Consider the following 72,089-nt stretch of genomic DNA (forward strand, 5'->3'; position numbering starts at 1 on the left):
CATATAGATAGATGCCCAGTGAACACCAATTTAGCAATTGCCATGTGCGCGCACTTGAATTGCTGCTGCTTGCTTAGTCATACTCTTGTGTTTTCAGCTGGCATGGGCTTGGAAGCATGCCGTCCGCAGAGGCGATGCGTCTCTTTGTCAAAATACTGGAGGTATAGCTAGTTACATGTTGCTCTTCAGTGTGTTGCATCTGCGCTAGTGTTGTATTGACACATTGATGTTATGGTGGCAGGAGGAAGATCCTGGATGGTACTCTAGAATCCCTGAGTTCATCAACCCTCAGCCTGTAGTAGATATTGAAATGCATGTAAGTCACGTCAGATAATGTATTTGGGTACATATATATCCCAAGTATACATTGCTTCTCTGTTGTTTGCCTGAGTATTCTGAATCCACCTTATATCCTTGAACTTATTGGTTTATTCAATAAATTATCTGTATTTCGTTTTACAAGAAACCAAAGGAAGAGCCGGACATCGTACCGGCTTTGACAAATGGAACTGGAACATCATCAATTCCAGAACCAAAAACCATTTCTGAAAACGGAAGTTCAGTGGAGACACAAGACAAAGTTGTTATTCTGGAAGGTCTTAGTACTGTCAGTGCTCACGAGGAATGGACTGCATTGTCTGTTAGCGGCCAGCGGCCTAAACCCCGCTATGAGGTGAGCCATGTGTTCCCTTGCCTCTTTATTTTCAAACTTGTAGGGTTATTACCCTATCTTTTGTTTCTGTTTGCTATATTTACTTTTGTAGCATTGATGTGAATTTTGGCTGCTGCAGCATGGAGCAACTGTTCTTCAAGACAAAATGTATATATTTGGTGGAAACCACAATGGCCGTTATCTTAGTGACCTTCAGGTTTGTGAAGCTAACTGTGATAATGCAGCATGTCATATGTATGCATTCTAATTTTTTGTTAGCTTGGACATGGAGGCACACGAACAAATTTTGTCGCATATTTGTCACTAAATCATCATCAACCAATTGTTTTTGTCTGTACACACTGCTCTCAGAATTAGTGATTCATTTTTATTCATAATCCCTAAGCTAAATGATCTTACATAAAATTCGTGCGGTGCTGAAGCATGCCCTGTAACAATTCCAGTCATCTTATGCTCTTAGATTGTTATTATTGTTCAATTGAGTATGTTGTAACAATGCATGGGAACAACGATAGTTTTTTCTACAGAATTAAGTAACACCGACTCAATGCTTCTTGTTTTTCTTTGCCACAATTTGTGCCAACCGCAGGTTTTGGATCTGAAGAGTTTGACTTGGTCCAAGATTGATGCCAAATTGCAAGCAGGAACATCTGATTCAGCTAAAACAGCACAAGTCTCTCCATGTGCTGGCCATTCTTTGGTAAATTTTACACAAATATGTAATAGCTGCAGCTAATGAGTATCTTCCACCTGATGCTAATCCCCCACTACCACTTTGTAGATATCATGCGGTAACAAATTCTTCTCTGTTGCTGGGCATACAAAAGATCCATCTGACAGCATTACAGGTTTACTAAAAGTCACTTTTCAGTCTGCATAGCGCTGTGATGTAATCATATCTAACATCTGTGAATATTTGTTGATGTTGTTACTATGTTTTTGGTGTTTTTATGCTAGTGAAGGAATTTGATCCACATACTTGTACCTGGTCGATTGTCAAGACTTACGGAAAACCACCGGTAATAATTTTCTTCAACCCATAGATCTGTGATCTCTCCTGTCCTATTATATCAGTTATAATTGGAATGACATATTTGTTTATTGTTTCACTGTCCTTTGATAAGCATGTCTTAATGGTTTCTTCAATTGGCATATACCTTATTTTATCCGAGAGTTTACTTTAGTTTAACACAGTATGATGTGCCTTAAGTAAGGGCTAACACACTATTATATGTGGTATAGTTAAGGTTCAAGAGTGGTGAGTTATGTGCAGTTCTAGTTTTCTCTGGCAACTATGAACTTGGATTGATCATTATAATAGCCTTCAGCTCATGTTCTTTTAACTTTGTGGCCAAGTCCAGAGAAGTCTTCTATTCGTTCAAGCTGAACACTTGCAATCTGCAACATAGTCCAAAGAGCATACTCTCAGCTTTGGAATTATGAAACATATTGCATATAGTTGCATAGATGTATACAATTTTTGGGGGTGACCAATTCATTCGTAGCTTATGCGGTAGTTTTTGTTCAGTATACCAGTATCAAACTTGGGGCCATCTTTCACATCATCAAAATATATGTATCATGTTTACAAGAAATATTTTGACTCAGTCCATTTATGATACTAAGTGAGGGCATTTTATATTTTGCACCAAAATCCGGAGTATAATACTAAGTTCATGGCCATGTCTAGTTTTGTTGTTGCAATAATTCTCCGGTGCTTGCTGAGATAACACAAACACCCTTAAGTGAATGAATGATACAAAATCTTGCTAAATACTAAATTGGCTAATTAGTTATTTAAAGTATATTACTTATGCGAATTTCATCTGCTGCAGGTTTCTCGTGGAGGTCAGTCAGTGACTCTTGTTGGAACAACTCTAGTCGTGTTCGGTGGCGAAGATGCAAAGCGATGTCTTTTGAATGATTTGCACATTCTTGATCTTGAAACCATGACATGGGATGATGTGGATGCAATGTGAGTACTGGAATCTCTGTAGATCTCTCATGCATAATCTTTGTGATATGTGCTGTTCATTTGGTGACATTGTTAGCTTCATCGTATCTGAACTACTGTTAAGTGCTACTAAATTTAGTTGGAACACGTAGGTCATCGTGTGCATTTGTTGCCTTTCAAGTTATTTTATTATGATTGAAGCTTTTTTTTCCTAGTGAGATGCTCCATAAACTTAGCTTAAAAGCTGTTCAAGTAGATTACTCTTCATGTTAAATAGTTCTGAACTGAAGCGCTTAGTTGGATTATTACTGGTTTACTACTTATTTTTTCTCAATTAGATGGGACTGATAGAAGTACTAAATTGATTGAAAGAGACAAATGAAATGAAAGGGAAAAACAGAGAAGGCATATTTGAATCTCTGAACTGAAGCGCTTAGTTGGATTATTACTGGTTTACTACTTATTTTTTCTCAATTAGATGGGACTGATAGAAGTACTAAATTGATTGAAAGAGACAAATGAAATGAAAGGGAAAAACAGAGAAGGCATATTGGATGTGAAATTTGAATCTTGTTCTGGACACCGAACTTGATATTACCGTATTTCTGGATTCAATGTATTCTAATGTTTGCTTTATGTTTTAGAGGCACCCCTCCTGCTCCTAGATCAGACCATGTTGCTGCTTGCCATGCTGACCGCTATCTTCTAATTTTTGGCGGCGGATCTCATGCGACATGTTTTAATGACCTACATGTCCTTGATTTGCAGACGGTAAGAACAAATTTCTTGCTGGGACTCTGAAGATTAATTCATTGCCTGTGATTGTTAAGTTCTAATGTTAGAATCACAGATGGAATGGTCGAGACCCAAACAGCAGGGCCCGATTCCAAGCCCACGAGCTGGTCACGCAGGTGCAACTGTTGGAGAGAATTGGTACATTGTTGGTGGTGGCAATAACAAAAGTGGTAGGTTTTTAAGTGCCTGATCTTATGTACATTCCGGCTCTTCTCGTACAATATTAGAAAAACCCTAGATTGCCTCAATACGGATACACATATCAGTATCGGGGTGATACAGATACGTAAATACGTCATTTCTGAAAAGCGCCAATACGAGGATACGTTTGACTATTGTTGAAAACAATATAAAAAATATGTTAACAATTAAACATCAAGCCATTTACCATATATTTAGTCAGTGCAGTCCATTAGCTTCTGTCTTCTTATCCATGATTCCAACAAAAGCAAGAACCAACAGATACGCTAGTTGCTGGAAGTATCGGTGTTTTCTTGGAGAAATCTTTATGGCTTTCAGTCTATATTTATATGTTCATATTACTAGTAGATTTTTACTTCCTGAGATAATTTCCCCAGTTTAATTTGTTAAGTGCTAATTGGAGGTGCTGCGAAGAGTTATGGGAGGCACAGTTTCCTTAAACATTCCCTGCATATAGAACCAAGACAATTCCTTGTGCACCTCAAAACTAACTCAGCAGTTGAATATGCTGAATTTAGGTATTGGCTTGCAACTTGGTGCCTCACTTACGAGATGGTTTCTCACATTATGTTGAGAAATCACAATGCCACATAAGCTCAGAAAGTATTCTGCAAAATCTCATTCAAATCCACAAAGCAATGGCTCAAGCACTTGTTGTCTTGAAATGCAAATTGTATTGTCTTATTATTTTCCTTTAAGAGGATTAAGATAACACACATCTTTGTTAATGCTATGGAATTGTGATGAGTAGCCACTGTATCACTCATCTTTGTTAACATCAGGTTCTTGTCAAGTCAATACTTCTGTTGCAGTTAGGCAGCGTTTTCGGGCCGTCAATTTTAAGTTTACCTTTAGTTTATTTTGATTTATGTTTGCATTTAGTGATCTCATGCATTTGTCCTTGCAGGTGTCTCCGAAACACTTGTGCTTAACATGTCAACTCTGGCATGGTCGGTTGTTAGCACTGTAGAAGGGCGTGTTCCTCTTGCCAGTGAGGTATTCCTCTTGAGCAATTTGTTAATGTTGAAATGATTTTCTTTTGGTTGGTAACATTTACACCCTATTATTTTTAGGGCATGACTTTATTGTATAGCAATTATAGTGGAGAAGATTATCTCATTTCTTTTGGAGGATACAATGGACGGTACAGCAATGAGGTAACTGGCATTTTATTAATCATCTATATGCCTGGAAATCGCTTTCAAAATTTCAATCTTTTGTTTTCCTCTGTGCTGGACAGGTGTATGCTCTTAAACTTAGTGTAAAGTTAGATTTGCAGTCGAGCACAAAGGACCAACCAACCTCAGATAGCACGTCTAGGGTGCTGGAACCTGAGGTTGAAATTTCTCAAGATGGGAAGATACGGGAGATTGCCATGGACAATGCTGATTCGGTAATGTTTCTCTCTAATATCTGGAACTACCTGGAGGTGCCTATGTTGACCTAACTTGAATACAGCAGAAAGCATTTGTTGAATCTCGGTTACTGTAGAAATGCCGTTTGTACAAATTTAAACTAGAGGGTGCAGCTATTTTTTTGGATACATATGCACATTCAACATTATTTGATACAACTTTCTGTTATTTGGAAGATGTACTTGAAACTGGCTTTATACGTCATTGTGTTGTGCTGTGTTTCAGAAAAACAGAAATGATGAAGCAAATGAACAACTTTTGGCAGCCCTTAAAGCTGAGAAAGACGAACTAGAGGCAACGCTTAACAGGGAAGGACTGCAAACTGTACAGCTTAAAGAAGAGATAACTGAAGCAGAGGCCAGAAATGCGGAGCTGACAAAGGCGAGTCTTGTTTTCTATCTTCCAGTTGCTCAATTTCTGCCCCTACGTACGGCATAGTTAGTTTGCCTGTCCTTTTGTCCTGCATATACAGTCTTTGAATCAATCAAGCTATGAGTTTTAGTTTGTATATACACAATAAGTAAGAGAAGTCTAAACCAGTAAACCACTTGTACTGTGTGGATCCTTATTTTTGCGCATCTATGTATGTAAAACCTTGTAGGAACTTCAAGCTGTCCGTGGGCAACTTGCCGCTGAGCAGTCGAGATGTTTCAAACTGGAGGTGGACGTGGCGGAGCTGCGGCAAAAGCTTCAGAGTCTGGATGCACTGGAGAGGGAGGTGGAGCTCCTTCGAAGGCAGAAGGCGGCTTCCGAGCAGGAGCAGGCGGCGCTGGACGCCAAGCAGAAGAAGCAAGCTGGCTCGGGCGGCGTGTGGGGCTGGCTTGTCGGAACCCCTCCAGACGACGATGATTCCGAGTCGTCGTGATAGGGCAGGCAAATTCATTCATTCATGCTTCTTTCTCCTTCTTTACCCCCATACATATACTATATTACACAGGCAGCGATCAGTTGGTATACTTGCTTGTACTCTACATTAATTCTATTCTACAGACAAACGTACTACTTGCCATTTGATGATTTGTCCGCCCGGCAATTTCTTCTTCTCCATTTCATTTGAGGACCAAGCAATAATCTATGTGTGTGTTTCCTTGCGATGATCAATCATTAGTTATCTGGTGAATACGCAATTTCATTTGAATGTTTGTGTTTCCGCACAAAATTCTCAACGGTCTGCTCTTATCATCAGGGTCCTCTGGAGACTGGCAGGTAGGAGGGGGGCGGTGGCGGATGACGTGCGAAATCTTTTGGGTTTTACGCCGGTTTGAAACGTGTGCTAACCATTACGACAACATATCTCCTCTTTTTAATATTACATGTACATCACCCATTAAAAAATGTTCATTGTGTATTTATAAATAGTTCAACATGTATTTTACCAAATCAATCTCGTATCTGAAAAAAGTCCGTGAATTGAAGAGAGTGTTCAGTTGGTATCAAGAAAAATGTTCATCCCATATCAAGAAATTGATCATTTTGTATTATAAATTGTCCATCATGTATTTTTGAACCTATTTAAAAATCATCGTTTGTATATAAAAATATTCATGCATTTTGTAATCACATATTTTTAAAATGCACAATGAACCTTTTCAAATTACACTATAAAAATTGTTGAAGAAATAATTAACATTTCTGAAATACGCGATGAACATTTTCTAGATACACATGAACAATTCTTTTTAATACATGATGAACAATTTTGGAAAAAGCGATGACCTTTTCTTAATACAAGATCAACCTTTTTAAAGTATATGACAAACATTTTTTTAACACAATGGTGAACATTTTTTTCAATACAAGTTGAATGCTTTTTATAATATGACATGAGCCTTCTTTAAATACACAATAACGTTTTGGGAAGACAATGAACATTTTTACTATACGTGATGAACAAAAAAAAGAACCGGAAAAATAGGATCCCCTAGTTGGTTAAAGCGGTGGAGGAGTCCTCACATCCGACCTCATTTGTCTTTTTTAGGGCAACTAGGGACTTTATTCAATCTGTAAATAATAGGGCATACAAACAATGTCTAGAACCATCCCTAGCCGCACATGACGACCGACAGATAACGAAGAAGCAGCCTTTTCTAAGGCGTGTGCTTCAAAATTACAATCTCTAGACTTGAAACGAAAGCTAACACTACTGAAGTCTCTCCTTCTAAAATTAATTTCCTCCAGAACACAAGCATACATAGTAGCCACCCCCTGCTTGATATTTGTAACCACCTCGAGGCACTCCGAGGCTATGGCCATCTGCTGAATATGAAGATCTTGAGCAACCACAAGTGCCTCATTGCACACATAAACTTCCAGAGATGCCGGCCGACCAGACAATCAAAAACTACAGCCGAAGCCCCAAGATAATTTCCCTGCTTGTCTCTACAGGCCACCGCCGCAGCGCCCTATCGCCAAGGCGTGATAGACCACCATTAATGTTCATCTTTGCCGCTTCTCCTTCAGGGGAATCCACTTGCCTATCTTATTCGCCTAGCAGAAAAGGTGCTAGTAGGGGACGGCCGAGACTGACCTATCTCTAGCTCTTCCAAGTACTCCCTCTGTTCTCAAATATAAGTCTTTTTAGAGATTTCAACAAGGGACTACATACAGAGCAAAATGAGTGAATCCACACTCTGAAATATGTCTATATACATCTGGATGTTGTAGTCCATTAGAAACCCCTAAAAGACTTTTATTTAGGAATGGAAGGAGTATCTGTTTATAAAGCACCAAGTTGAGGTAGGACTTAGGAATTCATTACCATGGATGGCCTTCCCTTCTAGCCCACCATATAGCCCATAAATAGTGACTAGCACCCGTGCGAGATCCTGTTGGTTTGTGGTTTTGAAGAGCCAAAACAACCACAACCTGGCATCTTCTTCTTGATTTGATATCACATGCTCGAGTAAATGCTCATTCCCCAAAGCCCAAGTGCACCTCGCCATGCGACATGAAAGTAGTGAGTGGTGCTAAGTATCTTCTGTTGTATTACAAATGGGGCAACTAAAGAATCTGCCATCTTCCTGTCTTTTCGAACAGTTCCCGTCGACAATGAAGTGTGTGCAAGGCTCCAAGTAAACACATGGACTTTTGATAGGATCCTTACCTTCCATAGTTAGGATCTCTACCTTCTTTGTCTTCAACAAGTCTTCCTGATTCCTCTTTTCTTAAGTTTGGCTGCTTCCAGGTCGAGGGCGAATCGACTATGCCGTCATCTGAAGATCATGGCCGGTTTCCCAAAGCCTTCTCAAAAAATGTTGGAGTTGTGTCGAATATAGTGTACATGGTAGGTTACAGTTGGACTTATAGTTGTATTGTGTTTACATAGGATATGGAGTCGTGTCCTAGTAGGACACTTGTATCCTAGGCCTCTCTTATATAGCGGGGGTAGACACACGATGTAACCTATGCCAACATAATAGCACCGGAACGCAGGGGAAGCCGGCGGCATGTGCCGTGTCCAGGGCGACTGGGTGCGGTATTGTAGCGGTGTCATGGGGAGGAGCGCCCGTAGTCAGACCCCGGGGATGTAGCCATATCGGTTAACCTCGTTAACAAATCTCGGTGTCGTGCTCGTGTGATTGCTTGGTCCTCGGATGATCGACGGAATGCCTCGGATTTATTCTAACAAGTGGTATCATGAGCTAGGTTCTGCGGAGAGGTCGCTGGTTGTTGATCGAGAGGAAAACTTGATTTTAGATCGGTATCGTGAAGGCAATACGTGTTGGCACGGTTGAGATCGATCGGAAGAAGTCAAGGAACAGCAATGTCAGCGAGTTGTGGTCGTAACCGGATCGGATGGATCGATCCGCTTGAGCGGCGGCGGCGTACGGACGACGCAGACGTGGCCAGGCGGCCACGGAAGGCGCAGCGGCAGACGGCTGCGTGGCCCAACAGGGGCTGGTGCTGGCGGGCTGGCCCAGGTGGGGCTGTCCGAGCCAGCGGAGGAGTCTGGGACGACGCCCAGGCACGTACGCCTGGCTGGCTGCTCGGTAGGGTTGCATGCATGTGGATTTGTTTGGAAATAAAAAACAGGGACCGAGTCCCTGGAGAAGAGGCGTTCTCCCCGTGGCCGTGACGCGGACGTGCAAACATCAAGGCACACTTCAAAAGAAAAGCATCCATCGTTAGAAGGCAATGACTTGGGCAAGCAAAGCTAGCATCTGAAGTTGTGCAAGGGAGCTACTCCACGTGAAGATCAGAAGCTATCTTGTTGGATTTGCAACTAGTATACTTGCTGTACTTGGGGATCACGGAAAGAGTGCTCGGTATTTTTTTTTTCACAGGTCGGCTGTACAAAGAACCATGGAGCCAACGGGTACCAGGTTTGAGGTGGAGAAGTTCGACAAAATTGAAAACCTTGGGTTATGGCAGATAATGGTGAAAATTTGTTGGCACAACAGGGATGCTTGAAGGCGTTGCGGGATGTCAAGCCAGACGGACGATGAGGACTGTGAGGAGTTGCAGATGGTTGCAGTCGGGGTAATTCGGCTGGGTTAGACTTGTCAGTCTGACGGATCGACGCAAGTCGGTTGGTACAGAAGACGGTGCGGGATCGGCGACGTCGACATAGGAGCGTGATGCTGATGGTGGCCGACTTCTGGGCGTGGAAACACGTGGCGCAGGTCCAAGGGATTGTGTGGCTTCGACAAGACTATGGCGCGGGATTGATTCAAGGTGGTGTATACACGGAGCTTGAAGTTGATGAGGCGCGAGGGTGGACTGATCATCTACCATGGAGTCATGTTGAAGGTGGAGCTGGATTGAGGGGCTACGGTGTAAGGATCCAGGGAATCGAAGCCTATTCAGCGGGGAAAAGCGAGTGACATGCAGTTCGGACTGGAGCCCAATGGTCTGATGGAAGCATGAAATTCGTCATCGGTCGGTGATGATCGGTGGTACTCTGCAGTGGGGGTTGAGTGATGTGGTTTCGCGATCCTTGAGACTCGACCGGGACAGCGGAGGCTCGACGCGGTAATAGCGGCGAGGCGTGCGGTACGCACGGAACATGGAGACGGGCAGGGCTCTGGTGGTCATACATGTGGTGAGACAACTGCGGATTTGACTCGGGATGACTACAAGCAATGGTGAAATTCTTTCAAGTTTCAGACAGGCAGTCAAGAAAGGAGCGATGATGTTGAGTCAGGTAACTCTTGTGTGTGACACCCAATATGTGAGTTGTTCACTTTCACGCAGGTCAGTGATCAGTGTGTGATAGCGTTGGACGGATACTCTGGAAATTAGGAGCACAAACTAGAGTAACAAGGAACTTATTTTTGCTCGAGTATTGACTGTGGTCAAGAAAAGAAGGGACTACAAGTTGCAGGTGGAGTCACATGAAGTCTTTGGAGTAGCAGCGGTACTCATGGGATAAGCTTAAGTCCAATGTACATGAAAGTTTGACGCATGGACAAATCCAGGGTGGTGGAGTATATTCGCCAAGGTGGAGTTTGTTGGAGTTGTGTCGAATATAGTGTACAAGGTAGGTTACAGTTGGACTTATAGTTGTATTGTGTTTACATAGGATATGGAGTCGTGTCCTAGTAGGACACTTGTATCCTAGGCCTCTCTTATATAGCGGGGGTAGACACACGATGTAACCTATGCCAACATAATAGCACCGGAACGCAGGGGAAGCCGGCGGCATGTGCCGGTGTCCAGGGCGACTGGGTGCGGTATTGTAGCGGTGTCATGGGGAGGAGCGCCCGTAGTCAGACCCCGGGGATGTAGCCATATCGGTTAACCTCGTTAACAAATCTCGGTGTCGTGCTCGTGTGATTGCTTGGTCCTCGGATGATCGACGGAGTGCCTCGGATTTATTCTAACAAAAAATAATTCCGCTCCGCCTTGCCATCCGAAGCCACGAGCGACACTTTTTGTCGGGCTCCTCCGACCGACAAAAAAAAGAACAATAAAGAAACACAAAATCCCTAGAATAGACGAAAATAAAAATAAAAAGAAAAAAGAAAAAGAATGGAAGAGGAAACCATAAAAATGAAAAGACATTTAAAAAAGAAATGGAAAACTAAAAATAAAAGAGATTCAAAACCAAAAACAGAAAATAACCCAAAATGCCAAATGGAGGCCGAGCTCTATGGAGGCTGGATTTTGAAAAGTGTCAAATTCCATACCTTTATGTTACAAAAAATTCTGAAAATACACATACATTACTTCCGTGTACACATGTATATTTTTTCAGCATTTTTTAAACTGAAAAGGTTTCATTTTGATTTCTTTTTTAAAATTTTGGCCTCCAGAACTCCCTATTAAAGAGCCCAACTTAGAATGGTCACGTCGGGCCCAAACGTGCTTATAGTTTCATTTTTCCTTACTTTCAGAAATATCATAAAAGCATATATTTGGAATATATTTATATTTTAGTACTCTAATCAGTTGTTTGACGTGCATTTAAAAATATATTCAATATGTATTTAGAATATTTATTCATTGTGTATAGCAAAACGGTTTCTCGCATGTTAAAAAAATGTACATTGCATATTTAAAAATGTTCGAATTGTACTTTGATGAAATTCATCTCTTACCTAAAAATGTCCATGAATGTTAAAAAGGTGTTCATTTAGTATCCAGAAAATGTTCATACGTATTAAAAATGTCAATCATGTATTTTAATGACTATTTTAACCTTTTTCATGTTTATTTAAAAATGTTCATGCGTTTTTCGTAATCACATATTTTGAAATGCACAATGAACCAGTTCAAAATACATGTTTAACATTGTCAAATAAACAATGAACATTTTTTAAATACTCGATGAACAATTTCTAGATGCACTTGAACAAATTTTTTAATACATGATAGAAATTTTGGACAAAACGACCATTTTGTTAATACATGTTCAACTTTTTAAAGTATTTATGGTGGACAATTTTTAATACACTACTGTTTTTTAAATACAAACTGTTTTTTTGGTAATATGGTATTAACCTTCTTTAAGTACATAACAAACGTTTGGGAAAAGACAATGGAAAATTTTATTATACATGATGAACAAAAAATGGAAACTGAAAAAAGAAAACAGAATTAAAAATGAAATCAGAAAATTGTTCCAAAAAAACAAAAAATGATTTTTTAAAAGGGAATAGAAAGGTAAAACAAAAAATGACTCATGTTGGATATGTCTTTAAAAGAATATTCAACGTGTTTGAAAAATGTGCATCGTGTATTTACAAAGTGTTTAATGTACATTTGACAAATGTTCAAGATGTATTCAAATAATGTTAAGTGTATATTTAAAATATGCTCAACATGATGCAATCAGAATGTTCAGCGTGTATTAGAAAAGTTGGCATGCATTTAAAAAACAAACAAAAATATAAAAATAAGCAAAACTCAATAAGAACAATAAAAAGCCAAAAACCCCTAAGAATACACGAAAATAAACAAAATAAAAGAAAGAGAAAGGAAGAGGAGCAAACAAAAATTAATGAAAAGAGAGCTAAAAAGGAAAAGATAATGGAAAATGGAATAAAAGAAATACAAAAAAACCGAAAATGCCAGATGGTGGGAGGTTTAAAAAATAAACCAATATTCATAATTTTAGATTTATTTTTAGAATGGTCTATGTTTTTTTCGGAGAATATTTAGAATGGTCTATGTTTTTTTCTGAGATTTTTTTTAGAATGGTCTATGTGGGCGAGAAGCACCGAGCAAGAAACGAGTCTCTTGCTAGCTGGCCCAGGAGCTGCTGGATCGGTGTTAAGGCCCAAGGACGCTAGGGGTGTGTTTGGTTGATGTCACGGACTGGAATGGCATGGGTCCGACCCATTCCTAGGCCTCGTTTTCGCGTTCAGTTGGACTTATGGATCGGAACCCACTCGTTCCCGCGGACCGAATATTCGGCCCAGATGCGGAACATGGTGAGACCTCGAAAATGGCCGGACCACGCGGAACCGCTCACCCCTCGCTCTCTCGCAGCCCTCGCAGCCTTATCGCCTCGCTCTCCCTCCAGGTGTGCCGCCTCTCCCTCCTCTCTCCCCGTCCATGGATCTAGGCGCGCCGGCCGATTCCTTCCTTCCCCGCCGGCCAAATCTTCCCTTCCCCGCCGGCCGACTCCCTCCTTTCCTCGGTGCCCACTAACTCCTCTCATTCCTCTCATGATTTGCTGCAGAACAGAGGGAGCTCGATCTGGATCTGCAGTTGCGGCGGCTTGCAGAGGAATAGCAGCGGGGCGGCGGCTTCTGGCAGGCTGACAGCGGCAGCAGAGGCCCAGCACACCATCCCAATCTCTAGGTACAAACATCAATCCCTTCCCCTTGTATATTCTACTGCTGGTCTTGGATATGCCCAAACGAGAGTGATACAGAGATATGGAGTGGTTCTTGTGATGATTCATGGTTGTATTTGTTTCACTTTCGTTACTTTATGTTGGTAAAATTAGTACTCTGTTTTCCTAATTTGTACGAAAATACATGCTGTCCAGTATATTTTTGCAATATATATTGTTGATGTATGCGTCATTCATAGCTATATTTTTGATACTATGCATCACTTGTAGATGGCCAAGAAGATGAACAAAAGAAAAAAGATGGTTAGGGGAGCTACTGTTTTTGTTGCACTAGCTGCAATGGCAGTCATTATTCGGGCTATAATAAGGAAAAGAAGACCACGCATTACCTATGGGCCAATGCATGAAAGAGATCGAATCAGATTTGATTATCTAAACCAAAAAATATGGCAAAGTGATGTGTTGTGCAAAAACATGTTAAGGTTTGAAAGAGCTGCATTTTTTAATTTGTGTAGCATAATAAGGGATCGCAAGTTGCTAGAAGACAGTCCACATCTTAGTGTGGAGCAACAATTGGCGATGTTTTTGCATACAATTGGGCATAACCTTCGGAATAGGGTTGTGTCAGCCAATTTTTGTAGATCATACGACACAACCAGCATCTATTTTAGAAAGGTTCTTCATGCCATAGGCGAGCTTCGTAATGATTATATACGGCCACCATCATTGGAGACCCCCACAAAAATTGCAGGAAATCATCGGTTTGACCCATATTTTAAGGTAATTTCTAAAACTATTCGTTAGGTATGTAGGCTATATGATATGGTATTTACTACTTGTCACTATATAGGATTGTATTGGAGCTATCGATGGTACACATGTGCGAGCAGGTGTTACCAAAGATGTGGAGCATTCTTTTCGTGGTAGGAAGGCCTTTACAACCCAAAATGTGATGGCATCGGTAGATTTTGATCTCCGCTTCACGTATGTATTGGCTGGTTGGGAAGGGTCAGCACACGATGCAACCGTTTTAGCTGATGCGTTAACGCGTGAGAGAGGCTTACAAGTACCACCAGGTAAGAAGTTGGCTTAGATAGAAATTGTCACATGTTCTTTGCCTCAAGAAACCATTGTCACAATTATTTGTTTCACCTTTTTAGGGAAGTTCTACCTAGTTGATGCCGGTTATGGAGCCAAGGCCGGGTTCTTACCACCTTTTCGTGGTGTGAGGTACCATTTGAATGAGTGGGGCAACAATCCAGTCCAAAATGATAAGGAGCTATTCAACCTTAGGCACTCTTTGTTGGAAATATGCCCTAGAGGCAATAATAAAAGCATTATTATTATATTTCCTTGTTCATGATAATTGTCTTTATTCATGCTATAATTGTGTTATCCGGAAATCATAATGCATGTGTGAATAACAGACACCAACATGTCCCTAGTGAGCCTCTAGTTGACTAGCTCGTTGATCAACAGATAGTCATGGTTTCCTGACTATGGACACTGGATGTCATTGATAACGAGATCACATCATTGGGAGAATGATGTGATGGACGAGACCCAATCCTAAACATAGCACAAGATCGTATAGTTCGTTTGCTAGAGTTTTGCAATGTCAAAGTATCTTTTCCTTAGACCATGAGATCGTGTAACTCCCGGATACCGTAGGAGTGCTTTGGGTATGCCAAACGTCACAACGTAACTGGGTGACTATAAAGGTAGACTACGGGTATCTCCGAAAGTGTCTGTTGGGTGACATGGATCAAGACTGGGATTTGTCACTCCATATGACGGAGAGGTATCACTGGGCCCACTCGGTAATGCATCATCATAATGAGCTCAGAGTGACCAAGTGTCTGGTCACGGGATCATGCATTACGGTACGAGTAAAGTGACTTGCCGGTAACGAGATTGAACGAGGTATTGGGATACCGACGATCGAATCTCGGGCAAGTAACATATCGATGGACAAAGGGAATAGTGTAAGGGGTTGATTGAATCCTCGACATCGTGGTTCATCCGATGACATCATCGTGGAGCATGTGGGAGCCAACATGGGTATCCAGATCCCGCTGTTGGTTATTGACCGGAGAGTCGTCTCGGTCATGTCTGCTTGTCTCCCGAACCCGTAGGGTCTACACACTTAAGGTTCGGTTACGCTAGGGTTGTAGGGATATGTATATGCAGTAACCCGAATTTTGTTCGGAGTCCCGGATGAGATCCCGGACGTCACGAGGAGTTCCGGAATGGTCCGGAGGTAAAGATTTATATATGGGAAGTCCTGTTTCGGGCATCGGGACAAGTTTCGGGGTTATCGGTATTGTACCGGGACCACCGGAAGGGTCCCGGGGGTCCACCGGGTGGGTCCACCTGTCCCGGGGGCCACATGGGCTGTAAGGGGGTGCGCCTTGGCCTAGGCACCAGCCCCACATAGGCCCATGCGCCTAGGGTTTAGAAGGGGAAGAGTCCTAGGAGGGTAAGGCACCTCCTAGGTGCCTTGGGGGGGAGGAAAACCCCCCCTTGGCCGCCGCACCCCCTAGGAGATTGGATCTCCTAGGGCCGGCCACCCCCCCTTTGGCACCCCTATATATAGTGTGGGAGAGGAGGGACTTCATACCTGAACGCCTTGGCCTTTGGTTGCCTCCTTCTCCCTCCCCAACGCCTCCTCCACCTCCATAGTGCTTAGCGAAGCTCTGCCGGAGTACTGCAGCTCCATCAACACCACGCCGTCGTGCTGCTGCTGGTGCCATCTCCCTCAACCTCTCCTCCCTCCCTTGCTGGATCAAGAAGGAGGAGACGTGGCTGTTCCGTACGTGTGTTGAACGCGGAGGTGCCGTCCGTTCGGCGCTGGTCATCGGTGATTTGGATCACGTCGAGTACGACTACATCATCACCGTTCTTTTGAACGCTTCCGTGCGCGATCTACAAAGGTATGTAGATGCATCTAATCACTCGTTGCTAGATGAACTCCTAGATGATCTTGGTGAAACGAGTAGGAAAATTTTTGTTTTCTGCAACGTTACCCAACAGTGGCATCATGAGCTAGGTCTATGCGTAGTTCTTCTTGCGCGAGTAGAACACAATTTGTTGTGGGCGTAGATTTGTCAACTTTCTTGCCGTTACTAGTCCTTTCTTGCTTCAGCGGTATTGTGGGATGAAGCGGCCCGGACCAACCTTACACGTACGCTTACGTGAGACCGGTTCCACCGACTAACATGCACTAGTTGCATAAGGTGGCTGGCGGGTGTCTGTCTCTCCTACTTTAGTTGGAGCGGAATCGATGAACAGGGTCCTTATGAAGGGTAAATAGAAGTTGACAAATCACGCTGTGGCTTTAACGTAGGTAAGAAAACGTTCTTGCTAGAACCCTAATTCAGCCACGTAAAACTTGCAACAACAATTAGAGGACGTCTAACTTGTTTTTGCAGCAAGTGGTTTGTGATATGATATGGCCAAAGTTGTGATGAATGATGAATGATCTATATGTGATGTATGAGATGTTCATGCTATTGTAATAGGATTCACGACTTGCATGTCGATGAGTATGACAACGGGCAGGAGCCATAGGAGTTGTCTTTATTCTTTTATATGACATGCGTGTCATCAAGAAACGCCATGTAAATTACTTTACTTTATTGCTAAAACGCGTTAGCCATAGTAGTAGAAGTAATAGTTGGCGAGCAACTTCATGGAGACACGATGATGGAGATCATGATGATGGAGATCATGGTGTCAAGCCGGTGACAAGATGATCATGGAGCCCCAAGATGGAGATCAAAGGAGCTATGTGATATTGGCCATATCATGTCACGTTTATTATTTGATTGCATGTGATGTTTATCATGTTTTGCATCTTGTTTACTTAGAACGACGGTAGTAAATAAGATGATCCCTCACAATAATTTCAAGAAGTGTTCCCCCTAACTGTGCACCGTTGCGACAGTTCGCTGTTTCAAACACCACGTGATGATCGGGTGTTTTATTCAGACGTTCACATACAACGGGTGTAAGACAGATTTACACATGCAAACACTTAGGTTGACTTGACGAGCCTAGCATGTACAGACATGGCCTCGGAACACAGAAGACCGAAAGGTCGAGCATGAGTCGTATAGAAGATACGATCAACATGAAGATGTTCACCGATGTTGACTAGTCCGTCTCACGTGATGATCGGACACGGTCTAGTTTAACTCGGATCATGTAATACTTAGATGACCAGAGGGATGTCTAATCTAAGTGGGAGTTCACTAATAATTTGATTAGTTGAACTTAATTATCATGAACTTAGTCTAAAATCTTTGCAATATGTCTTGTAGATCAAATGGCCAACGTAGTCCTCAACTTCAACGCGTTCCTAGAGAAAACTAAGCTGAAAGACGATGGCAGCAACTATACGGACTGGGTCCGGAACCTGAGGATCATCCTCATAGCTGCCAAGAAAGATTATGTCCTACAAGCACCGCTTGGTGACGCACCCGTTCTCCCTGCAGAACAAGATGTTATGAACGCTTGGCAGGCACGTTTCGATGACTACTCCCTCGTTCAGTGCGGCATGCTTTACAGCCTAGAGCCGGGGCTCCAAAAGCGTTTTGAGAGACATGGAGCATATGAGATGTTCGAAGAGCTGAAAATGGTTTTCCAAGCTCATGCCCGGGTCGAGAGATATGAAGTCTCCGACAAATTCTTTAGCTGTAAGATGGAGGAAAACAGTTCTGTCAGTGAGCACATACTCACTATGTCTGGGTTGCATAACCGCTTGACTCAGCTGGGAGTTAATCTCCCGGATGATGCGGTCATTGACAGAATCCTCCAGTCGCTTCCACCAAGCTACAAGAGCTTTGTGATGAACTTCAATATGCAGGGGATGGAAAAGACCATTCCTGAAGTATTTGCTATGCTGAAATCAGCAGAGGTAGAAGTCAGAAAGGAACATCAAGTGTTGATGGTCAATAAAACCACTAAGTTCAAGAAAGGCAAGGGTAAAAAGAACTTCAAGAAGGACGGCAAGGAGGTTGCCGCGCCCGGCAAGCAAGCTGCTCGGAAGAAGCCAAAGAATGGACCCAAGCCCGAGACTGAGTGCTTTTATTGCAAGGGAAGCGGTCACTGGAAGCGGAACTGCCCTAAGTACTTAGCGGATAAGAAGGCCGGCAAAACAAAAGGTATATGTGATATACATGTAATTGATGTGTACCTTACTAGTGCCCGTAGTAGCTCCTGGGTATTTGATACCGGTGCAGTTGCTCACATTTGTTACTCAAAGCAGGGGCTGCGGAATAAGCGGAAACTGGCAAAGGACGAGGTGACGATGCGCGTCGGGAATGGTTCCAAGGTCAATGTGATCGCCGTCGGCACGCTACCTCTGCATCTCCCTTCGGGATTAGTTTTAAACCTTAATAATTGTTATTTAGTGCCAGCTTTGAGCATGAACATTGTATCGGGATCTCGTTTAATTCGAGATGGCTACTCTTTTAAATCTGAGAATAATGGTTGTTCCATTTTTATGAGAGATATGTTTTATGGTCATGCTCCTATGGTGAATGGTTTATTCCTTATGAATCTCGAACGTGATGCTACACATATTCATAATGTGAGTACCAAAAGAAGTAAGGTTGATAATGATAGTCCCACATACTTGTGGCACTGCCGCCTTGGTCACATAGGTGTTAAACGCATGAAGAAGCTCCATGCTGATGGACTTTTAGAGTCTCTTGATTATGAATCATTTGACACGTGCGAACCATGCCTTATGGGTAAAATGACCAAGACTCCGTTCTCAGGAACAATGGAGCGAGCAACCGACTTATTGGAAATCATACATACTGATGTGTGCGGTCCGATGAGTGTTGAGGCTCGCGGTGGCTATCGTTATGTTCTCACCCTCAATGATGATTTAAGTAGGTATGGGTATATCTACTTAATGAAACACAAGTCTGAAACCTTTGAAAAGTTCAAGGAATTTCAGAGTGAGGTTGAAAATCAACGTGACAGGAAAATCAAGTTTCTACGATCAGATCGTGGAGGAGAATACTTGAGTCACGAGTTTGGGGCACACTTAAAAAATGTGGAATAGTTTCACAACTCACGCCGCCTGGAACACCTCAGCGTAATGGTGTGTCCGAACGTCGTAATCGCACTCTGTTAGATATGGTGCGATCTATGATGTCTCTTACCGATTTACCGCTTTCTTTTGGGGCTATGCTTTAGAGACTGCCGCATTCACTTTAAATAGGGCTCCGTCGAAATCCGTTGAGACGACACCGTATGAATTATGGTTTGGGAAGAAACCTAAGCTGTCGTTTCTAAAAGTTTGGGGATGCGATGCTTATGTCAAGAAACTTCAACCTGAAAAGCTCGAACCCAAATCGGAAAAATGCGTCTTCATAGGATACCCAAAAGAAACTATTGGGTACACCTTCTACCTCAGATCCGAAGGCAAGATCTTTGTTGCCAAGAATGGGTCCTTTCTGGAGAAAGAGTTTCTCTCGAAAGAAGTAAGTGGGAGGAAAGTAGAGCTTGATGAAGTATTACCTCTTGAACCGGAAAATGGCGCAACTCAAGAAAATGTTCCTGAGGTGCCAGCACCGACTAGAGAGGGAGTTAATGATAATGATCAAGATACTTCTGATCAAGCCCCTACTGAAATTTGAAGGTCCACAAGGACACGTTCCGCACCAGAGTGGTACGGCAACCCTGTCTTGGAAATCATGTTGTTAGACAACGGTGAACCTTCGAACTATGAAGAAGCGATGGCGGGACCGGATTCCGACAAATGGCTGGAAGCCATGAAATCCGAGATAGGATCCATGTATGAAAACAAAGTATGGACATTGACTGACTTGCCCGTTGAGCGGCGAGCCATAGAAAATAAATGGATCTTTAAGAGGAAGACAGACGCGGATGGTAATGTGACCATCTATAAAGCTCGGCTTGTCGCTAAGGGTTATCGACAAGTTCAAGGGGTTGACTACGATGAGACTTTCTCACCGGTAGCGAAGCTGAAGTCCGTCCGAATCATGTTAGCAATTGCCGCATTCTATGATTACGAAATATGGCAAATGGACGTCAAAACGGCATTCCTTAATGGTTTCCTTAAGGAAGAATTGTATATGATGCAGCCGGAAGGTTTTGTCGATCCTAAGAATGCTGACAAAGTGTGCAAGCTCCAACGCTCGATTTATGGGCTGGTGCAAGCATCTCGGAGTTGGAACATTCGCTTTGATGAGATGATCAAAGCGTTTGGGTTTACACAGACTTATGGAGAAGCCTGCGTTTACAAGAAAGTGAGTGGGAGCTCTGTAGCATTTCTCATATTATATGTAGATGACATACTTTTGATGGGAAATGATATAGAACTCTTGGACAGCATCAAGGCCTACTTGAATAAAAGTTTTTCAATGAAGGACCTTGGAGAAGCTGCTTATATATTAGGCATCAAAATCTATAGAGATAGATCAAGACGCCTCATAGGTCTTTCACAAAGCACATACCTTGATAAGATATTGAAGAAGTTCAATATGGATCAATCCAAGAAGGGGTTCTTGCCTGTGTTGCAAGGTATGAAATTGAGCTCAGCTCAATGTCCGACCACGGCAGAAGATATAGAAGAGATGAGCGTCATCCCCTATGCCTCAGCCATAGGTTCTATTATGTATGCCATGCTGTGTACCAGACCTGATGTAAACCTTGCCGTAAGTTTGGTAGGAAGGTACCAAAGTAATCCCGGCAAGGAACACTGGACAGCGGTCAAGAATATCCTGAAGTACCTAAAAAGGACTAAGGAAATGTTTCTCGTTTATGGAGGTGACGAAGAGCTCGTCGTAAAGGGTTACGTCGACGCTAGCTTCGACACAGATCTGGATGACTCTAAGTCACAAACCGGATACGTGTATATTTTGAATGGTGGGGCAGTGAGCTGGTGCAGTTGCAAGCAAAGCGTCGTGGCGGGATCTACATGTGAAGCGGAGTACATGGCAGCCTCGGAGGCAGCACATGAAGCAATATGGGTGAAGGAGTTCATCACCGACCTAGGAGTCATACCCAATGCGTCGGGGCCGATCAAGCTCTTCTGTGACAACTCTGGAGCTATTGCACTTGCCAAGGAGCCCAGGTTTCACAAGAAGACAAGGCACATCAAGCGTCGCTTCAACTCCATTCGTGAAAATGTTCAAGATGGAGACATAGAGATTTGTAAAGTACATACGGACCTGAATGTAGCAGATCCGTTGACTAAACCTCTCCCTAGAGCAAAACATGATCAACACCAGAATTCCATGGGTGTTCGATTCATCACAATGTAACTAGATTATTGACTCTAGTGCAAGTGGGAGACTGTTGGAAATATGCCCTAGAGGCAATAATAAAAGCATTATTATTATATTTCCTTGTTCATGATAATTGTCTTTATTCATGCTATAATTGTGTTATCCGGAAATCATAATGCATGTGTGAATAACAGACACCAACATGTCCCTAGTGAGCCTCTAGTTGACTAGCTCGTTGATCAACAGATAGTCATGGTTTCCTGACTATGGACACTGGATGTCATTGATAACGAGATCACATCATTGGGAGAATGATGTGATGGACGAGACCCAATCCTAAACATAGCACAAGATCGTATAGTTCGTTTGCTAGAGTTTTGCAATGTCAAAGTATCTTTTCCTTAGACCATGAGATCGTGTAACTCCCGGATACCGTAGGAGTGCTTTGGGTATGCCAAACGTCACAACGTAACTGGGTGACTATAAAGGTAGACTACGGGTATCTCCGAAAGTGTCTGTTGGGTGACATGGATCAAGACTGGGATTTGTCACTCCGTATGACGGAGAGGTATCACTGGGCCCACTCGGTAATGCATCATCATAATGAGCTCAGAGTGACCAAGTGTCTGGTCACGGGATCATGCATTACGGTACGAGTAAAGTGACTTGCCGGTAACGAGATTGAACGAGGTATTGGGATACCGACGATCGAATCTCGGGCAAGTAACATATCGATGGACAAAGGGAATAGTGTACGGGGTTGATTGAATCCTCGACATCGTGGTTCATCCGACGAGATCATCGTGGAGCATGTGGGAGCCAACATGGGTATCCAGATCCCGCTGTTGGTTATTGACCGGAGAGTCGTCTCGGTCATGTCTGCTTGTCTCCCGAACCCGTAGGGTCTACACACTTAAGGTTCGGTTACGCTAGGGTTGTAGGGATATGTATATGCAGTAACCCGAATGTTGTTCGGAGTCCCGGATGAGATCCCGGACGTCACGAGGAGTTCCGGAATGGTCCGGAGGTAAAGATTTATATATGGGAAGTCCTGTTTCGGGCATCGGGACAAGTTTCGGGGTTATCGGTATTGTATCGGGACCACCGGAAGGGTCCCGGGGGTCCACCGGGTGGGTCCACCTATCCCGGGGGGCCACATGGGCTGTAAGGGGGTGCGCCTTGGCCTAATGGGCCAAGGGCACCAGCCCCACATAGGCCCATGCGCCTAGGGTTTAGAAGGGGAAGAGTCCTAGGAGGGTAAGGCACCTCCTAGGTGCCTTGGGGGGGAGGAAACCCCCCCCCCCTTGGCCGCCGCACCCCCTAGGAGATTGGATCTCCTAGGGCCGGCCACCCCCCCTTTGGCACCCCTATATATAGTGGGGGAGAGGAGGGACTTCATACCTGAACGCCTTGGCCTTTGGTTGCCTCCTTCTCCCTCCCCAACGCCTCCTCCACCTCCATAGTGCTTAGCGAAGCTCTGCCGGAGTACTGCAGCTCCATCAACACCACGCCGTCGTGCTGCTGCTGGTGCCATCTCCCTCAACCTCTCCTCCCTCCCTTGCTGGATCAAGAAGGAGGAGACGTGGCTGTTCCGTACGTGTGTTGAACGCGGAGGTGCCGTCCGTTCGGCGCTGGTCATCGGTGATTTGGATCACGTCGAGTACGACTACATCATCACCGTTCTTTTGAACGCTTCCGTGCGTGATCTACAAAGATATGTAGATGCATCTAATCACTCGTTGCTAGATGAACTCCTAGATGATCTTGGTGAAATGAGTAGGAAAATTTTTGTTTTCTGCAACGTTACCCAACACTCTTCACTACGGGTGACGGTAGAGAGGGCTTTTGGATCTCTCAAGAGGCGTTTCAAAATTTTAGATGATGCCAAACCATTCTTTACTTTCCCAACACAAGTTGACATTGCTATAGCTTGTTGTGTTCTTCACAATTATGCACTATCACAAGGGATTGATGAATTTATTATACCTGAAGTGACATGGACCACCCAACCAATTAGAACATCAAGGCAACAAGCAAGTGACACTAGGGCCGTGGTAGACCGTAGGCTACAAATGGCAGCCCAAATGTGGGAAGATAGACAACTCATGTATGCTAATCTATGAGTGTGGCACACTCCATGTATTTGTATCATTTACTATATTTGAACCATGTATTTCGTGATGTTTGGACAACTACATTTGAATTTATTTGATGGCTGGACAGATTGTATCATTTACTCTATTTGAACCATGTATTTGTGATGTTTGGACAACTACATTTGAATTTATTTCATGGTGGGACAGATTATATCATTTACTCTATTTGCACCATGTATTTGTGATGTTTCGACAACTACATTTGAATTTATTTCATGGCGGGACAGATTATATCATTTACTCTATTTGCACCATGTATTTGTGATGTTTCGACAACTACATTTGAATTTATTTCATGGCTGGACAGATTATATCATTTACTCTATTTGCACCATGTATTTGAAATGCTATAATCCATGTTTTCTCAATCTCTTGTTGGCTGGACAGAAATGGAGAGTGTTGAAGTCACCGCTGCAAGTGGGAGCTCCGGGAGAGCTGGGATCATTGTATGGACCAATTCGATGACGAAAACCATGCTTGGTTTTTTGGCTGGTCTTGTTGCTGATGGGAAGAGAACTTCAAGTGGATTCAGGGATGTGCATCATAGACAATGTGCTGCTGTTTTGAACGAGCAATTCAAGCTTTCTGTCATCGGAGATCAAGTCAAAAACCATCTCAAGAAGTGGAGGAAGATATGGGGAAGGGTAGCCAACTTGAAGAATTTAAGTGGAGCTCTATGGGATGAAGACACTTGCACAATTAGGCTCAGCGAGGAGCACTATGCAGGGCATTGTATGGTATGCTTCTCACCCCACAAATCTGATGCCATTTTATGTTAGCATTATGCTAATCAATTTGCACAATGTTTGTAGACCCACAAAGCTGATGCCCCCTTCTTGAATACACCAATTGAACACTATCATGCCATGGCTTCCATTTATGGGACAATGGGGGCCAAGGGGCAGAATGCTAGGTCTGGCAACGATCTTCTTTCTATTGATCTCGAAGACGAGGAGAATGGTGAGGTGAACACGTCACCAAATGTTGGTGAGTCTTGTGACCCCAAAGCACCACCCAAAAAGAAGGCTAAGATAAAGCACGTTGTTGAGGATCCACTAGTTATCACTCTCAAAGATGGGTTCAAACTTGTGGCTGAAGCGCTTGTGAAGTCTAGTAGAGATGATGATGACATACCCGATGACCTTTGGGATGTAATATCAACACTGCTAGATTTTCAAGAAGAGCACCTAGCCCACTACTATGCTCATCTTGTGGACAACCCCAAGACTGCAAGAGCCTTCATGAAACTTACCCAAATCAACGAGTCTGTTTGGGTGAGTAGGTATGTCAAGAAGAACTTCTAAATTCGATATGGTTGTATGGTTGCCAAGTATGTGAACTTGACATGTATGGCTGTAGTGCACTTTGATTGCTTTTGGAGATTTGGTATGTGAACATGACATGTGTGGTTGTCAAGTATGTGAACTTGACATGTATGGCTCTATTGCACTCTGATTGTTTTTGGGAAACCTATGTTATATGTGTTGTTGAAACCTGTGCTATATGTGTTGTTATGTTGTCTTTCTTGAATATATATATATTGTTATGTTGTCTTTTTTGAAAGTACAAATGAAATGCTGTCGAAATTTTGAATTTATGTCATTTCATTTTTCATTCCGTTCTTCCAACCAAACAGTGGAATGGAACCAACCCGTTCCGCTCTTTTGCTCCTATTAAACACAGGAATGGAACGGACCCATTCCTCTGGAATGGAACCATTCCATTCCATGACAGTTGGTTCGCCAACCAAACACACCTTAGGTATCCTCGCACGAACAACCCGCACCCCACCCCTCTCCCCAGTCGACGCTTCTAGCACATCCGCTTCCCCTCCCCCTCCCCCACACACTCGACGGCGCCGCGGATCCGGTTGTACCTGGCGGTGATGGCGGCGGCAGGCGGCGGAGGGGCGTTCGGCGGCGGGGCCGGCGGCGGGGCGTTCGGTGGTGGGGCGTTTGGCGGCGGGGCTGGTGTCGGAGGGGCTAGCGGCGGCGGGGCTGGCAGAGGGGCGTTCGGCGGCGCGGCTGGCGGCGGAGGGGCCGGCGGTGGCGGGGGTGAGCGGCCGTGGCTTCGTCTGCCTACATACGCGCAGCTACTGCTCAGCTCCCTGCGGGCCACCCGCACTACCTTCGAGGATCTGCAGGAGCGGGCTGGCAGCCTCGCCAAGCTCGCGAACGACCTACAGACTGGTGTCATCGAGGGCAACGTGGCGATCCTCACGACAGCTGCGGTGAAGTTTGGGCACCGTAAGGTCATGGACATCCTCCATGAAAGGTTCTATCCCAACCGTGGATCTCTCAAGTATGCCAGAGTGATCACGCGAAGCCTGCAGAGCTCACCGCCGGATTTTGATCCTGTGCTACTCGCATCCCTTGATATTGCTCAGTCAAGGCGTCTGTCATCGTTCCTTAAGTATGCCGTCAGTGAGCTCAACAGTATAAATGGACATTTAGGGCAGGCTGGGGTTGGTGCTGCCACTCGGTTCAGAGAATTGCGTGCCCTCAATGAAAATGCAGATGATTTCCTGCAAAGAGTCGCACTCCAGTATGGCCTGACCAGGGGTGTTCTTGCCGCTGGTTTAGCACAGCTTCATCAGGCGATTGCGGCCGCCACTGATCTCATCACCAGGTTCAACGAAGAGCCAACTGCTGTCCGTCATCTTTTCACCGCGTTTACCTCGGCAGGCCCACTGGTATGTTTACTTCAGATGACCTATGATATTTCTGAACCATATCTATATATATTCACTTCTTTAGGGTACCTATCTTATCACCTAAAATGCACCGTATTGGGAAAGTAGGGTTTAGTCTTGCTGGGCTGGTCGATATCGGAGAAGTATCATTAGAAGTATGGCTTTTGACTTGTACCGTACTGCTGCAAGTTTATATGTGAAGCTTGAGAAGTAAGATTGCACAGATCAGCTTGTGCCTTCTAATTACACTACATTTTTGCGTGTCCCCTTACAAATCCATGGCATGCCACTCATGCATGATTTTCTTGAATTCATTTACTCTTATGTTTTTTTAGCTTCTTTGCTGTTACAATACCTACTAGAGTAAGTACTCCCCAGCAAGCACCAATGGAATTGGAGTAAGATGCACACCAAATGGTGAGCAATGATAGGTGGTATCTTTACCAATTTCGGTTCCTACAATCAGGGTTTCTGGTACTTGGCGATTAATTCCCAGTCTGGGGTTTTTGTAATTGGCCTATCCTTACAATTTTTGCTTTAACTAAGAATGCTGTTTGATTCAGCAAACATATAGCAGGCAGAGACTATAGAAATCGGCAAGGAATTACACTTGCTTACTTAAAATAATCCAAACTGGTTGATCCTATATCCCACGAGCGTTTACATCCTTATTCAGCGTGTGTATGTTTTGATTGAGTCTCATTCTTTTTGGACAAACCCTGCTCTGCTGGTAGTAACGCCTGTAGGCCAGTTGCCCCTGCCTTAGCCCAGAATCCTGACTCCGCACGTATTACTGATGAGCAGCATAGTGATATCAGGTCTATAAGTCTATTGCTGTTTAAGACGGCAGCGGTTCACTGCTTCCAAATCCACCATGCTGTGAGCATTATCAACGAGGATAAGCAACATGGTTCCCTACCATCCGATGGATGCTCGAGAGGTGAGCCACCCAATTGAGATAAGATAGTTGATACTACATTAGCACAGGTGTTGTTTAATTTTGACTGCACACTGCTACCACCGTTCAGGAAACAGCATCCAACAGAGGGCGGTTACAATATGCATAGGCATACAAAATGCAGGAATAGTGTTAGAGTGAAAACTGACCATTTTCAGTCTGTGTTGCCAGTGGAGCTAACACAGCATGCATGACCTTCTCTCCCTTCCCTATCGCAGTAGCTCAGCTGAAGGTTTATATCTGCATGTTATTATTCTTCACGTTGGAGCTAGCGTTTGAGGCTGCCACTATAAGCTTTGGTTTTAATAATACAAGTTTCTAAATGTCGGTCCATACACTCAGTTTGATACCACCCTGCCACTTGTGCTAAAAGCAGATTCTGATGCAACTGTTGTTACCGGAATAGCAAAAATGTCTCTTGCTACTTTTCTCAATGTAGGATAGCGTCTACCAGCCACTTTCCACCAGTACAACACATCAAAATGCTCTTTGCTCAATGGGACCAAATCATCTATCAAGTACTGATCTAACTCATTGAGAATTGACATTAAAGCTGGCCTTTTCTGAGCAACGCGTGCATTGAGAATTGACATTAAAGCTGTAGCTTTTGGTGCTGCCCTTGAGGAATGTGATGATTCCACATCATCTTCATTGTTGTCAACCTGATATTCTTCCAACAAGCTACATAATGAAGCAACGGTTTCTGAAACATGACCATGGCACTCTTCAGGAGTAACATCATGTAGGATAGAGAAGCAAACAACCAACATTTCATTTTTGATCTTCTTACAAGAAGAGTACCCAATCTAGCTTTTTTCTGATTCGGATGTGTATACACATTTTAATGTGTTTGTTTGCTCATTTCAATCCATAGGTAGGTCATGTTGAAATATCCAAAACATCTTATAATTTGAAACGGGAGGTAGTACATCAGAAGCAAAAGCCTATTCATCATCACTAGGATAGCAGTCATATAGTTTCTCAACCTTCTTTGCACGCTCAAACACAGCCTTATAAGGTGAAGAAGCAGTATGGAGCATGGTGAAAGTAGAGTTCCATCTAGTCTTGCAGTTAAGTACCAACTGTTTTCCCATTTTTACTTTCTGAAACTTAGCAATTTCCTCAAATTTCTCTACCCTTTCTGGGGTGGCTGTCCAAAATGCTACACTTAGGAATTTTTTAGCAGCTTTCAACACATCCAAACCATCCTTCACTATCAAATTCAGAACATGTGCACTACATCGCATGTGAAGCATCATACCTTTCAGCATTAGTTCTCTTTCCCTATCTTATTCAGCAATAGATCAACTGTCTTGTCATTTGAGGTGCAGTTATCCAGAATCATGGCAGAAAGCTTCACATCAAGATTTCCAAGCAACCAAAGTCTCATACAGTTCATCTGCTATAGCTTCTGCAATTTGTGGAGCTGGCACATAAATGAACCTAAACACCATACAAAACATTGACAAGTTATTAGACAACAACATTCATATGTGCAACATAGCAGCATTGATAATCTTAAGACAGCAGCATTGATAATATCTTAAGACAGCAGCATTGATAAGTTTAGTACCACATGATAACACTCCTAAGGTTCCAATTATCACCAATAAAGTGGGCTGTGATAGCTATGTAGCCCTTCTTTTGATGATCAGCTGTCACATATCAGTTGTGATTAGCTATGTTGTACATTACTTATTTTGATATGATAATTAAATATCAATCACCTTTCACACAGATTATGGCTCTCCAAACATTCGTTATTTTATTTTTATTGTCAGAATATAGATGTGAATATCCTCATCTATATTTAGACTATGACATGCAAAAGGAATTTCTGAGATAAATAATTGACAAGGATCCACACAAACAGATGTGTGTATCACCTATTCGCACAATCAATCGAGAGACGGAGATAGAGATGGTGGTGGTCTTGGTTACAAGATAGTAACAGTAATTTGCCATCATCGTAGTACCGTTGCATGCAATTGTATACTTTAGATAAATTGATTCATGTATGGATATTAGTTTTACAAGGTTTATTGTCTGCATTGTTTACTTCAGATAAAGTAGCATGTTCTGTGCTAGAAGTGGCCAAAGATTGGGTTTTCATGATATTTATTTTTGTAAATTGATATTATTTTTGGGTATATGCATATATTTATTCACACTTGTAATTCTTATTGTTTTCAGGAGTAGGAGGATTATCAGAGAGGATGGGGATAGACGATTTCTTTCTACAGATCTACTGCGTCTACTCACCATCTAATTTGATGCCTGCCCGTGCTTCATAACTTTGTTATGTCTTGTGATGCATCAGATGAAACTGGGAAGTCATTGAATTATCTTTTATCGTATCATGACATCTTATTAACACTATTAGAGTATAGTTACTCGATGCATTTGTTAACTATATGAGTGATTTTCATTAGATGTGCATGATTAGATGTTAATGTTGTTTTAGTTGTGAGATTGTTAGGCTACTAAGTTATGCCTTGGAAGTCATTGAATTATCTTTTATCGTATCATGACATCTTATTAACACTATTAGAGTATAGTTACTCGATGCATTTGTTAACTATATGAGTGATTTTCATTAGATGTGCATGATTAGATGTTAATGTTGTTTTAGTTGTGAGATTGTTAGGCTACTAAGTTATGCCTTGGTTTAATTATTATCTCATGATGTTAACGTGTATGGCTTGCATGATTTTTCCTTTATTTCTTGGTTTATTGCATGATTGAGGGAGTGATTTCAAAAATTACTAGCATCATGCAGTAGTTAATTGTCAAAGATAACATGTTAGGATTAAAAGTTGTTTGCATGGATCTATAGGAATTAGCATGTTGCTTAGTCTGTTACCGAGGTGCGATTTTTGTCCTCCTTGTAGGGAGTGCTGGATTAAAAAAAGCATGTTAGGATTAAAAGTTGTTTGCATGGATCTATGGGAATTAGCATGTCACTTAGTTTGTTAGTGAGGTGCTATTTTTGTCCTGCTTGTAGTGACTGCTAGATTTAAAAATAATAAGTCAACATGTAGATTATTTATTTAGTCCAATGTGGGTAAAATGTTGTCTGCTTTGTAAACATGTTTTTGAATGTATATCTTCGTTCACTAGAAGAAATGGTGCTAGTTCACTATTGGGTTCATTTTGTGTTATACCGTTAGATAAAATGCATGCTTAAGAAAAATAACAAAGGGAGCAATCCTATCTTAGTGGACATTAATTGTATTATATCATTTTATTGTCTTTGTCTTGTTGAATATATCCTAGGTTGGCTCTTCAATATGACTGATATGTTTTTTCCTTGTATTGATGCTCCTTGTTTCCCTAAGAAAAAAGACATGCAATATTCAATTAGTTAATAGTTTTGCGAAACGTGCGAGCGTAACCTATGTGGGGAGGAAGAGCACAACTTGTTAGGGAAAAATGACATCATGTATTAGTTATGTTCTGTGTGGAGAGAAAGCACAAGACGTCTGATAAGCTTGTGGTACTATATGATTATTATTATCTCATTTTGTTAATCTGTGTTTATTTATGGTTTTGTACTCATTAATTAATTTGTTAACTGTATATAGATCATTTATAAGGAAGGTGCTTTCAAAATTTTATTAATTAAATATTGTATATAGTTTTGAAAACACAAACTATTATATTAAAATTGTTTGAATGGATATATAATAAATAGAACGAAATTGATATAATGATATAATAAATAGAATGAAAATGTTTCAACGATAATGTTGTAGTTAATTTTTAGATGATGAATCGCTGTTTGCATCGTGTGAAGTAGTATGAAATGAATATGATGATTATTTTGTTTTGCTCATAAGTATATTAAAATTAATAAGAGATTTGACTTCTAGATTTTCTATTTAGTTCAATGTTGTCCATATTGTGAATATATATTTAAACATATATCTTTATTTAATAAAATATGATAATAGTTTAATATTGGGTTCATTTTGCATTATATTGCGTGCATTGGCCATAATATATCTTATTGTTTTTATTGTCTATATATATTCTTTTTTAATATTTTTTCTGTTGGTTTCTTTATCATGAGTTTGATATGTCTAGTATTGACCATGACTTGTTTCTGTCCAGGGAAAAAAGTTCAATATAGTGTTGGGAAACATCTGTTGTAAGCTATGTGAGGAGGAAGCACACAACTCAAGACATCTGATAAGCCTGTGGTGAGCCTCAGGTTCTGCAACAAATGTTACTCCCTCTGTCCCAAAATAAGTGACTCAACTTTATACTAAAGTTAGTACAAAGTTGAGTAATTTATTTCGAGACGGAGGGAGTAACAAAGTACAGAGATCTCCTTACGATCAAGGGAAACAACTGTTGTGTGAATGGAACATCTATTGACACACCTTATTCGGCATGGTATCCTTGGTTGCATCATCTATTGCAATTGTTGGTTTGAAGGTTAACAATGTGCTGGTTTAATTATTTGAGATAACAAGCATTTTTATTGACCCATAAAGCTTATTGGTGTGCTGATTTCAGTTGCCAGAGATGTTTATGTTCCAGGAATAGTTCAATTCAGTGTAGGAGACGGGGAGGCTGAAGACCTGCTTCCTCAATCTCAATTATTGGAGCTGCTGGTTTCAAGACTACAGATGCTGCTTATATTCCATGAATATTTTGATTCAGGGAAGGAGAAGGGAACGGGGATGAACTGCTGCATCAACTATTGCAGTTGTGGAGGCTCAGGCGCTGCAGACGTTTTTGTTCCCATGAATATTTGGATTCACTGAAGAGACGGAAGTGAATAACCTGCTACATCAACGTTTAAAGGGTAGATATGTTGTGGATAGAGTTCTGGTTGTTTGCGTGTGTGGGTGCTTTGTGCGGAGTCAGTCCAGGCCACGAGTCGGTTATAAACTATAGTGATCTCAAACCATAAAAAATATATTTTAACTGCAGATGTAAAGGTTTATGAATTTATTTGTGTTCAAATGCCTTTTTAGAATTGAAAATTGTTTTTCGTTTTTCTTTTGGTAAACGTTTCCAACCGGCGCACCGGCCGAAGCTTGAGCCGGTCGCACGGGGTGCGTTTGATCGAGTGGGATCGAACGAACCGTTTTTTTGCTCGGGGTACAGCTGGACTAGGTAATGTGGCCCACTCTCCACCAAACATTCCTTATCCTTTTCTTCTTTCTTCTTCTTCCTCCGTCCGCATCTAGACTTCACCGCTGCTTCTTTTTCCTCCCGTAGCAACACCTTGCAAGCTGCTGGTTTTCTTCATCGGAGGCGGTGGTGCTGAATAGCAGCCACCTCACGTCCGAGCCTCCGCTCCTCCTCGTTGTTGCCTGCGCACACACCGCTGCAAGGTCAACACTCATGACGATGCAACATCACCATGGACGTGCCCACACAGCTTTGCTTTTTCTACGGAGTGCTGCAACCGGTCATGGGAGATGCTACATCCGCCGTGAGGGATGCTATAACCCATAAACTTTTTTTGCTGGAACCAACTACTGTATTTGTCGCTGATTCTTTTTTTTGCTGGAACTAGTGTTTGGTTTGCTACCACCGGTGACATGGTTTGCTACCACCATACGCAGCGACCGGCCGACGTCAATTTTTTTTCTTGCTACAACCGTGTCATATTTTTGCTGCAATCGGCAGCCACAGAAGCTACAATCGGTTAACATTTTTGCTACAATGGCGACGACGGGCGGCACCGGCGAGCTTTTAATTTGCTGGAACCGTTACCCTTTTTTGCTACAACCGTTCGTTCTTTTTGCTGCTACCGACACCCCGACGGAGAGTACAGTTTCTTTGTGAGCTCATCGCCGGAGGTGCTGCGACCTGCAATCACCGCACCCCGAAGCTGCGTCCGCCGTCATCGGAGCTGCGACCGTCGTCACGGGGAGCTGCAACTACGGGGACATATGTTGCTGCATGCATGGAGCCGACGAGAAACACATGAGATGACGGCAGCGAGGGGTGGCGACCAGCGTGACGCGCCAGGCAGTGCTTCTAGGCCGGGCGCGTCGCTCGTCCATGGCGGCGCTATGGGGCTGCTTCCTAGGGAAGAAGACACAGGGGAAGAAGGAAGGAGATCCTGGGGTTCTAAATTGCTTAATTTGCTACAATCATTGTTTTTTTTCTGGAATTAGTCTACTTTTTTGCTACGATCGACCACTGAATCTTTCCCGGTTCGAGTTTGTTTTCTTCTGGAACCGGTGCTTAATTTTGCTACAATCATTGTTTTTTCTGCTGGAACTAGTCTACTTATTTGCTACAATTGACCACTGAATCCCTAGCTGAGTCTACTTTTTTGCTTCCACCATGTTCTGTTTTTGCTGGATCCTGTCATTGTTTTTGCTTCCACCATGTTCTGTTTTTTTGGGCACCACAATCAGAGTTGCGACCGTGGGGGCGTTGTCGGGCTGCCGCCGGCGAGTTGGCTGGTGCTGCAGTAGAAGCATGCGAAGGATTAGGGGGGAGGAGGAGGTGCATGGTTGCTGGGCATGGACATGGGAAGACTAGGGGGAGGAGTGGAGACGCGGCGACGGCGAACTCCGACCCACGGCGGGGGCGGCGACGGCGAACTCAGACCCACGGCGGGGGCGGCGACCTGCGTGGTGGGCGGGGGTAGGTGGTCATGGTGGGCAGGGGCATGGCGGGTCGATTTGATGGGGCGAGAGGAATTTTTCTCCTACTCGCTCGGGACGATGGGTGGGGGAATGAAGCGGGGAAGCTGATCTGGTGGACAAGATGCCTTGCATCGTATGGCGCGCATGCGACCGGCCCAAATTTTGGGCCGGTGCGCCGGCGGCGCAGATTAGCGCCCTTTTCTTTCTCTGTTTGGCTGCCACTTGAATTGTTACATCAAAGGAAATGAATACCAACTTCGGAAGTTCTACAACTCTAGAACATTCCATATAGAAACATGATATTTGAATGGACCCTACTACAGAGCAGCGCCGTACCTGCGCGTTCCCCTGCGGCGGCGGGAAGTTGCAGCCCATGCAACAGCTGTGCGAGGGCATGCGGCGGCAGAGAGGTAGAAGTAAAGGTACTAGTAGTATAGAAGAACGCCCGTGCGTTGCAACGGGGCCACATTAACTTTAAGAGTTCAATATTACGACATTGGCGACTTTTTTTACCATCAAATCTTCACACACGCACAGAACCACACTCTCCCTCCCTCTTCCTCACTCTCTATCCCCGTCTCCCTCTCGCTCTAACACACACACATATCCATCTTATTGGGTACGGGACCATAATCCATCTATTTCACACATACACGCTAGTGTATAACAATATGGATTATGTGTATTATATTTACCACCAGAATTGAGGGAATTAATTTCATGTAAATCGACCAGCCACAACTCCAAGAATACGCGGACGAGGTGGTTCGGGTCGGCGTCGGCGCCGTCCAGCGCGGGCCACGGGCCCGCTTCCAAGTGCACGTGCAATGCACGACTTCACAAATATTATAATCAGATATGAGAAATCACATGCATAGAAAAGACATTCTGATAGCAATCCAAATACCATACTCAATTGAATACCTAACCTGGACAATACTCTTATTTCTATGCGCCAGAAAAAAAATGAAATAGCAAAGCTAAGTATGCCTACATACGCTCAGATTATATATAAGAATCTTGGGTGAACAATTGCAACAAAGCACTAAGCAGCGATAAATTTAAATAAAAAATCCATTAACTATGCAGGCAGCAGGCTTGTTACAACATAGAGAGATAGAAAAATGTCACCTCCAGTAATGTAGCGCAAAGGAATGGAACGAAGCATGAATGAGCGGTTGCCTGTTCTTCTCCATGTACATGGATCAGCAGTAGAGGCCAAGTATATAAGTACTTGACCAAACTCCACTCTTCGTGTACGGAGAGCCATGTCACATTCTCGCCGCTGCAGCATGGGAGGACGGCTGGTTCACGTGACCCTCCAGCTGGGGGATCCATGGTGGCTGACAGTCGAGCTCGAGGCAGAGAAGTTGAGGGCAGTAGTGGCGAGATCCATGCCAGCCAACCGGGCGAAGAGGAGGTCGTCGGGGAGGGACACATCGGCAAGATCCGGTCACCACGCGACCTGAAGAGCAACAGTGATCTCCACAAGCTGTAGGCCAACGGCGTGCTCCATCCCCTGCGATGGGGTGACCATGGCGGTGGCCACAGCTCCTCATGCTCGCCTCGATCTCAGCGACACACCCTGAGTGTAGGAGGCAGCAACGACCTCGACGAAATCATGGCCTCCATCCCGGAATGCAATCATGTCGCTCTAAATAAATGGATTCAATCATGTGACTCTAATTACTTCGGATTGTTATGTGCACACTAAGCGGGGTGCAGTTAGGAAAGAAAATGTTTTCTAATTAAAGTGATTGAGTGATTTAAGGTAAGGTTAATTAATTTAGATTTGATTTTTAGTGATTATTAGTAAAGTATGATGCGTCTTTAAAATCTTTTATTTGTTTCCTTAAAATCTATTATTTGTTTCCTAAAGAAATTTGCAATAATGGAAGGTATCGGTTGATTTGGATAAGTTAGTAAATTTAGATCCGTGATTGCATGCACGTTTGGAAAGTGCTGATTTGCAAGGAAAGAGCTGAGGGGTAAATAAACCGGTGAATAAGAAACCAACATCGAAAAAAATCTACGACGGTTAACCTACGAAAAAAAACCGGACGAAAGTGGTGGGACGAAAAAAAACCTGGAAGCGAGACTACCAACTGCTCCATTAGGAGTAGAGACTACTAGCTAGCGACGGTAAAAAAGCAGCCACTGCTCACAAGTTTTTGAAAGAACTATCTATATTAGGTTGCCAAAATACAAGTGAATTAATTGCGATAACCGTCTGGTATTTATGGTAAGAGAGACGCATGTTGGTTCATGAAGAGAAATCTCAAGAAGTGAATCAGATTTCGATGGGGATTTGTGCTATAACTGCAAACTATGTGAATGCCCACTCCCCTAGTGCGACTAGTAGAAAAGAAGGATGGAGCCGACCTCCTATGGATTTTGTTAAACTAAATGTTGACGCTTCTTTTGACCATAATCTACTCAGGGGCACGGCAGGTGTGGTGCTCAGAGATGACAAAGGAAACTTCACTGCTGGCGGAAATTGGAAGATCGATTGGTGTGCTGATGTACTAACAGCAGAAGCGATGACTCTTAGGTTTGGTTTAATTCTTGCACAAAAGATGGGATGCAATCGTCTTATTATTAACTCTGATAATATGGAAGTCATCGACACAATGAAGAATGGAGGACAATCGGCGGGAGTTGCAGCGGCAGTATTCGAGGATTGCTATTTCATGGCATGCGATTTTCCGTTGACTAGATTTGAACATTGTAATAGGGTAGCTAATAAGGTTGCTCATGAACTTGCTAGGCTAGCGAAAGTTTCTGTAACTAGAGATTGGTTTGAGGAGCTTATGGAGAATATTGTATCTTTTCTTATAGACAATGTAACTATCATTTCCAATTAATAAAGTGGATGTTTTCTTTCAAAAAAAAACAACGCCTCCGTGTTATTAGCTTGTGGGTTTTTATCAGTTTTGTCATCGACTGTACTACACTACTCAGTTCTGTTACTAAAAAGTTTCACTGCTAAAAAATGCCAATGTTCCGCTAGATGCGTGCTAAAAAAAGCCATTTTCACTGTTACCGCCATGTCAAAGGACATTGATCGAAGGTAGATGACAAAAATACCCCCTACCCCGTTTGATCGAAGGTAGACGTGTGCTAAGGGGAAGTTTTGATGTAGATGGAAATATATGTCATACATCCTTTAGGTAAATAGTAATATTTAAACAGAACAATATATAATATCGTTTCTATTTGCTCGCTACTCCATTTCTCCAGCTAGCTAATTGACAGCAACAACAAATATGATAGCAGGAGCACATGATTTTGTAAAGTTCTCTGAAAATTTCAGCATGGTGCCTGCCCATTTTTATGAAAACAACACAAATGCACCAAGGTTTACAAACTTCACATGTGCAGCCCTTTCTAATTCTAGTATCCGTATCCATCCTGACCATCAGAACATGTGTAGCAAATTGTACGAGAGTATCAATAAGGCACCACACCAATCAGCTATTACAAATTCTACACAAGAAATTCCATCTCTACAAGCTACTATGAGCCACACGCGCACCACACTAAAAATTAGCATACTCACCCTGCCGGAATTTCAGAGGCTATGACATACTGGGAGGTGGCGGAGCTGGACTCGGGAGGAGCTGCGGAGTCAGGCGGGAGAAGCGCCGGAGCTGCCTGCCTCGAGTGGCGGTGCTGGGCGGGAGGCGGCGCCAAAGCCGCGACGGGTAGCGGCGCTGGGTGGGCAGCGCGGCGGCTGCGGCGAGTGGAGGCGTCGGAGCTGGGCGGGCAGCCTGGCGACCTGCGGTTACAATTGAGGATCAGCAGGCGGCGGCTAGGATTGTGGTTCCGGCTAGGGAAACTGATATGAGCAGGTTAGGTATTGAATAAGGTTAAGTACATCTGCTCTTTAAACAAATGCTACGTACGATTGGATGTGGTGGTGAGCTTGCTCGCTCACCTGAGGTCTCTGGTTCTTTGATACACCTTGTTACTCTTTTTCCTTGTAATTTCTTTTCCTACTCCTTGACAGGTTGCATATAACGTGGAGAGAGATCTTGCAAATGAGACCAGTGCATTATAGTCATATAACGTGGTCAACGTCCATTGATTTGACGGTAACGGTGAAAAAAAAATGCTTTTTTGAGCACGCAACTACTGCAACCGTGGAAGATTGAAAAAATTTAGTGGCAGAACTGAGAAGTATAGTACAATCGATGGAAAAACTGATAAAACTATTAACTTTTGCTTTTGAAGGATATTTTTTTCTGTGGGGATGCTTAGTTTGTCAAAAGAAGTTTATACTTCCGATTACAAGCACTTAGTTGTCAGATTTTAAGTTGCTCAAAACAAAAAGTTGTCGGATTTTTACATGCTTAGCTGTCAAATTAAAAAAAAAAGGTTACCAGGTTTGAAAGTACTTATTTGCCACATATAAAAAGTATTTAGTTGCCAAAAAAATTAACATGCTTAGTTGCCAGATTACAAAAAACTCTGTTGTCAATTTTAAAAATACATAGTTACCAAGTGAAATGTACTACTTATTTCAAAATTACAAAAATGCTTTTAGCTGCTAGATATCTTTTAGTTACCAGATACTTCGGGTATTTACTTACTGGATTTAAACATACTTAGTTGCCATACATTTTTTAGTTACCAAATACTTAGGGAATTTAGTTACCGAATTTAAACATGCTTAGTTGCCAGACTATAAAAATGCTTAGTTTCCAGAAAAGTTTAGTATGCTTAGTTGTCACATACTTAGGGTGTTTAGTTAGCAGGTTTAAACATGCTTGGTTGCCAGACAAAAATGCTTAGTTGCCAAAAAAGGTCTAATGACCCGAACCTGATAAATATTGATGTCTCTGTACTTACTGTGCTAGTCCCTTAATCGACTCGCTAACACACACAGTACATATAAATACCAAAGTAACAAGTGTATCATTTACTATAACGTTTGATCCAGAATTTATAAAGTATTACAAACTGAATAGCACATAGCCGGAAATACATAGGAGCGGACGAGCTCGCCTGCTCACGGAATCGGTGGGCACTCGTCTGCTTCGCGATATGGGCCACCTTCCGTATTTTCTGGTGTATAGGTTGTGTGTAAATCATATTGTTTCGATCGTGTACGGCACAACTGGGCCCACGTGCTAACTAACGGCGTTTCGTGGAAAACGGCGTTGGGGTTCTGCACACACATGTGCCCAGTGGCGGAGCTTAGTTGAAACAAAACATGACCGTGGCCCGCCCAATCCACGACCAAAACAGTGAATAATGAAGGCAAAAGTTGGATCATGTGGGAGAAAAACAATGCGTTCCTTCAGCTTGGCCCGCCCAACAAAAATTGTGTAGCTCCGCTACTGCATGTGCCACAGGACGAACCCCTAAAAAAATGTGCCACAGGACGCACAGGCCTACGTTTACACGCGGCGGCAAAGTACCCCACATTGACCGCTCATTCATTTTAGCCAGCCGAATGGATTACTTCTCCAACATTTCTAGCGTGCAATTCCAATCCCGTGTTCATCTTCATTCCCGGGGCCTGAGTACATTTGAATCCACCAAAGTAGGAGTCTGTTACAACCTGTGATAGTAGGTTTGAACATGCACTTAAAAAACAATTCATGTTTGAAAAACTTACTATTTTTGTTCGCCTCTTTCTGTAGTTTTCGCTCGCCTCCCGGTCAAACAGCAATTGCATGTACTGTTGGATAAACAAAACAAATGCATGGGGCAGTTAGCTGGGACATAGCTTTTTATTATATGGTTGGCACGAAAATGTGTCGGAACACGAAACAATTCTGAGTTCCAACACATACACGAGCGAGTGTTTGCGCATATGTATAAGCGCATGCGTTTGCATTTGTATAAAAAAACATACGCGAGTACATTGCTATACATTATTCATTTTTAAAATGCAGAATGATTTTTTACCAACGATGTTTTCTAAAGATATGTCATTTTTTAATACACGGCAAATATTTTTAATTACATGTTGAATAATTTTAATACAAAATGAACACTTTTCAATATACCGTAAGAGGTTTTTAATTACACTATTGATAATTTTGAAAACCACAATGATTTTTTTAGAAAAATACACGAGGCACAATTTTTAAAAATTTCAATGAATATTTTTTAATACGCGATGAACATTTTCACTTATTTCAAAATACATGATAATTTTTTAAAATATGCAATGATTTTTTAACATGATGAATATTTTTAACACATGTATAAAAATACTTTTCAAATACGCGGGAACTTTTTGTATATCCGTGAACCTTTCTTTGATGTACGTAAATATTTTTTATTTTAACCATGTGTGTTTTAGCCAATTTTTTTAAATAACATGTAAAGAACCTGGAAAAGATTTTAGGCCAATTAGCCTATGTAATGTCATGTATAAAATTGTCTCTAAGTCTTTGGTTAACCGATTGCGTCCCATTTTGTCAGAGTTAATATCGGAGAACCAAAGTGCATTTATTTCAGGACAATTGATCTCAGATAATTCTATCATTGCTTTTGAGTGCATTGATTATATCCAAAATCTGAAGGCTAATTCACCGGCATGTTGTGCTTACAAGCTTGTTCTTTCCAAGGCTTATGATAGGGTGGATTGGGAGTTTCTGGAGAAGGCCCTCATTAAGTGGGGGTTCTCACATCAGTGGATTTCATGGATAATGACATGTGTTTGTTCAGTGAGATACTCAGTGAAGTTTTATGGGAAACTTTTAAATTCCTTCACGAGGACTTCGACAAGGTGATCCATTATCTCCGTTTTTGTTTCTTTTTGTGGCCGATGCTTTCTCTGCTCTTGTCAACAAAGCAATTATGGACGGGAGTATGGAAGGTGTAAGATACGTAGACGTGCACCGGTGATCTCTCATTTATTATTTGCGGGTGATTCTCTATTATTTTTCCGGGCTTCCGAACAACAAGCTACAATTGTCAAAGGTTTGTTGAACACTTATGCAGTGGCTACGGGTCAACTTATTAATCCTTCAAAGTGTTCGGAGACAGTGGCAAACGAGATTAAAGGAATCCTTGATATTACAAAAGAGGTCTTTGAGCCAAAGTATTTGGGCCTTCCGGTGCCAGAAGGTAGGATGCACAAAGGTAGGTTTGAAACAACTCAAGCAAGAATTAGTAAGAAGCTAGTAGATTGGAGTGAGCAATTCATGTCCTCAGGTAATAAGGAGATTCTAATTAAGTTTGTTGCGCAAGCTACCCCCACATATGTTATGAGAGTCTTCAAATTGCCTGCTTCTGTGTGCGATGATTTAACACGCATGATGAGACAATATTGGTGGGGAGTTGATAAAGGAAAGAGAAAAATGGCTTGACTCAGTTGGGATAAAATGCGCCTTCCAAAATTGACGGGTGGCATGGGGTTCAGTCGTTCAGAGATATGTGCGCTTTCAACAAGCCCTGCTAGCTAAACAGGCGTGGCGGTTGATTGAAACCCCAGATAGTTTGTGTGCTCGCCTACTTCGAGCAAAATATTATCCAAACGGAAATATTCTGGATACAATGTTTTCTGGCTGTTCTTCGGCTGTCTGGAAAGGCATTGAGTATGGCCTTCAGCTAGTGAAAAAAGGAATTATTTGGAGAATTGGTGATGGCTCTATGGTATGTACGTGGCGGGACCCTTGGATACCTAGGGGTAACGACTTACGACTGATCAGTCCGAAAAGAAACCGCTGGTTTAATCTAGTTTCAGATTTCCTTTTTGATAATGGTGGATGGAATCTGGAGCGTCTCCGGTAGCATTTCTGGGACATGGATGTGCAACAAAATTTGAGGATACGTACGTCGTCGAGGAATCGTGTTGATTTCCTTGCTTGGTACCCAGAGAAATCCGGACGTTTTACTATTAAAAGTGCCTATCGTCTCGCAACAAAAAACCACGATGATTCGTTTGCGGGTGGGGCATCTAGTATACATCCAGAGGAAGAACGATCTATATGGAATTTTATATGGCGAGCTAAAGTCCCTCTGAAGATGAGGATAACTGCATGGAAGGCCGAGCCAGGAGCTCTTGCAATGGAACAAAACAGGTTGTTTCGCCATTTGGGCACTACAGATCGTTGCCGGGTGTGTGGGGCTCCTTTCACGCGCTGGTTGCATGCACTCAGGCACGTCTGGTTTGGCAAAGCATGCGTAGAATATGGCCGCTGCCTGGGATGATGTGCTAGTAGATAACAGCAAAGAGTGGATATTGCATGTATTGGCGACATGTGATAACAAAACTCGTGATATGGTAATTCTGCTTGTATGATGGATATGGCAGCTACGTAATGATGTTGTGCATGGGAAAGAAGTACCACGCGTTGAGGTTACTATGGATTTTCTAGATAGTTACTACAAATCACTTGATCTTGCCAGGGATCATAGTATGGAGGAGATTATTAAAGGTAAAATGTTAATAGGAGAGGAGGTAGTACGTCCAATGGTACATCAAACGGGGCCTACAACTCCTTGGCCACATCCTCCGACAAACTGGACTGCCTTGTTTGTTGATGGCTCTTACTCGTCTCAGGATGGCAGTGTGGGTGTTGGTATGATTTTGCAACGTGATGATGGATCAGTAATTTTCGCTGCCTACCGAGTTATTTTTAATTGTAACGAGGCATTGGAGGCCGAGATTCATGCACTTATGCAGGGGATGGCCCTAGCGTGTTACAACATACAGAGCAGCAAGTAAGGGTGCAATCTGATTCTTTCGAAGCGCTATCAATCCTCTCAAGTGATAGCTTGTCTCGTTCGACTTATGGACACCTAGTAACAGAAATCAAGTCAATGGTGAATGAAATGGAGTTTGTTCCATAGAAAATTAGTAGAGCTCAAAATAGGGTAGCAGATTGTATGACAAACTATAGCCGTATCGAGTCATGTACTGCGATGTGGATGTGCAGATGTCCTCTATATTGTGAGGACTTGTTGCCTCTCGATTGTAACCCTATAAGTTTGGAATAAACTCCCGTGTGATTTCGCAAAAAAGGTAATATTACCTCGAATAGATTCCACATCGATGTGCAGCTGACCACTAGGGAACAACCGCTGTTTTTTTTCTTCTGTCCATAGCGTTTGTGCCTGCGGCCGTAGACACGTGACGTGATGGAGGAGACGCAAATGACCGTTGGAAAAAAAGTGTGACAAGTATCATTTGGAAAAAAAAGGAAAGAAATCAGCAGTGTTCACAAAGGTGCAGACACCCGTCTATCTATAGTCACTAGGGGTTGGGGCGCCACTGGTGGCGCTTCTTGAGCGGGAGCTGAGCGGTGTCAGGTTGGGCGCGCCCCTTCCTCCTTCCCGAATCTACTAACTTATGTGATTGATGTTGAACTGATATTTGAAACAGAGTAGAGCATAAAAAACAAAGATAGATAAGAGTCTTAGTATATATATAAACAAGTGCAGTGGAAACTGATAGGTGGAAATCTTAGAGGCTACATGGCGACATCAAATATGCTAGCTGTTCAAAAGCAGGGCATTGCAATGTCCAAAAGGAGAGGCTTCTGTTGTTGATGATGATGCGTCTAGAGGCGATGCACGGTGAGAGCAAGGCAGCGATTTGCGGTGACCTTGAAGCGGAAGGCGTATATGTCTCCTTGGTGGATGTTTGCATAATCGCGAAACCTTGACCAGTTGATGGTGATGGTGGCTCTCTTTTCCATTCCTAACATGATGTAACAATGCCATGCACCTTGTTGTTGGCAAGAGCTTGATCTTCAACGCATCATCATGCGAGTGAATGTAGTCCTCGAGGTTTTCTTTGGTCACTACTAGGAAAAGGGCTATAGATGGAATTGGCAGTAATGGCGCACCACTATATACTAATGGCGCATCATTTGTTGGTGCGCCATTAGTGTGGAAGACACTAATGGCGCACCAGGCACACGGTGCGCCACTAGTAATAAAATGTTTTTTTATTTTTTCAAACATACTAATGGCGCATCCGGGCAGAGTGCGCCATTAATAGTTAGAACTACTAATGGTGCACCAGCCATAGAGTGCGCCACTACTGTATTTTTTTTACTTTTTTTTTGCAAAACTACTAATGGCGCACCGTAGTGCGCCATTACTAGTTTAAACTAGTAATGGCGCACTGTGCCACGGTGCGCCATTAGTATAATTTTTTTTTACATTTTTGCAAAACTACTAATAACTGCAATCCCCACGTGACCTTGTCCCATTGGCACACATACCAGGAGCGTGCGAGCCCGTTCGCTATATGCCGCTCTCGCACATAGCTAACTTTATTCAATAACAACAGTGTAGCATAATAAACGATGAATCCATCAATGCCCGTGGTGAAAATGCTGACTGAAGACTCGCGACCCTACTGTATCTCATTGATCATCTGAAAATCCTACAACATGATAAGTTACAGCCATAAGGGTCAATACATTAAATGTATTGGCAAATCACATAATATGATATAACAAACCTACATCCACAAGCAAAGAATGACAAACAGAACACTCAAATTGGTTTGTAGAAGAATGTCTTCACCTACCTCCACTAACTGAACTTACAACCGCCTCTAATTTATTCGCTCAAGATAACCCCAATGATTCTAAGTAAACATGACAAGAATTTCAGAAGTATTTCAAGTGCGCTCTGTCAGTGGCGCATTCTCTAGGAACAATAGAGCACTCTGCCAAGGACGCATTCATCTGATTTAACTTCGGAAAACTATACCTCGCCTCAAGTGTGCTCTGTCAATGACGCATTCTCTAGGGATAATAGAGCGCTCTGCCAGTGACACCTAGTTAATAATCCCGAGCCTACGGCTATAAACACTCACCACTTTCATGGATCACTCGACACATGCCCACGTCTACCATGGCAAGCTAATCACACCATCACATAATACAATAAATACCCAAATATGACAACAGAGAATATACAGATCAAACTAAGCACATATCATAGCATAAAAATCACACATGCATAGCAGAATATAGGATGAGCAAAATCAAAGGTGCAAACTTGCCTTGAAAGGTGCTGAAGTACTCTAACGCTTAATTCTGATACGCTTCACACTCAGGACATCATACGTTTAATGAAGGCACTGATTAATAAATCGTAATCACATAACACCACAATAAAGCCAACAACAAATAATTCAAATAAAACATAAATAACAGAACATATCAGTAGGTATATATTATCTACGTGCTAGTAGGATCACAACGCAAAAAGAATCAACTAATTTGGATAAACGGTTTGAAAGATATGACCACCGAAAGGTTAAATTTAAATTTGATCAAATTCAAATTTAAACAGTTCAAAAATGTGAAAATTTAGTTCTACGGTACTCGCCTGGTCTCTGCGAATACACAGGAAAAAGAATTGATGAATTTGGAGTTACGAATCTCAAGATATAGCTAGTTGAAAATTGGGTAAAAATCTGTTAAAAGAATGATTATGAACTGCGGTTACTGTAGCGCGTTGCTAGGTGTCGCATGCAGATTGGATGGAGGGTGTTCTGGGCGCACGTGCTCACCGTGAGCTTGAAGAAACGATGGCGGCAAGTTCGGGCGTGGGCGGCGCCGCGGCGGCACTCCTCCGGTTGTACTCCGGCGAAGTAGAGTTGACTGGCGGACACGGAGTTCAACAGTGAGGATGATGGGGTCGTCGGTGGTGAAGGTAGCTCCCTCGGGCAGCGGTGGCTGGAGCTCGGGCAGTGGGGTCTTCGTCGGGGCGAGCTCGATGTGCTCGGTACGGCGCTTCCCTGCGAGAACTAGAAGATGAGGGAGCTAGAGGGAAACAAGGGGAACACTACAGGGGGAACACGAGGTGCTGGGGGACCCGCGGTGGCGACGATTTCGGCCGGCGGAAGAGCTTCCGGCGGCGGCGGACTCCGGCGAGATCTGGGCGCCGTTCCGAGGGGGAAATTAAGCAGCGGTTTGCGGGAATCGGACTAGAGGAGCAAGAGGGACCGTCTGGTGTCCATGAATCGGATCGGGGGTTAGGGATCTGGCCGAATCGAGGGCAGGTTGGTTCGGCAGCAGCGGCGCTCTCGTACAGGAAGGGCAGGTTGGTTCGTACAGGAAGGGGAGTTCGAGTGGAGGAAGGAGATGACCTGGCGGGTCCCAGCGTCAGCGTCAGAGAAAAAAAAGGAGAGGGTTGCGCTGGGCCGGCCGGCCTGCCAGCTGTTGCAACTGGGCCACTGTGCCACTGTGCAGCCCGACTGGGCCACTGTGCAGCCCGACTGCACAGTGCGAATGTTTTGTTTTAATAAAAGACTGTGCAACAGAAATTAAAATAGCTAGATAAAAAATACCGCAATAATTCCTAAAAGAAAACCAAAATAGTCAGTAAAATATTATGGATATGTTAGAAAGCAGTGAACTTTGCTTTCCAGAAAAATACGAAACAAAAATACACAAAACATTTTTACAAAATCTATATGGGTCTTTATAAATGTCCCATAGAATATATTTTTAGAACTCCAGATAAATATCCAAATAACATTTAAAGCACTTCCAACTCTTTTTAACATTGAAGGAGTCATCTTGCCTTTTCTCTCGTATGATTTAATTTGAGTTAGAATTGTTTTAAATACTCAAAATCCAGATGAGAAAATATTCAGTTATTCACCAATATTATTCTTTGAGGAAGTCATGTGATCCTCTCTCATACTTGAATTGGAAAACATTATGAATATTCTCAAAACCAAAACAAGAACCAAATGAATAATTGGGAAAGTCCTTTTATTCCCTCTCGTTTATTATTCATTTAAATAATCCAAAAGTTTCAAGTCCTAACCAAATTTAACTAACAACAAGCAACAGAAGCAAGTTTTTTAATAAATCCTATTTAAATAATTAACATTCCAAGATTTAGAATTTTGAGATGTTACAAAAGGTTATCGTGCTTAGTACCCTATTGCCAATTAAAAAAACTTAGTTGCCAAATTATTGTTACTTATTGCCAAAATTAAAAATATTGCTTAGTTTGTCAATTCCAAGTACTCGTTGACAACTTTAATCATCTGTAATCCCTAAACTACAAGCAATGTAACAATATCAGTGTCTGCTAAATTTTCTTGGCGCACAACTGTGCAACGCATATTAGCACATCAATGCAAACCATACTGTAACACTGCACACTCCACATCTCGTGCTGTATGCAGTGTTGCACTTGCATGCTGAGGTAATATCTCCGGGATTCATAGAACTTGCATCGCATGTTCAGTTTGGTGCTAGGATTTTGAAAATACAGTTTTATGGTCATTTAATTTTACTCAAGCGTGCATATACAGTCATGGTACACATACACAGTCGTATGGAACTATGGATGTGTATGGCCCTATATGTCAGTGAGTGATGACGTTAGTCGGGACATATTTTTACACAAAACACCCACATAATTTTTATTCCTGGAAAAAGTCAACCACCTTGACCCATTTTGCACAAAATCTACTCACATTTTTATTTCCAGAATAAACCGACCACGGTACATCACATAAATGCATGCAGAAATTAACTGTAAAAATGCGTGTGCCAGGATTTGATACCGCAATCAACTGTTTTAAGGCAAGACGATATAGCCATTATGTCTATTGAGGCTGGCATGTCTCATCTGGATAACTAACTTATATTTTTTATGAGTAAAGGATAACTAACTTATATATACTGAAGAAAGATTCATGTGGAGCTTGGAGCTAAAATGGGACGGGGTACCGTGGCCCATTTTGCACACGCTATTTTTTAAAAATAATTGTAAGACGTATAAAGGTACGTTCAAATATATGTTTGTTAGAAATACTATAGATACAGGCGATGATTAGTAATTATAAATGTAAACCTATCTATTATATATAAAATATTTAGTAATCATGGCTATTAGTAATTTAAAACATTTAAATGTTTTTATAACTAGTTTTTCAAATGTTTGTATAATTAAAAGTATTCATAATTTAAAATTTAAACTGTTAATACGTATATTCAATTATGGCTAATATTTAAGTAAATTTTTTGAGTAAGTCATGAGTAAAAATCATACACAAGTCAATATTCATAAATATTTAGTAAAAGTTTGTATTCGTCATTTTTTATAATTTAAATATAAGCCACAAGTGTAAACAAAAATTGGATTCATTAAACATATTTATGTAATAAACATTTTCAATGTCCGTATTAACTAAATATTTTTATATAATACACAAATTTATATTATTATTTTTAATAACCATCGTTTATATGTATAGTATTTTTAACAAACAAATATTTGAACATTATTTATTACTTATATTTCTACAAATATCCTAAAAAACTATTACTTATGTTTATCTAAAAATTTATATATATTACACATGTTTGTATTTTTTTACTGATCATCATCTGTATGTATAATATTTTTCACACAAAAATATTTGAACATAACTTTATTACTTACATTTTACAATTATCTTAAAAAACTAGCGCGCACAAAATGGGTCGCAGTACGCCGGGCCCATTTAAGCTCCACATGAATCTCCTTTCGGTACATATAAATTTGTTATCTAAACTGGTCACCCGAACCTGAAGGTCGTAGTGGCTAGCCTTGTTGGGTTAAAACAAATCTTCGTGGGAACAAAACCTTTTTTTTATGACTATTTGTGGGATCAAAACCTTTTTGCAGCTAATTTTTGCATTTACTTGCAGTACCGTGGTTGGGTTATTCTGGAAATAGAAAATGAGAGGGGTTTTTGTGCAAAAATGGGTCGAGGTGGTTGACTTTTTTCATGAAAAAAAAATTAAGAGTGTTTTGTGCACAATACGTCCCACCCAACGCTGCCCCTCACTGACAAGTGGGGCCATACACATGAATACACCCACGTACGTGTACTATGTACGTATCTGCACGCTTGAGTCAAGTTAGACGACCACAAATCCGTATTTTCAAAGTTTTAGCACCAAAGTAAACATACAACACAAGTTCTTTGACGCAAGATTGATGGCACATGGTGCGATGTTCCGTCAGAGATGGAAAGGATAGCCTCAGGAGGTGTTTACAAAAGACCCGACGCTCTCGTCTGGAGAGCTGTTGGATTGCGTACAATCAAAGGTGGTGACGGAGGTGATGAATGAAAACTTATGTGCACCTTCTTCAGAAAAGAAAATTTTGGATGTGTTATTCTAGATTGGCCCCCTAAAGGCACCAGGTACGGATGGTTTCCCGGCATGTTTCTATCAACGCAACTGGATTGTCTTGAAGGGTCAAATTATTGTTGCGGTATTGGACTTCTTTCATACTAGGACCATGCCCGCCAGGGCGAATGATACATCAATTGTTCTAATTCCAAAAGTTTCACATCCTAAGGAGCTAAAAGATTTTAGGCCAATTAGCCTATGTAATGTCATGTATAAAATTGTCTCTAAGTCTTTGGTTAACCGATTGCGTCCCATTTTGTCAGAGTTAATATCGGAGAACCAAAGTGCATTTATTTCAGGACAGTTGATCTCAGATAATTCTATCATTGCTTTTGAGTGCATTGATTATATCCAAAATCTGAAGGCTAATTCACCGGCATGTTGTGCTTACAAGCTTGTTCTTTCCAAGGCTTATGATAGGGTGGATTGGGAGTTTCTGGAGAAGGCCCTCATTAAGTGGGGGTTCTCACATCAGTGGATTTCATGGATAATGACATGTGTTTGTTCAGTGAGATACTCAGTGAAGTTTTATGGGAAACTTTTAAATTCCTTCACGAGGACTTCGACAAGGTGATCCATTATCTCCGTTTTTGTTTCTTTTTGTGGCCGATGCTTTCTCTGCTCTTGTCAACAAAGCAATTATGGACGGGAGTATGGAAGGTGTAAGATACGTAGACGTGCACCGGTGATCTCTCATTTATTATTTGCGGGTGATTCTCTATTATTTTTCCGGGCTTCCGAACAACAAGCTACAATTGTCAAAGGTTTGTTGAACACTTATGCAGTGGCTACGGGTCAACTTATTAATCCTTCAAAGTGTTCGGAGACAGTGGCAAACGAGATTAAAGGAATCCTTGATATTACAAAAGAGGTCTTTGAGCCAAAGTATTTGGGCCTTCCGGTGCCAGAAGGTAGGATGCACAAAGGTAGGTTTGAAACAACTCAAGCAAGAATTAGTAAGAAGCTAGTAGATTGGAGTGAGCAATTCATGTCCTCAGGTAATAAGGAGATTCTAATTAAGTTTGTTGCGCAAGCTACCCCCACATATGTTATGAGAGTCTTCAAATTGCCTGCTTCTGTGTGCGATGATTTAACACGCATGATGAGACAATATTGGTGGGGAGTTGATAAAGGAAAGAGAAAAATGGCTTGACTCAGTTGGGATAAAATGCGCCTTCCAAAATTGACGGGTGGCATGGGGTTCAGTCGTTCAGAGATATGTGCGCTTTCAACAAGCCCTGCTAGCTAAACAGGCGTGGCGGTTGATTGAAACCCCAGATAGTTTGTGTGCTCGCCTACTTCGAGCAAAATATTATCCAAACGGAAATATTCTGGATACAATGTTTTCTGGCTGTTCTTCGGCTGTCTGGAAAGGCATTGAGTATGGCCTTCAGCTAGTGAAAAAAGGAATTATTTGGAGAATTGGTGATGGCTCTATGGTATGTACGTGGCGGGACCCTTGGATACCTAGGGGTAACGACTTACGACTGATCAGTCCGAAAAGAAACCGCTGGTTTAATCTAGTTTCAGATTTCCTTTTTGATAATGGTGGATGGAATCTGGAGCGTCTCCGGTAGCATTTCTGGGACATGGATGTGCAACAAAATTTGAGGATACGTACGTCGTCGAGGAATCGTGTTGATTTCCTTGCTTGGTACCCAGAGAAATCCGGACGTTTTACTATTAAAAGTGCCTATCGTCTCGCAACAAAAAACCACGATGATTCGTTTGCGGGTGGGGCATCTAGTATACATCCAGAGGAAGAACGATCTATATGGAATTTTATATGGCGAGCTAAAGTCCCTCTGAAGATGAGGATAACTGCATGGAAGGCCGAGCCAGGAGCTCTTGCAATGGAACAAAACAGGTTGTTTCGCCATTTGGGCACTACAGATCGTTGCCGGGTGTGTGGGGCTCCTTTCACGCGCTGGTTGCATGCACTCAGGCACGTCTGGTTTGGCAAAGCATGCGTAGAATATGGCCGCTGCCTGGGATGATGTGCTAGTAGATAACAGCAAAGAGTGGATATTGCATGTATTGGCGACATGTGATAACAAAACTCGTGATATGGTAATTCTGCTTGTATGATGGATATGGCAGCTACGTAATGATGTTGTGCATGGGAAAGAAGTACCACGCGTTGAGGTTACTATGGATTTTCTAGATAGTTACTACAAATCACTTGATCTTGCCAGGGATCATAGTATGGAGGAGATTATTAAAGGTAAAATGTTAATAGGAGAGGAGGTAGTACGTCCAATGGTACATCAAACGGGGCCTACAACTCCTTGGCCACATCCTCCGACAAACTGGACTGCCTTGTTTGTTGATGGCTCTTACTCGTCTCAGGATGGCAGTGTGGGTGTTGGTATGATTTTGCAACGTGATGATGGATCAGTAATTTTCGCTGCCTACCGAGTTATTTTTAATTGTAACGAGGCATTGGAGGCCGAGATTCATGCACTTATGCAGGGGATGGCCCTAGCGTGTTACAACATACAGAGCAGCAAGTAAGGGTGCAATCTGATTCTTTCGAAGCGCTATCAATCCTCTCAAGTGATAGCTTGTCTCGTTCGACTTATGGACACCTAGTAACAGAAATCAAGTCAATGGTGAATGAAATGGAGTTTGTTCCATAGAAAATTAGTAGAGCTCAAAATAGGGTAGCAGATTGTATGACAAACTATAGCCGTATCGAGTCATGTACTGCGATGTGGATGTGCAGATGTCCTCTATATTGTGAGGACTTGTTGCCTCTCGATTGTAACCCTATAAGTTTGGAATAAACTCCCGTGTGATTTCGCAAAAAAGGTAATATTACCTCGAATAGATTCCACATCGATGTGCAGCTGACCACTAGGGAACAACCGCTGTTTTTTTTCTTCTGTCCATAGCGTTTGTGCCTGCGGCCGTAGACACGTGACGTGATGGAGGAGACGCAAATGACCGTTGGAAAAAAAGTGTGACAAGTATCATTTGGAAAAAAAAGGAAAGAAATCAGCAGTGTTCACAAAGGTGCAGACACCCGTCTATCTATAGTCACTAGGGGTTGGGGCGCCACTGGTGGCGCTTCTTGAGCGGGAGCTGAGCGGTGTCAGGTTGGGCGCGCCCCTTCCTCCTTCCCGAATCTACTAACTTATGTGATTGATGTTGAACTGATATTTGAAACAGAGTAGAGCATAAAAAACAAAGATAGATAAGAGTCTTAGTATATATATAAACAAGTGCAGTGGAAACTGATAGGTGGAAATCTTAGAGGCTACATGGCGACATCAAATATGCTAGCTGTTCAAAAGCAGGGCATTGCAATGTCCAAAAGGAGAGGCTTCTGTTGTTGATGATGATGCGTCTAGAGGCGATGCACGGTGAGAGCAAGGCAGCGATTTGCGGTGACCTTGAAGCGGAAGGCGTATATGTCTCCTTGGTGGATGTTTGCATAATCGCGAAACCTTGACCAGTTGATGGTGATGGTGGCTCTCTTTTCCATTCCTAACATGATGTAACAATGCCATGCACCTTGTTGTTGGCAAGAGCTTGATCTTCAACGCATCATCATGCGAGTGAATGTAGTCCTCGAGGTTTTCTTTGGTCACTACTAGGAAAAGGGCTATAGATGGAATTGGCAGTAATGGCGCACCACTATATACTAATGGCGCATCATTTGTTGGTGCGCCATTAGTGTGGAAGACACTAATGGCGCACCAGGCACACGGTGCGCCACTAGTAATAAAATGTTTTTTTATTTTTTCAAACATACTAATGGCGCATCCGGGCAGAGTGCGCCATTAATAGTTAGAACTACTAATGGTGCACCAGCCATAGAGTGCGCCACTACTGTATTTTTTTTACTTTTTTTTTGCAAAACTACTAATGGCGCACCGTAGTGCGCCATTACTAGTTTAAACTAGTAATGGCGCACTGTGCCACGGTGCGCCATTAGTATAATTTTTTTTTACATTTTTGCAAAACTACTAATAACTGCAATCCCCACGTGACCTTGTCCCATTGGCACACATACCAGGAGCGTGCGAGCCCGTTCGCTATATGCCGCTCTCGCACATAGCTAACTTTATTCAATAACAACAGTGTAGCATAATAAACGATGAATCCATCAATGCCCGTGGTGAAAATGCTGACTGAAGACTCGCGACCCTACTGTATCTCATTGATCATCTGAAAATCCTACAACATGATAAGTTACAGCCATAAGGGTCAATACATTAAATGTATTGGCAAATCACATAATATGATATAACAAACCTACATCCACAAGCAAAGAATGACAAACAGAACACTCAAATTGGTTTGTAGAAGAATGTCTTCACCTACCTCCACTAACTGAACTTACAACCGCCTCTAATTTATTCGCTCAAGATAACCCCAATGATTCTAAGTAAACATGACAAGAATTTCAGAAGTATTTCAAGTGCGCTCTGTCAGTGGCGCATTCTCTAGGAACAATAGAGCACTCTGCCAAGGACGCATTCATCTGATTTAACTTCGGAAAACTATACCTCGCCTCAAGTGTGCTCTGTCAATGACGCATTCTCTAGGGATAATAGAGCGCTCTGCCAGTGACACCTAGTTAATAATCCCGAGCCTACGGCTATAAACACTCACCACTTTCATGGATCACTCGACACATGCCCACGTCTACCATGGCAAGCTAATCACACCATCACATAATACAATAAATACCCAAATATGACAACAGAGAATATACAGATCAAACTAAGCACATATCATAGCATAAAAATCACACATGCATAGCAGAATATAGGATGAGCAAAATCAAAGGTGCAAACTTGCCTTGAAAGGTGCTGAAGTACTCTAACGCTTAATTCTGATACGCTTCACACTCAGGACATCATACGTTTAATGAAGGCACTGATTAATAAATCGTAATCACATAACACCACAATAAAGCCAACAACAAATAATTCAAATAAAACATAAATAACAGAACATATCAGTAGGTATATATTATCTACGTGCTAGTAGGATCACAACGCAAAAAGAATCAACTAATTTGGATAAACGGTTTGAAAGATATGACCACCGAAAGGTTAAATTTAAATTTGATCAAATTCAAATTTAAACAGTTCAAAAATGTGAAAATTTAGTTCTACGGTACTCGCCTGGTCTCTGCGAATACACAGGAAAAAGAATTGATGAATTTGGAGTTACGAATCTCAAGATATAGCTAGTTGAAAATTGGGTAAAAATCTGTTAAAAGAATGATTATGAACTGCGGTTACTGTAGCGCGTTGCTAGGTGTCGCATGCAGATTGGATGGAGGGTGTTCTGGGCGCACGTGCTCACCGTGAGCTTGAAGAAAACGATGGCGGCAAGTTCGGGCGTGGGCGGCGCCGCGGCGGCACTCCTCCGGTTGTACTCCGGCGAAGTAGAGTTGACTGGCGGACACGGAGTTCAACAGTGAGGATGATGGGGTCGTCGGTGGTGAAGGTAGCTCCCTCGGGCAGCGGTGGCTGGAGCTCGGGCAGTGGGGTCTTCGTCGGGGCGAGCTCGATGTGCTCGGTACGGCGCTTCCCTGCGAGAACTAGAAGATGAGGGAGCTAGAGGGAAACAAGGGGAACACTACAGGGGGAACACGAGGTGCTGGGGGACCCGCGGTGACGACGATTTCGGCCGGCGGAAGAGCTTCCGGCGGCGGCGGACTCCGGCGAGATCTGGGCGCCGTTCCGAGGGGGAAATTAAGCAGCGGTTTGCGGGAATCGGACTAGAGGAGCAAGAGGGACCGTCTGGTGTCCATGAATCGGATCGGGGGTTAGGGATCTGGCCGAATCGAGGGCAGGTTGGTTCGGCAGCAGCGGCGCTCTCGTACAGGAAGGGCAGGTTGGTTCGTACAGGAAGGGGAGTTCGAGTGGAGGAAGGAGATGACCTGGCGGGTCCCAGCGTCAGCGTCAGAGAAAAAAAAGGAGAGGGTTGCGCTGGGCCGGCCGGCCTGCCAGCTGTTGCAACTGGGCCACTGTGCCACTGTGCAGCCCGACTGGGCCACTGTGCAGCCCGACTGCACAGTGCGAATGTTTTGTTTTAATAAAAGACTGTGCAACAGAAATTAAAATAGCTAGATAAAAAATACCGCAATAATTCCTAAAAGAAAACCAAAATAGTCAGTAAAATATTATGGATATGTTAGAAAGCAGTGAACTTTGCTTTCCAGAAAAATACGAAACAAAAATACACAAAACATTTTTACAAAATCTATATGGGTCTTTATAAATGTCCCATAGAATATATTTTTAGAACTCCAGATAAATATCCAAATAACATTTAAAGCACTTCCAACTCTTTTTAACATTGAAGGAGTCATCTTGCCTTTTCTCTCGTATGATTTAATTTGAGTTAGAATTGTTTTAAATACTCAAAATCCAGATGAGAAAATATTCAGTTATTCACCAATATTATTCTTTGAGGAAGTCATGTGATCCTCTCTCATACTTGAATTGGAAAACATTATGAATATTCTCAAAACCAAAACAAGAACCAAATGAATAATTGGGAAAGTCCTTTTTATTCCCTCTCGTTTATTATTCATTTAAATAATCCAAAAGTTTCAAGTCCTAACCAAATTTAACTAACAACAAGCAACAGAAGCAAGTTTTTAATAAATCCTATTTAAATAATTAACATTCCAAGATTTAGAATTTTGAGATGTTACAAAAGGTTATCGTGCTTAGTACCCCTATTGCCAATTAAAAAAACTTAGTTGCCAAATTATTGTTACTTATTGCCAAAATTAAAAATATTGCTTAGTTTGTCAATTCCAAGTACTCGTTGACAACTTTAATCATCTGTAATCCCTAAACTACAAGCAATGTAACAATATCAGTGTCTGCTAAATTTTCTTGGCGCACAACTGTGCAACGCATATTAGCACATCAATGCAAACCATACTGTAACACTGCACACTCCACATCTCGTGCTGTATGCAGTGTTGCACTTGCATGCTGAGGTAATATCTCCGGGATTCATAGAACTTGCATCGCATGTTCAGTTTGGTGCTAGGATTTTGAAAATACAGTTTTATGGTCATTTAATTTTACTCAAGCGTGCATATACAGTCATGGTACACATACACAGTCGTATGGAACTATGGATGTGTATGGCCCTATATGTCAGTGAGTGATGACGTTAGTCGGGACATATTTTTACACAAAACACCCACATAATTTTTATTCCTGGAAAAAGTCAACCACCTTGACCCATTTTGCACAAAATCTACTCACATTTTTATTTCCAGAATAAACCGACCACGGTACATCACATAAATGCATGCAGAAATTAACTGTAAAAATGCGTGTGCCAGGATTTGATACCGCAATCAACTGTTTTAAGGCAAGACGATATAGCCATTATGTCTATTGAGGCTGGCATGTCTCATCTGGATAACTAACTTATATTTTTTATGAGTAAAGGATAACTAACTTATATATACTGAAGAAAGATTCATGTGGAGCTTGGAGCTAAAATGGGACGGGGTACCGTGGCCCATTTTGCACACGCTATTTTTTAAAAATAATTGTAAGACGTATAAAGGTACGTTCAAATATATGTTTGTTAGAAATACTATAGATACAGGCGATGATTAGTAATTATAAATGTAAACCTATCTATTATATATAAAATATTTAGTAATCATGGCTATTAGTAATTTAAAACATTTAAATGTTTTTATAACTAGTTTTTCAAATGTTTGTATAATTAAAAGTATTCATAATTTAAAAATTTAAACTGTTAATACGTATATTCAATTATGGCTAATATTTAAGTAAATTTTTTGAGTAAGTCATGAGTAAAAATCATACACAAGTCAATATTCATAAATATTTAGTAAAAGTTTGTATTCGTCATTTTTTATAATTTAAATATAAGCCACAAGTGTAAACAAAAATTGGATTCATTAAACATATTTATGTAATAAACATTTTCAATGTCCGTATTAACTAAATATTTTTATATAATACACAAATTTATATTATTATTTTTAATAACCATCGTTTATATGTATAGTATTTTTAACAAACAAATATTTGAACATTATTTATTACTTATATTTCTACAAATATCCTAAAAAACTATTACTTATGTTTATCTAAAAATTTATATATATTACACATGTTTGTATTTTTTTACTGATCATCATCTGTATGTATAATATTTTTCACACAAAAATATTTGAACATAACTTTATTACTTACATTTTACAATTATCTTAAAAAACTAGCGCGCACAAAATGGGTCGCAGTACGCCGGGCCCATTTAAGCTCCACATGAATCTCCTTTCGGTACATATAAATTTGTTATCTAAACTGGTCACCCGAACCTGAAGGTCGTAGTGGCTAGCCTTGTTGGGTTAAAACAAATCTTCGTGGGAACAAAACCTTTTTTTATGACTATTTGTGGGATCAAAACCTTTTTGCAGCTAATTTTTGCATTTACTTGCAGTACCGTGGTTGGGTTATTCTGGAAATAGAAAATGAGAGGGGTTTTTGTGCAAAAATGGGTCGAGGTGGTTGACTTTTTTCATGAAAAAAAAATTAAGAGTGTTTTGTGCACAATACGTCCCACCCAACGCTGCCCCTCACTGACAAGTGGGGCCATACACATGAATACACCCACATACGTGTACTATGTACGTATCTGCACGCTTGAGTCAAGTTAGACGACCACAAATCCGTATTTTCAAAGTTTTAGCACCAAAGTAAACATACAACACAAGTTCTTTGACGCAAGATTGATGGCACATGGTGCGATGTTCCGTCAGAGATGGAAAGGATAGCCTCAGGAGGTGTTTACAAAAGACCCGACGCTCTCGTCTGGAGAGCTGTTGGATTGCGTACAATCAAAGGTGGTGACGGAGGTGATGAATGAAAACTTATGTGCACCTTCTTCAGAAAAGAAAATTTTGGATGTGTTATTCTAGATTGGCCCCTAAAGGCACCAGGTACGGATGGTTTCCCGGCATGTTTCTATCAACGCAACTGGATTGTCTTGAAGGGTCAAATTATTGTTGCGGTATTGGACTTCTTTCATACTAGGACCATGCCCGCCAGGGCGAATGATACATCAATTGTTCTAATTCCAAAAGTTTCACATCCTAAGGAGCTAAAAGATTTTAGGCCAATTAGCCTATGTAATGTCATGTATAAAATTGTCTCTAAGTCTTTGGTTAACCGATTGCGTCCCATTTTGTCAGAGTTAATATCGGAGAACCAAAGTGCATTTATTTCAGGACAGTTGATCTCAGATAATTCTATCATTGCTTTTGAGTGCATTGATTATATCCAAAATCTGAAGGCTAATTCACCGGCATGTTGTGCTTACAAGCTTGTTCTTTCCAAGGCTTATGATAGGGTGGATTGGGAGTTTCTGGAGAAGGCCCTCATTAAGTGGGGGTTCTCACATCAGTGGATTTCATGGATAATGACATGTGTTTGTTCAGTGAGATACTCAGTGAAGTTTTATGGGAAACTTTTAAATTCCTTCACGAGGACTTCGACAAGGTGATCCATTATCTCCGTTTTTGTTTCTTTTTGTGGCCGATGCTTTCTCTGCTCTTGTCAACAAAGCAATTATGGACGGGAGTATGGAAGGTGTAAGATACGTAGACGTGCACCGGTGATCTCTCATTTATTATTTGCGGGTGATTCTCTATTATTTTTCCGGGCTTCCGAACAACAAGCTACAATTGTCAAAGGTTTGTTGAACACTTATGCAGTGGCTACGGGTCAACTTATTAATCCTTCAAAGTGTTCGGAGACAGTGGCAAACGAGATTAAAGGAATCCTTGATATTACAAAAGAGGTCTTTGAGCCAAAGTATTTGGGCCTTCCGGTGCCAGAAGGTAGGATGCACAAAGGTAGGTTTGAAACAACTCAAGCAAGAATTAGTAAGAAGCTAGTAGATTGGAGTGAGCAATTCATGTCCTCAGGTAATAAGGAGATTCTAATTAAGTTTGTTGCGCAAGCTACCCCACATATGTTATGAGAGTCTTCAAATTGCCTGCTTCTGTGTGCGATGATTTAACACGCATGATGAGACAATATTGGTGGGGAGTTGATAAAGGAAAGAGAAAAATGGCTTGACTCAGTTGGGATAAAATGCGCCTTCCAAAATTGACGGGTGGCATGGGGTTCAGTCGTTCAGAGATATGTGCGCTTTCAACAAGCCCTGCTAGCTAAACAGGCGTGGCGGTTGATTGAAACCCCAGATAGTTTGTGTGCTCGCCTACTTCGAGCAAAATATTATCCAAACGGAAATATTCTGGATACAATGTTTTCTGGCTGTTCTTCGGCTGTCTGGAAAGGCATTGAGTATGGCCTTCAGCTAGTGAAAAAAGGAATTATTTGGAGAATTGGTGATGGCTCTATGGTATGTACGTGGCGGGACCCTTGGATACCTAGGGGTAACGACTTACGACTGATCAGTCCGAAAAGAAACCGCTGGTTTAATCTAGTTTCAGATTTCCTTTTTGATAATGGTGGATGGAATCTGGAGCGTCTCCGGTAGCATTTCTGGGACATGGATGTGCAACAAAATTTGAGGATACGTACGTCGTCGAGGAATCGTGTTGATTTCCTTGCTTGGTACCCAGAGAAATCCGGACGTTTTACTATTAAAAGTGCCTATCGTCTCGCAACAAAAAACCACGATGATTCGTTTGCGGGTGGGGCATCTAGTATACATCCAGAGGAAGAACGATCTATATGGAATTTTATATGGCGAGCTAAAGTCCCTCTGAAGATGAGGATAACTGCATGGAAGGCCGAGCCAGGAGCTCTTGCAATGGAACAAAACAGGTTGTTTCGCCATTTGGGCACTACAGATCGTTGCCGGGTGTGTGGGGCTCCTTTCACGCGCTGGTTGCATGCACTCAGGCACGTCTGGTTTGGCAAAGCATGCGTAGAATATGGCCGCTGCCTGGGATGATGTGCTAGTAGATAACAGCAAAGAGTGGATATTGCATGTATTGGCGACATGTGATAACAAAACTCGTGATATGGTAATTCTGCTTGTATGATGGATATGGCAGCTACGTAATGATGTTGTGCATGGGAAAGAAGTACCACGCGTTGAGGTTACTATGGATTTTCTAGATAGTTACTACAAATCACTTGATCTTGCCAGGGATCATAGTATGGAGGAGATTATTAAAGGTAAAATGTTAATAGGAGAGGAGGTAGTACGTCCAATGGTACATCAAACGGGGCCTACAACTCCTTGGCCACATCCTCCGACAAACTGGACTGCCTTGTTTGTTGATGGCTCTTACTCGTCTCAGGATGGCAGTGTGGGTGTTGGTATGATTTTGCAACGTGATGATGGATCAGTAATTTTCGCTGCCTACCGAGTTATTTTTAATTGTAACGAGGCATTGGAGGCCGAGATTCATGCACTTATGCAGGGGATGGCCCTAGCGTGTTACAACATACAGAGCAGCAAGTAAGGGTGCAATCTGATTCTTTCGAAGCGCTATCAATCCTCTCAAGTGATAGCTTGTCTCGTTCGACTTATGGACACCTAGTAACAGAAATCAAGTCAATGGTGAATGAAATGGAGTTTGTTCCATAGAAAATTAGTAGAGCTCAAAATAGGGTAGCAGATTGTATGACAAACTATAGCCGTATCGAGTCATGTACTGCGATGTGGATGTGCAGATGTCCTCTATATTGTGAGGACTTGTTGCCTCTCGATTGTAACCCTATAAGTTTGGAATAAACTCCCGTGTGATTTCGCAAAAAAGGTAATATTACCTCGAATAGATTCCACATCGATGTGCAGCTGACCACTAGGGAACAACCGCTGTTTTTTTTCTTCTGTCCATAGCGTTTGTGCCTGCGGCCGTAGACACGTGACGTGATGGAGGAGACGCAAATGACCGTTGGAAAAAAAGTGTGACAAGTATCATTTGGAAAAAAAAGGAAAGAAATCAGCAGTGTTCACAAAGGTGCAGACACCCGTCTATCTATAGTCACTAGGGGTTGGGGCGCCACTGGTGGCGCTTCTTGAGCGGGAGCTGAGCGGTGTCAGGTTGGGCGCGCCCCTTCCTCCTTCCCGAATCTACTAACTTATGTGATTGATGTTGAACTGATATTTGAAACAGAGTAGAGCATAAAAAACAAAGATAGATAAGAGTCTTAGTATATATATAAACAAGTGCAGTGGAAACTGATAGGTGGAAATCTTAGAGGCTACATGGCGACATCAAATATGCTAGCTGTTCAAAAGCAGGGCATTGCAATGTCCAAAAGGAGAGGCTTCTGTTGTTGATGATGATGCGTCTAGAGGCGATGCACGGTGAGAGCAAGGCAGCGATTTGCGGTGACCTTGAAGCGGAAGGCGTATATGTCTCCTTGGTGGATGTTTGCATAATCGCGAAACCTTGACCAGTTGATGGTGATGGTGGCTCTCTTTTCCATTCCTAACATGATGTAACAATGCCATGCACCTTGTTGTTGGCAAGAGCTTGATCTTCAACGCATCATCATGCGAGTGAATGTAGTCCTCGAGGTTTTCTTTGGTCACTACTAGGAAAAGGGCTATAGATGGAATTGGCAGTAATGGCGCACCACTAGATACTAATGGCGCATCATTTGTTGGTGCGCCATTAGTGTGGAAGACACTAATGGCGCACCAGGCACACGGTGCGCCACTAGTAATAAAATGTTTTTTTATTTTTTCAAACATACTAATGGCGCATCCGGGCAGAGTGCGCCATTAGTAGTTAGAACTACTAATGGTGCACCAGCCATAGAGTGCGCCACTACTGTATTTTTTTTACTTTTTTTTGCAAAACTACTAATGGCGCACCGTAGTGCGCCATTACTAGTTTAAACTAGTAATGGCGCACTGTGCCACGGTGCGCCATTAGTATAATTTTTTTTACATTTTTGCAAAACTACTAATAACTGCAATCCCCACGTGACCTTGTCCCATTGGCACACATACCAGGAGCGTGCGAGCCCGTTCGCTATATGCCGCTCTCGCACATAGCTAACTTTATTCAATAACAACAGTGTAGCATAATAAACGATGAATCCATCAATGCCCGTGGTGAAAATGCTGACTGAAGACTCGCGACCCTACTGTATCTCATTGATCATCTGAAAATCCTACAACATGATAAGTTACAGCCATAAGGGTCAATACATTAAATGTATTGGCAAATCACATAATATGATATAACAAACCTACATCCACAAGCAAAGAATGACAAACAGAACACTCAAATTGGTTTGTAGAAGAATGTCTTCACCTACCTCCACTAACTGAACTTACAACCGCCTCTAATTTATTCGCTCAAGATAACCCCAATGATTCTAAGTAAACATGACAAGAATTTCAGAAGTATTTCAAGTGCGCTCTGTCAGTGGCGCATTCTCTAGGAACAATAGAGCACTCTGCCAAGGACGCATTCATCTGATTTAACTTCGGAAAACTATACCTCGCCTCAAGTGTGCTCTGTCAATGACGCATTCTCTAGGGATAATAGAGCGCTCTGCCAGTGACACCTAGTTAATAATCCCGAGCCTACGGCTATAAACACTCACCACTTTCATGGATCACTCGACACATGCCCACGTCTACCATGGCAAGCTAATCACACCATCACATAATACAATAAATACCCAAATATGACAACAGAGAATATACAGATCAAACTAAGCACATATCATAGCATAAAAATCACACATGCATAGCAGAATATAGGATGAGCAAAATCAAAGGTGCAAACTTGCCTTGAAAGGTGCTGAAGTACTCTAACGCTTAATTCTGATACGCTTCACACTCAGGACATCATACGTTTAATGAAGGCACTGATTAATAAATCGTAATCACATAACACCACAATAAAGCCAACAACAAATAATTCAAATAAAACATAAATAACAGAACATATCAGTAGGTATATATTATCTACGTGCTAGTAGGATCACAACGCAAAAAGAATCAACTAATTTGGATAAACGGTTTGAAAGATATGACCACCGAAAGGTTAAATTTAAATTTGATCAAATTCAAATTTAAACAGTTCAAAAATGTGAAAATTTAGTTCTACGGTACTCGCCTGGTCTCTGCGAATACACAGGAAAAAGAATTGATGAATTTGGAGTTACGAATCTCAAGATATAGCTAGTTGAAAATTGGGTAAAAATCTGTTAAAAGAATGATTATGAACTGCGGTTACTGTAGCGCGTTGCTAGGTGTCGCATGCAGATTGGATGGAGGGTGTTCTGGGCGCACGTGCTCACCGTGAGCTTGAAGAAAACGATGGCGGCAAGTTCGGGCGTGGGCGGCGCCGCGGCGGCACTCCTCCGGTTGTACTCCGGCGAAGTAGAGTTGACTGGCGGACACGGAGTTCAACAGTGAGGGATGATGGGGTCGTCGGTGGTGAAGGTAGCTCCCTCGGGCAGCGGTGGCTGGAGCTCGGGCAGTGGGGTCTTCGTCGGGGCGAGCTCGATGTGCTCGGTACGGCGCTTCCCTGCGAGAACTAGAAGATGAGGGAGCTAGAGGGAAACAAGGGGAACACTACAGGGGGAACACGAGGTGCTGGGGGACCCGCGGTGGCGACGATTTCGGCCGGCGGAAGAGCTTCCGGCGGCGGCGGACTCCGGCGAGATCTGGGCGCCGTTCCGAGGGGGAAATTAAGCAGCGGTTTGCGGGAATCGGACTAGAGGAGCAAGAGGGACCGTCTGGTGTCCATGAATCGGATCGGGGGTTAGGGATCTGGCCGAATCGAGGGCAGGTTGGTTCGGCAGCAGCGGCGCTCTCGTACAGGAAGGGCAGGTTGGTTCGTACAGGAAGGGGAGTTCGAGTGGAGGAAGGAGATGACCTGGCGGGTCCCAGCGTCAGCGTCAGAGAAAAAAAAAGGAGAGGGTTGCGCTGGGCCGGCCGGCCTGCCAGCTGTTGCAACTGGGCCACTGTGCCACTGTGCAGCCCGACTGGGCCACTGTGCAGCCCGACTGCACAGTGCGAATGTTTTGTTTTAATAAAAGACTGTGCAACAGAAATTAAAATAGCTAGATAAAAAATACCGCAATAATTCCTAAAAGAAAACCAAAATAGTCAGTAAAATATTATGGATATGTTAGAAAGCAGTGAACTTTGCTTTCCAGAAAAATACGAAACAAAAATACACAAAACATTTTTACAAAATCTATATGGGTCTTTATAAATGTCCCATAGAATATATTTTTAGAACTCCAGATAAATATCCAAATAACATTTAAAGCACTTCCAACTCTTTTTAACATTGAAGGAGTCATCTTGCCTTTTCTCTCGTATGATTTAATTTGAGTTAGAATTGTTTTAAATACTCAAAATCCAGATGAGAAAATATTCAGTTATTCACCAATATTATTCTTTGAGGAAGTCATGTGATCCTCTCTCATACTTGAATGGAAAACATTATGAATATTCTCAAAACCAAAACAAGAACCAAATGAATAATTGGGAAAGTCCTTTTTATTCCCTCTCGTTTATTATTCATTTAAATAATCCAAAAGTTTCAAGTCCTAACCAAATTTAACTAACAACAAGCAACAGAAGCAAGTTTTTAATAAATCCTATTTAAATAATTAACATTCCAAGATTTAGAATTTTGAGATGTTACAAAAGGTTATCGTGCTTAGTACCCCTATTGCCAATTAAAAAAACTTAGTTGCCAAATTATTGTTACTTATTGCCAAAATTAAAAATATTGCTTAGTTTGTCAATTCCAAGTACTCGTTGACAACTTTAATCATCTGTAATCCCTAAACTACAAGCAATGTAACAATATCAGTGTCTGCTAAATTTTCTTGGCGCACAACTGTGCAACGCATATTAGCACATCAATGCAAACCATACTGTAACACTGCACACTCCACATCTCGTGCTGTATGCAGTGTTGCACTTGCATGCTGAGGTAATATCTCCGGGATTCATAGAACTTGCATCGCATGTTCAGTTTGGTGCTAGGATTTTGAAAATACAGTTTTATGGTCATTTAATTTTACTCAAGCGTGCATATACAGTCATGGTACACATACACAGTCGTATGGAACTATGGATGTGTATGGCCCTATATGTCAGTGAGTGATGACGTTAGTCGGGACATATTTTTACACAAAACACCCACATAATTTTTATTCCTGGAAAAAGTCAACCACCTTGACCCATTTTGCACAAAATCTACTCACATTTTTATTTCCAGAATAAACCGACCACGGTACATCACATAAATGCATGCAGAAATTAACTGTAAAAATGCGTGTGCCAGGATTTGATACCGCAATCAACTGTTTTAAGGCAAGACGATATAGCCATTATGTCTATTGAGGCTGGCATGTCTCATCTGGATAACTAACTTATATTTTTTATGAGTAAAGGATAACTAACTTATATATACTGAAGAAAGATTCATGTGGAGCTTGGAGCTAAAATGGGACGGGGTACCGTGGCCCATTTTGCACACGCTATTTTTTAAAAATAATTGTAAGACGTATAAAGGTACGTTCAAATATATGTTTGTTAGAAATACTATAGATACAGGCGATGATTAGTAATTATAAATGTAAACCTATCTATTATATATAAAATATTTAGTAATCATGGCTATTAGTAATTTAAAACATTTAAATGTTTTTATAACTAGTTTTTCAAATGTTTGTATAATTAAAAGTATTCATAATTTAAAATTTAAACTGTTAATACGTATATTCAATTATGGCTAATATTTAAGTAAATTTTTTGAGTAAGTCATGAGTAAAAATCATACACAAGTCAATATTCATAAATATTTAGTAAAAGTTTGTATTCGTCATTTTTTATAATTTAAATATAAGCCACAAGTGTAAACAAAAATTGGATTCATTAAACATATTTATGTAATAAACATTTTCAATGTCCGTATTAACTAAATATTTTTATATAATACACAAATTTATATTATTATTTTTAATAACCATCGTTTATATGTATAGTATTTTTAACAAACAAATATTTGAACATTATTTATTACTTATATTTCTACAAATATCCTAAAAAACTATTACTTATGTTTATCTAAAAATTTATATATATTACACATGTTTGTATTTTTTTACTGATCATCATCTGTATGTATAATATTTTTCACACAAAAATATTTGAACATAACTTTATTACTTACATTTTACAATTATCTTAAAAAACTAGCGCGCACAAAATGGGTCGCAGTACGCCGGGCCCATTTAAGCTCCACATGAATCTCCTTTCGGTACATATAAATTTGTTATCTAAACTGGTCACCCGAACCTGAAGGTCGTAGTGGCTAGCCTTGTTGGGTTAAAACAAATCTTCGTGGGAACAAAACCTTTTTTTATGACTATTTGTGGGATCAAAACCTTTTTGCAGCTAATTTTTGCATTTACTTGCAGTACCGTGGTTGGGTTATTCTGGAAATAGAAAATGAGAGGGGTTTTTGTGCAAAAATGGGTCGAGGTGGTTGACTTTTTTCATGAAAAAAAAATTAAGAGTGTTTTGTGCACAATACGTCCCACCCAACGCTGCCCCTCACTGACAAGTGGGGCCATACACATGAATACACCCACGTACGTGTACTATGTACGTATCTGCACGCTTGAGTCAAGTTAGACGACCACAAATTCGTATTTTCAAAGTTTTAGCACCAAAGTAAACATACAACACAAGTTCTTTGACGCAAGATTGATGGCACATGGTGCGATGTTCCGTCAGAGATGGAAAGGATAGCCTCAGGAGGTGTTTACAAAAGACCCGACGCTCTCGTCTGGAGAGCTGTTGGATTGCGTACAATCAAAGGTGGTGACGGAGGTGATGAATGAAAACTTATGTGCACCTTCTTCAGAAAAGAAAATTTTGGATGTGTTATTCTAGATTGGCCCCCTAAAGGCACCAGGTACGGATGGTTTCCCGGCATGTTTCTATCAACGCAACTGGATTGTCTTGAAGGGTCAAATTATTGTTGCGGTATTGGACTTCTTTCATACTAGGACCATGCCCGCCAGGGCGAATGATACATCAATTGTTCTAATTCCAAAAGTTTCACATCCTAAGGAGCTAAAAGATTTTAGGCCAATTAGCCTATGTAATGTCATGTATAAAATTGTCTCTAAGTCTTTGGTTAACCGATTGCGTCCCATTTTGTCAGAGTTAATATCGGAGAACCAAAGTGCATTTATTTCAGGACAGTTGATCTCAGATAATTCTATCATTGCTTTTGAGTGCATTGATTATATCCAAAATCTGAAGGCTAATTCACCGGCATGTTGTGCTTACAAGCTTGTTCTTTCCAAGGCTTATGATAGGGTGGATTGGGAGTTTCTGGAGAAGGCCCTCATTAAGTGGGGGTTCTCACATCAGTGGATTTCATGGATAATGACATGTGTTTGTTCAGTGAGATACTCAGTGAAGTTTTATGGGAAACTTTTAAATTCCTTCACGAGGACTTCGACAAGGTGATCCATTATCTCCGTTTTTGTTTCTTTTTGTGGCCGATGCTTTCTCTGCTCTTGTCAACAAAGCAATTATGGACGGGAGTATGGAAGGTGTAAGATACGTAGACGTGCACCGGTGATCTCTCATTTATTATTTGCGGGTGATTCTCTATTATTTTTCCGGGCTTCCGAACAACAAGCTACAATTGTCAAAGGTTTGTTGAACACTTATGCAGTGGCTACGGGTCAACTTATTAATCCTTCAAAGTGTTCGGAGACAGTGGCAAACGAGATTAAAGGAATCCTTGATATTACAAAAGAGGTCTTTGAGCCAAAGTATTTGGGCCTTCCGGTGCCAGAAGGTAGGATGCACAAAGGTAGGTTTGAAACAACTCAAGCAAGAATTAGTAAGAAGCTAGTAGATTGGAGTGAGCAATTCATGTCCTCAGGTAATAAGGAGATTCTAATTAAGTTTGTTGCGCAAGCTACCCCCACATATGTTATGAGAGTCTTCAAATTGCCTGCTTCTGTGTGCGATGATTTAACACGCATGATGAGACAATATTGGTGGGGAGTTGATAAAGGAAAGAGAAAAATGGCTTGACTCAGTTGGGATAAAATGCGCCTTCCAAAATTGACGGGTGGCATGGGGTTCAGTCGTTCAGAGATATGTGCGCTTTCAACAAGCCCTGCTAGCTAAACAGGCGTGGCGGTTGATTGAAACCCCAGATAGTTTGTGTGCTCGCCTACTTCGAGCAAAATATTATCCAAACGGAAATATTCTGGATACAATGTTTTCTGGCTGTTCTTCGGCTGTCTGGAAAGGCATTGAGTATGGCCTTCAGCTAGTGAAAAAAGGAATTATTTGGAGAATTGGTGATGGCTCTATGGTATGTACGTGGCGGGACCCTTGGATACCTAGGGGTAACGACTTACGACTGATCAGTCCGAAAAGAAACCGCTGGTTTAATCTAGTTTCAGATTTCCTTTTTGATAATGGTGGATGGAATCTGGAGCGTCTCCGGTAGCATTTCTGGGACATGGATGTGCAACAAAATTTGAGGATACGTACGTCGTCGAGGAATCGTGTTGATTTCCTTGCTTGGTACCCAGAGAAATCCGGACGTTTTACTATTAAAAGTGCCTATCGTCTCGCAACAAAAAACCACGATGATTCGTTTGCGGGTGGGGCATCTAGTATACATCCAGAGGAAGAACGATCTATATGGAATTTTATATGGCGAGCTAAAGTCCCTCTGAAGATGAGGATAACTGCATGGAAGGCCGAGCCAGGAGCTCTTGCAATGGAACAAAACAGGTTGTTTCGCCATTTGGGCACTACAGATCGTTGCCGGGTGTGTGGGGCTCCTTTCACGCGCTGGTTGCATGCACTCAGGCACGTCTGGTTTGGCAAAGCATGCGTAGAATATGGCCGCTGCCTGGGATGATGTGCTAGTAGATAACAGCAAAGAGTGGATATTGCATGTATTGGCGACATGTGATAACAAAACTCGTGATATGGTAATTCTGCTTGTATGATGGATATGGCAGCTACGTAATGATGTTGTGCATGGGAAAGAAGTACCACGCGTTGAGGTTACTATGGATTTTCTAGATAGTTACTACAAATCACTTGATCTTGCCAGGGATCATAGTATGGAGGAGATTATTAAAGGTAAAATGTTAATAGGAGAGGAGGTAGTACGTCCAATGGTACATCAAACGGGGCCTACAACTCCTTGGCCACATCCTCCGACAAACTGGACTGCCTTGTTTGTTGATGGCTCTTACTCGTCTCAGGATGGCAGTGTGGGTGTTGGTATGATTTTGCAACGTGATGATGGATCAGTAATTTTCGCTGCCTACCGAGTTATTTTTAATTGTAACGAGGCATTGGAGGCCGAGATTCATGCACTTATGCAGGGGATGGCCCTAGCGTGTTACAACATACAGAGCAGCAAGTAAGGGTGCAATCTGATTCTTTCGAAGCGCTATCAATCCTCTCAAGTGATAGCTTGTCTCGTTCGACTTATGGACACCTAGTAACAGAAATCAAGTCAATGGTGAATGAAATGGAGTTTGTTCCATAGAAAATTAGTAGAGCTCAAAATAGGGTAGCAGATTGTATGACAAACTATAGCCGTATCGAGTCATGTACTGCGATGTGGATGTGCAGATGTCCTCTATATTGTGAGGACTTGTTGCCTCTCGATTGTAACCCTATAAGTTTGGAATAAACTCCCGTGTGATTTCGCAAAAAAGGTAATATTACCTCGAATAGATTCCACATCGATGTGCAGCTGACCACTAGGGAACAACCGCTGTTTTTTTTCTTCTGTCCATAGCGTTTGTGCCTGCGGCCGTAGACACGTGACGTGATGGAGGAGACGCAAATGACCGTTGGAAAAAAAGTGTGACAAGTATCATTTGGAAAAAAAAGGAAAGAAATCAGCAGTGTTCACAAAGGTGCAGACACCCGTCTATCTATAGTCACTAGGGGTTGGGGCGCCACTGGTGGCGCTTCTTGAGCGGGAGCTGAGCGGTGTCAGGTTGGGCGCGCCCCTTCCTCCTTCCCGAATCTACTAACTTATGTGATTGATGTTGAACTGATATTTGAAACAGAGTAGAGCATAAAAAACAAAGATAGATAAGAGTCTTAGTATATATATAAACAAGTGCAGTGGAAACTGATAGGTGGAAATCTTAGAGGCTACATGGCGACATCAAATATGCTAGCTGTTCAAAAGCAGGGCATTGCAATGTCCAAAAGGAGAGGCTTCTGTTGTTGATGATGATGCGTCTAGAGGCGATGCACGGTGAGAGCAAGGCAGCGATTTGCGGTGACCTTGAAGCGGAAGGCGTATATGTCTCCTTGGTGGATGTTTGCATAATCGCGAAACCTTGACCAGTTGATGGTGATGGTGGCTCTCTTTTCCATTCCTAACATGATGTAACAATGCCATGCACCTTGTTGTTGGCAAGAGCTTGATCTTCAACGCATCATCATGCGAGTGAATGTAGTCCTCGAGGTTTTCTTTGGTCACTACTAGGAAAAGGGCTATAGATGGAATTGGCAGTAATGGCGCACCACTATATACTAATGGCGCATCATTTGTTGGTGCGCCATTAGTGTGGAAGACACTAATGGCGCACCAGGCACACGGTGCGCCACTAGTAATAAAATGTTTTTTTATTTTTTCAAACATACTAATGGCGCATCCGGGCAGAGTGCGCCATTAGTAGTTAGAACTACTAATGGTGCACCAGCCATAGAGTGCGCCACTACTGTATTTTTTTTACTTTTTTTTTGCAAAACTACTAATGGCGCACCGTAGTGCGCCATTACTAGTTTAAACTAGTAATGGCGCACTGTGCCACGGTGCGCCATTAGTATAATTTTTTTTTACATTTTTGCAAAACTACTAATGACGCATGTCTGTGTGGTGCGCCATTAGTATGTTGGGTTACTAATGATGCATGTCTCTGTGGTGCGCCATTAATAACCTGGGACCAGCTAGATATTTTTGGACAGCCACACCTACACACTCACTTTCCCCACTTCATTCCCCCACCTCCTTCTCTAAGCTTGTCGGCTGCCTCCTCCTCACCTCATTTGCACCATAGATTCATCAAAATTAAGTGTTGAAATTACCTTTTTTTTGATAGGTAAGTAAGGGGAAAGCTATCTTCATGTTGTAGATCTACTTTTTTTCTCCCTAGCTCGCTCGAACAACGTGCACATGCACTTTTTGTGGCCTAGCTAGATCTATGTATGTTTGTGGTGTTGCATATGTTTGTGGTGTTGCATATATGTTTGTGTTTGCAGGTACCGGTATTTGAAATGCGATAGTTGCCAATATTTTGCCGGAATGTTGATCCATTTCTGTTTCGGCGAGAATTTTGGCACTATGCATTCTTTTTGGTCCTATTTTTAAGGAAAGTCATGCCAAATTTTTTCTTGGTTCTAAAATATCGTTTTGCTCTACCCCGCAGGCGACCATGGTCCGCACGATGACCGAAGGCATCGTGAATAGGTTTTTGAGCTCCGCGAAGGCCGAGATGCTTCAAAAGAACGAGACGGAGATAAGATGTCCGTGTCGAAGATGCAAGCTGAAGAGCCTTATTGCGGACCCGGATTCCGGGCAGGTGCGGGACCACCTGCTCTTGCGTGGTTTCATGGATGGCTATCGGTGGCAAGGTGATGAAGATGACTATGAAGTCGTCCATGGGGGCCGGGCAAGAAATGAGGAAGGGCAGCAAGACAACCACCGCGGCTCGGGCGGGCGAGAAGACGAAGAATCTCCAGGACATGATCACGACGGTGATGCTGTACACAGTCATCATGTAGAAGATGCCGGACATGATGATGAGGAAGATGCCGGAGCAGACGAAGGGCATGATCATGAAGATCTAGATGCCGGAGGAGCAGACGACGATGGACCATCGATGGGCTGGGTGCAGTACCCTCATATTCAAGAGCTGCTTCTCAAGCAAACGGATAACGCAAGAGCTGCCGCCCGAGAG

The 72,089-nt window shown here is 42.0% G+C and overlaps 3 protein-coding genes across 4 annotated transcripts in view; all 3 read left to right on the forward strand.

Moving 5' to 3' along the window:
* LOC123087763 (acyl-CoA-binding domain-containing protein 6) overlaps positions 1-6,139 on the forward strand; it is a 6,814-nt gene extending 675 nt beyond the window's left edge. Inside the window, exons 3-17 of the mRNA XM_044509864.1 lie at positions 98-161; positions 242-316; positions 464-673; positions 792-869; positions 1,263-1,373; positions 1,455-1,521; positions 1,631-1,692; positions 2,509-2,648; positions 3,272-3,398; positions 3,478-3,592; positions 4,531-4,619; positions 4,697-4,780; positions 4,864-5,016; positions 5,264-5,419; positions 5,640-6,139. Coding sequence (XP_044365799.1) covers positions 98-161; positions 242-316; positions 464-673; positions 792-869; positions 1,263-1,373; positions 1,455-1,521; positions 1,631-1,692; positions 2,509-2,648; positions 3,272-3,398; positions 3,478-3,592; positions 4,531-4,619; positions 4,697-4,780; positions 4,864-5,016; positions 5,264-5,419; positions 5,640-5,903 — 1,795 coding nt within the window. The 3' untranslated portion in view covers positions 5,904-6,139. The remainder of the gene's footprint in view (positions 1-97; positions 162-241; positions 317-463; positions 674-791; positions 870-1,262; positions 1,374-1,454; positions 1,522-1,630; positions 1,693-2,508; positions 2,649-3,271; positions 3,399-3,477; positions 3,593-4,530; positions 4,620-4,696; positions 4,781-4,863; positions 5,017-5,263; positions 5,420-5,639) is intronic.
* A 6,824-nt stretch (positions 6,140-12,963) lies between these two features.
* Positions 12,964-25,190, forward strand: LOC123082757 (uncharacterized). Of its 2 annotated transcripts, XM_044505016.1 has the most exons (4): positions 12,964-13,004; positions 13,164-13,285; positions 24,091-24,440; positions 24,516-25,190. In XM_044505016.1, the coding sequence occupies exons 3-4, from the start codon at positions 24,093-24,095 to the stop codon at positions 25,005-25,007; spliced, it is 840 nt and encodes a 279-aa protein (XP_044360951.1). In that variant the 5' UTR covers positions 12,964-13,004; positions 13,164-13,285; positions 24,091-24,092; the 3' UTR covers positions 25,008-25,190. The 2 variants fall into 2 exon arrangements, 1 of the variants encoding a protein (XP_044360951.1); XR_006439106.1 differs by lacking the exons at positions 12,964-13,004; positions 24,091-24,440; positions 24,516-25,190 and adding exons at positions 13,551-14,356; positions 14,441-14,575 and having other exon boundaries at positions 13,016-13,285.
* Positions 25,191-25,494: 304 nt separating this feature from the next.
* Positions 25,495-32,340, forward strand: LOC123087764 (translation initiation factor IF-2). The gene is made up of 2 exons (XM_044509865.1): positions 25,495-26,395; positions 29,547-32,340. The coding sequence occupies exons 1-2, from the start codon at positions 25,589-25,591 to the stop codon at positions 29,550-29,552; spliced, it is 813 nt and encodes a 270-aa protein (XP_044365800.1). The 5' UTR covers positions 25,495-25,588; the 3' UTR covers positions 29,553-32,340.
* The last annotated feature ends 39,749 nt before the right edge of the window (positions 32,341-72,089 follow it).

Source organism: Triticum aestivum, chromosome 4A, assembly GCF_018294505.1.
Source record: "Triticum aestivum cultivar Chinese Spring chromosome 4A, IWGSC CS RefSeq v2.1, whole genome shotgun sequence".
Classification (NCBI taxonomy): domain Eukaryota; kingdom Viridiplantae; phylum Streptophyta; class Magnoliopsida; order Poales; family Poaceae; genus Triticum; species Triticum aestivum.

What these genes read in the sequence shown, in the direction of transcription:
- LOC123082757 (XM_044505016.1), top strand. Translation starts at nt 24,093, where the DNA reads ATGGAGAGTGTTGAAGTCACCGCTGCAAGTGGGAGCTCCGGGAGAGCT. An exon ending in ACTATGCAGGGCATTGTATG is followed by an intron (nt 24,441 to 24,515) that starts GTATGCTTCTCA and finishes CAATGTTTGTAG; the next exon opens with ACCCACAAAGCTGATGCCCC.
- LOC123087764 (XM_044509865.1), top strand. Translation starts at nt 25,589, where the DNA reads ATGGCGGCGGCAGGCGGCGGAGGGGCGTTCGGCGGCGGGGCCGGCGGC.